Consider the following 72,089-nt stretch of genomic DNA (forward strand, 5'->3'; position numbering starts at 1 on the left):
ACAACTGAACAATGTGGGGATTCACAGACTTTGGTAATCATTAAAAGATGAAGAAAAATAGTTTTGTGTGATCAGTTTTAAGTACTGTAGAAAGTGAGCAGCAATTTAATCAAATCCTGGGATGAAATGGGACAAAAGGGTAATGTGACAGCCACATTAGTTCCCTTTCCTCGTTTAACAATGTGTAAGCTGCTTTAACCTGCAATTTACTGCATGTTATTAGGCTGCATGGTACAACCACAGTCTGCTAACCACCCGTGGTGAGCGAAGGTTTTGAGGCATTGTTTGAACTACTGATGAAGCTTCATCAATGCTTGTTAAGTTTCCCAACCACATTTCATCCCGATGGTCCAAGGCTTACATCTTTATGCTCACAAACGTGCTTCTGTAATTAATCAGTAACCAATTTATTACTTTAAGTTACAGTGTGAGGGGCATTGATGAACATAAATTAGATTTAACTGGATTATGTGTTTAGGTCAAGAGACACAGACCTTCATCTTTAAGAGGCTCTTCTTAAATGTGTAATCACGATGTTTGTGTTTGTCTGCAGCATCACTGCAGCAGAGAGGGTATAACACAAGGCCACAGTCATGTGGTATTCTGTCCTGCTATTAAGTGAATAAAATACTGAAAATTCAATCTAGACACTAAATACAGTCACCGGCCACTTCATTAGTTACACCTGCCTTAATTCTTTGTGGCACAGATTCAACAAAGACCTGGAAACATTCCTCACAGATTTAGTTTCATATTGACATGATAGCATCACACAGTTGCTTCAGATTTGTCGGCTGTGCATCCATGTTGCAAATCTCCTGATCCACCACATGCCAAAGATAATCTGCTGGATTGACATCCGTTATAAGATGAGTATACTGTGGTCATAAAACGATGGACATGGTCAGCAGCACAGCTCAGGGAGGTTGTACCTCTGGAGAGGCCTCTTCCTACACCTGAAGTTTTTACCAGTGAAAAGAACAGGTTTCCTCACACAGTGTTTCCTAGTGTTTCATCAACAAAGGAGAATTTATTCCTCAGACTGTGCAAAATTGCATTCATGGTTATCCTGCTGCGAGGGCGAGCTCTGAGATGGGCCCAAGCCATGCTTGCTCCTCAGCAGCCTTTATTTAACCTGATATGTGGAAGACTGCTCGACTCTGGAGAAGGAGTTATGCTTTCTGTTTTTTAAAATGAGCAGTAATGATACTTGTAATAAATGTAGTCTTTATGCAGCTCTGGAGGCCTGGATCACTGAACTGAACTCTCGGCATCCCACCATTGAAAAACTCGTAGCTGGTCAGGCCTCTGTAGATGGAGCAGTGGAAGGTGGCGTAGACCCTGCTAACTGTCTCCCAGCAGGTTATCCTGAGCAGACGTGAAAACATGATGGCTGGGTGACGGTGAGGAGGAATCATAGACTTAAACAGAAGCCCTGGTACACCACAACCCTGTTCCTGTGTCTAACTGTTTTTCCCCACTCGGTGACACACCCGCCGGGGAACAAACTCTGCTAATTAGTGATTCTGTTCTGAGACATGTGAAGACACCAGCAACCATAGTCAGTTGTCTTCCAGGGGCCAGAGCAGGCGGCACTGAGGGAAATTTAAAAACTGCTGGCTGAGGGTAGTAGTAATACACCTGCACTTTTTTTGCCCCCCCCCCCCCCCCACCCCCCCCCCCCCCCCCCACCCCCTCACCCCCCTCACCCCCTCACCCCACCCCACACCTCCCACCCCACACCTCCCAGACATTGAGGAAACAGGACCTCCAGACTAGGTGTCTTTTGTCTCTTCGAGAACTCTGGGAAGTAGCTTGGGGAGTGTGAACCTTAAGGTGTGAAGCAGTTGTGTACTGAGGCTAGACTAATTTTATAAATCTGACAATATCTCAGCTTGCTGCGATGCATGCAATTTATTTTGAAAACGGCACAAGTGGGAATTTCTTCCGAATGGGTAATGTCGGCATGTTCACAAGCGTTTTATTTAATTTAACTAGTTTTCTTTCCAGGGTTGATGCGATCATTTTATTTAAAAATCGGGATTTCGCAATGTTGAACTAAGGCAAACCTGTCTAGACAAATGGTAGGGGGTGGGGTGTAGTAAGGTTGATGGTGGGAAACAGGACCTCCAGACTAGGTGTCTTTTGTCTCTTCGAGAACTCTGGGAAGTAGCTTGGGGAGTGTGAACCTTAAGGTGTGAAGCAGTTGTGTACTGAGGCTAGACTAATTTTATAAACCTGACAATATCTCAGCTTGCTGCGATACATGCAATTTATTTTGAAAACGGCACAAGTGGGAATTTCTTCCGAATGGGTAATGTCGGCATGTTCACAAGCGTTTTATTTAATTTAACTAGTTTTCTTTCCAGGGTTGATGCGATCATTTTATTTAAAAATCGGGATTTCGCAATGTTGAACTAAGGCAAACCTGTCTAGACAAATGGTAGGGGGGAGGGTGGGGTGTAGTAAGGTTGATGGTGGGAAACAGGACCTCCAGACTAGGTGTCTTTTGTCTCTTCGAGAACTCTGGGAAGTAGCATGGGAGTGTGAACCTTAAGGTGTGAAGCAGTTGTGTACTGGCATTGTTCCTGGAGAAGGTATTTAACCGAGACCTATGCGAAGCTCAGGGTGAACTCAGCATTCGTCGCGACAACATCACTTTCTTTGAGACCATCAAAACTATCATCGTTCTTTATAACATGGACATCTTAAGCGGTAAGTAAAACAAAACCTATTATTGTATTTTTAAAAGTGTTATGTTAACATATTATAGGATATTCAAACTATCTTTTTTCCTAAAACAAAAGCTTAATTTTCAGGAGTTCGGGAGAACGGCACAGCACCCTTTTCTTTAGAAACGGGGGATTTTAAAGATGGAACAACATCTCTAACAGGCACAAGGTGTGTACAGAATTACGCGATTTTTAATCGTATGTATGTTTTAAGCTTGCGATTGTTTTAAATTATATAATAACAGAGTTTTTCTTTGATTTGTTCCAGGGTTAACAAACTGAGCAGGAAAACATTCAGACACCGCGACCACAGAGCCCATCCTTACAAAAGGTATGTATACAACGGGGTGTATAATTGTGTATTTAAAAAAACAGCAAATGGGTTTAAACAATTCCAAATGTTCTAAAACCGACCGTTTTACACATACAGAGCCACGCCAGAGAACCTTATGTGCGGAGAACCAGGGCCGTCAGGAATAACGCACACTACAAGGTATATATATAAATTAGATAAAAAGAGATAGAGAGGGAGACACGCTTATTCTGTTTGAAATGGGTACATGTATAAATGTTTTAACACATATCTATCTTCACAGACTGCAGCACAGTACCCCTCCACATAATGATCAGGACACCGTACTCCAGACGTTTTTGGAATGTTTAAACAGTATCGACCTCCCAGAACAACAAAAACCTGGAGCTTTGTGCAACAGTGGAGAATCAGAAGCGATCTTCATCAGCGGTCCTGCAACACCCCCGAGTGAGTGCTTGCCTCGTGATTTCTCTGATGTTTTTGAATACAGTATATCAGATTTCGATCTTGTTCATATACCCACCCCACCAGAATGTGTCAGAAATAGCATTGATTCACACGTAGATTTTGAAGACGACGGTATAACAGACTCTCAAATATCAGCGGCGTATGATGCTTACATGAAGGTTTCAGACGCTCAACCTGTTGAACAGAGTCATATAGCTTCATTAGTTGATAAATTATGTTTGATTGAAGCTAGACTCAATCAATACCACCAAGAAGCACAGATACAAAACCAACAGTTTATCAAATTCATAAAAAAAGTGTGTAGTACATTAGACATCATCTGCAGCAAAATTTCAAGTCCCTGACTTTTAAAATCCAGACCATGGACCCTCCAAATAAATTATTTAAACATAATAACGGAACCTCCAGTCCTGTTAGATGTTTTGACTTAGAGGCTTTTATGCAGTGGGCTGAAGAAACAGATAACAAATTAGACAATATTGTAGCTAGACTTAATAGTGTGCCTGCATCAGCCTCATCTGATACACATCCTCGTCAGACTGTTCCTACGCCTGCTATTGCTGATGGGTCTATTGTTGTTGTTAATAATAGTGGTAGTACATCAGGTGATGCTCGGACCACTGTTGTTACTGATGCTAACCGTATTGCTGCTGCTGCTGCTGCTGTTATTGAGTCTGTTACCGCTTCTACTAGTACTACAGACGCACATGCGTGTCCGGGCACCGCTGCAACACCACACACCCCCTCAGTCATTGTAAATTTCTCACAAAGTGATACTATCGTGATTGAGCCCGTTGTGCAATCTGGATCTGGCAGGCGCTCCCAGCCACACATTAGAGAGATACCTAATTTTAATGCTCGCGAATTGCGTGAGCGCCTTGATTTTAGGGGTATAAGTCTTGATCATCCAGAACAAGTACCTGCGCGAGTGCGCGAGTGCTTAGCCAATGTGGTAGACCGAGCTGTGGCTGGATCTCAACAGGGCAGCGTTCTAAACGTAGTCCTGCGTGGCCCCTCGCTGGCTTCAGATGTTCAGGTTGTTTTAAACGCTGATGATCGGTATGATCCGGAGCTGTTTCTCGATCGAATTGCACAAGTTATGCAGAGTAATGATGAATCTATCGGTGATGATGAATTAGAGTTTATTGTCACGGTAGCTCAGAACAGTAGTGGTGGGGCTCGCTTAAGACTGGCACAAATCCCTTATGATGAGATTCTCTCAAAGAAAGGCAGACATTTATACACACCAAACAACACACACAACAATTTGTGCTTCTCCCTATGTATAGCACATTCATTAAACTCATCAGCCTCTGAGCTAGAAAAACTCGCTACAGCTAAACGGATGCATGCTGAAGTAGGTCTATGCGACAAGCAGCAAGTATCATTCACAGATGTCAGTAAATTTGAGAAGCACTTCAACATTAAGATTGTAATCTATTACCACACAGAAGGGCGTAAACGCCTGGAATGTTTTTTCACACATGAAGAGCCAAACACAAACACGTTGATGATGTATCTCCATAATCAACATTACCACATGATTTTAAACCCAACCGCTTTTCTTGGTGCATCCTATGTGTGTAATTTCTGTTACAGTACATATAATTCACCATTACATCATTCCTGTAAACATAGATGTAACACATGTTATACACTCTGTCAACACCACAGGGGTCCCACAGTGAAATGCAGCGACTGTAACCGCATCTGCAAATCACAACACTGTTACCAGCAACACAAATTACCAGAATTAAAACACAACATGATCCCCTGTGATAATATGAAACATTGCATGCACTGTGGCACCACATATAAAGAATCCAAGAAATCGCCACACAGATGTGCCCAGCCTAGATGCGAGCACTGCCGCGAGCCTAAATTAACCGGAGACTCCGACCATCAGTGTTTCATACAGCCTGTTGAAAAACAGAAGCCTACCGATAAATACATTTTATATGATTTCGAGACTAGGTACCACAACGGTAAACACGAGGCTAACTTTGTGTGTGCGTCTGATCTGAAGGGCAATAAGTTCACATTTAACACATTAAAGTGTGTGGAGGCGTTTGTGCAACATTACAGACGCCCAAGGTTTCGTGGGTACACTTTCATAGCACATAATGCATCTGGCTTTGACAACTACATACTCCTCGAGTACTTTGTCAGACAGTGCATAACACCTAGTGTCATAATGAGCGGCAGCCGTGTGATTTTGATGTATGACAGGGACTATGACCAGCGATGGATTGATTCGTTCAGCTTTTTGCCCATGGGCCTTGCCAAAATACCCTCTGCTTTAGGTTTTCAAGATCTGCAGAAGGGCCATTTCCCACACAGGTTTAATACGAGGGATAATGAGCATTATGTGGGCCCGTACCCAGACCCCTCCTTCTACGGCTATGAGTACATGTCTGAAAGCGATAAGGTGCGATTCATGGAATGGTACCAGGTTGCCTCACAGAATCCCTTTGATTTTCAGGCTGAACTCAGGCGTTACTGTGTTAACGATGTTGATGTCCTGCGTAAAGCATGCAGCATTTATCGTGACACGTTACTGGGTTGTACACAAGTTGATCCATTCATGTATACCACCTTGGCTGCATTTAGTATGGGTGTGTATAAAACGCTGTTTCTGCCTAGAGACACGCTCGCTCTCACGTATGACGGGGCATACGTTGAGCAGAATAAGACGTTTTCTAACGTCTCTATCGAATGGCTTCAATACGTGTCCCACACCACCAACAAAGTGGTAAAACATGCTCTCAGAGGAGGCGAACAGAGGGTTGGACCGTATTTTGTGGACGGTTTTGACCCCACAAGTAATACAGCTTATGAATTTGCAGGATGTTTTCACCACGGCTGTGTTAAATGTTACCCCCGAGAGCGAAGTTAATCCTGTCAGCAAAGCATCCTATGGACTGCTGCATCGCATGTTTTGTGACAAAGTTGATGCACTGAGATCACAACACAGTGTGAACGTAATAGTGATGTGGGAATGTGAATGGGCTGCCTTGAAGCAGACAGACCCTACAGTTGTGGCTTTCATGCACACATACAGAAAGCCAGAACGCATGAATCCCCGAGACGCTCTTTTTGGAGGTCGCACAAATGCTATAAAGCTGTACCACAAGACTGGTTGTGATGAAAAAATATTTTACTACGACTTCACCAGTCTCTATCCCACAGTGCAGTCTAAAAAAGACTATCCTGTAGGACACCCTCAAGTCATTTACACCAACTTTGACAAGCTAGAAAATTATTTCGGCTTTGTTAAATGCACAGTGCTCCCCCCTAAGGGTCTTTTTCACCCCGTCCTTCCCTACAGGTGCCACGGAAAACTGATGTTTCCACTCTGCAGCATGTGTGCTGAAGACCAAAACCAGCATACTGCATGTGGACACAGGGACAGTGAGCGGGTATTGAAAGGCACTTGGGTCTCATTTGAGCTTGAAAAAGCTGTTGAGAAGGGATACAGGGTTCTTGCTATTGATGAGGTGTGGCATTTCCCCAATAAGACCGACACATTGTTTAAAGACTATGTGAAAGCCTTCCTAAAACTCAAACAGGAGGCCTCGGGGTATCCTGAACACGTCAAGACACCTGACGAACAGAAGAAGTACATAGACGAGTATTATGAGAAGGAGGGAATAATGCTAGACCCATCCAAGATTTGTGTAAATAAAGCTGTTCGTAACTGTAACAAGCTGTTGCTAAACTCGTTATGGGGTCGTTTCAGCATGAGGTCAAATATGGCATCATCTGAGCTCATTACAGACCCTTCCAGATTTAGCCAGCTAATGTTTAGCGACCAGTACGACGTGCGTCAGTTTTGTTTCATCTCTGACGACGTCGCAATGGTGCAGTGGCGGCATGCTGATGGTAGAGCTTCCCGTGTTAAGGACGTTAATGTTTTTGTCGGGGCCATGACCACTGCACACGCCAGACTCATGCTGTATGATTTGCTAGACAACTTGCAGCAGCGCGTGCTGTATTGTGACACGGACAGTGTCATTTTCACGGCACGCCCTGGCGAGTGGATGCCTCCTCTAGGTCCGTTTCTGGGGGATCTCACAAGCGAATTAGACTGTGGAGAGGGTGGTGTGGAGGATTACATAGCGGAATTTGTTTCCGGTGGGCCAAAATGCTACGCGTATCACACATCGTTGGGCAAGACCCAGGTCAAATGTAAAGGCGTGACACTGAACGCACTAAACTCAAAAGTGGTCACCCACGACTCCTTGAAAGGTTTAGTCCACAAGTTTGTAACCAATCAGACATCAGACGCACACCTAGTTGCCGTGTCTGATAGCATCAGACGCGATAAAAAGAAGCTTCATTTGAAGAATAAAACCATTGTGAAAAAAGTTAAAGTTGTTTACAATAAGCGCCGTGTGCTCCCAGACTATACAACTGTACCTTATGGATTTTAAATTAGAACAGGGGTTTGACGCCCGGTTGCAGCACCCGTTCAGTATGGTGGTCAGCGGTCCCAGTAACTGCGGCAAGACTTTTTTTGTTAAAAGCATAATTGAAAATTCTTCCCGGATTATATCATGCAGCATTGACAATATTGTATATATATACTCATGCTGGCAGCCATTATATGACCAGCTTCTTAAGATAAGAGACATAAACTTTGTTAACGGTATACCCGAATCTCTTGCTGATGACACCCTTCTTCCTGCAGAAAAGAACAATTTGTTAATTATAGACGATGTAATGAACGATGCAGCTAACAATTTAGAAGTTCAAAATGTGTTCACAAAGTATGTGCATCATAGGAATTTGAGTTGTATATATCTAGTTCAGAATTTGTTTATTCAAGGAAAATCCAGTAGAACCATTTCCTTGAACACTAACTATCTAATATTGTTTAAAAATCCGAGAGATAAATATCAGGTTATGCTTTTAGGTAGGCAAATGTTTCCGGGTAATACTAAATATTTTATAGAAGCGTTTAATGATGCCACATCCACAACATACGGGTATCTTTTAATAGACTATAAAGCTAAGACCCCGGACTATTTAAGACTCAGAACAAATTTACTATCAGAGCGTCCGGTTGTTTACATTCCAAAACAAAAATCAGCAAAGAGGTGAAAGGATGTCATCACGCATGCGGAGGAATCTGTCTCTGTTGGAGATGATATACAGGGCTCCTCCTACTCTACGCAGAGTTATTATTAGTAATTCAAACTTAGATTTTATCAATGCGCTGTGTGAGATAGCCTTTAATGTATTGCATGGTAACATACCACTGACCAATCAGCAGTACAAACAGCTGAAAAAGAAAAAATCAATAATCAGACTGATTGCAGACAAAAAAATAAAAACTTTGAAAAAGAGAAAGACAATCAACCAATCTGGAGGGTTTTTACTGCCGCTATTAGGGGCTGCAATCCCTTTCATAACCAGTCTGATAGCAAACAGGTGAAAATGGAACATGTGCAAAAGATGTTTTTGGTACCCCAACACCAGTTGGACTTAATAAAGCAACACCAGCAGCAGCAGCAGCAGCAAACAGACAGCATCAGACAACAGTCTCAGAACGAGTTGGACAAGGAGATGTTACAAGTGTTACAAGATTCTGACATAGATGTGTATGAGAAGGCTAAAAAATACAGCGATATTCTCCAAAGATACCTTACCCTTGTGAGACAAGGTGCCCGTGAAAAGAATGTATTGTCTTTATCATTACCTGAACAATTTAACAGGGATGTGCAACCCCAGTCGACGGACACATCGCCTGTTCATGGTGATGCAGGGGTGAGGGATCTTGTTGCGGAGAATGTTTTAACATACATACCTAAAAGGTGTAGGAGGAATGCAGAACTTATTCTATCAGCGGTGAGCCGTTCGCCACACTTGATCTCTTACAACGACAAAGGCGAAATTATTGTTGATAAACACACCATCCCTGGTTCACACATTTATGATCTAATTAGAGGCGTCACAACCACACACACACCCTCTGAGGGTTTGAGACCTATCGGCTGGACAGAGTTTTTAAAAGCTGTCTCAGATTTAAACGTACCGTTATCAGCCATATCTAACACAGGCATACGTAAGACCGTCGCCATGTATAAAACCGATCACACACTGTCTGAAGACCCTGGTTTTTTAAAACACACACCAAAAAAGATCACCCCTGGTGGACCGCTGCGACATAGTACACTAAAAAAAATAAAGAATAAAAAAAACAAATTAAAGGGGGGTCCTGTAGAGTGGTTGGATTTTTGAATTCAGGTTTTTTCTTATTGCACCTGAAATTGTTTTTCTGCTAAAAATATTTGCTGTTTGGTGTTTTTTCTACTGTAATGTTTTTTTCACTTATTGCTGCTAAATTGTTTTGTTTTGTTTTATTTTATTACTGTTAAATATATTATGTCTTTATTACTGTTAAATATATGTTTTTCTTTTTTATTACTGGTTAATGTTTGATTTCTTTTATTTATGTTTAAACAATGTATGTTGTAAATCTATATATTTATATACGAGATTTGATAATAAATACCATTGACTCGATTATCATGCTCTCATGTTGTTTTTATTATTCTCATTAGTACATGTCAGTATCCGCATTGCACACACACGTAATCACTGCATACAGCAACAGGTTGTATGTTGTTGACAAATCGACACACCATAGCATCATTACAAATTAAATCAGACCCATACATGTTAAGCACACGCTCATAAGATACACCATTTTGCACATGATATAAAAAAAATACACAGTGTTGACCGCATGTGATGGAGAAGTCGTTCTGCACTTGTTTTCCTGAATATAAAACAGTGGAACAGTTTTTTAGAAGAAACATCTTTATTGCTGGGGGAAAACTGTCTAACGAGTGACCAAAACTATCAAAAAAATAACCGCGTCTGTCTCTCGAAATATAAACAGCAAGCCAATGTTCCCCGGGCATCGTAGAAGGGTGGGTGTTTACAATACTCATAGCAGGGAGTCTTTGAAGCCGTTCAGTGGTTAGCTGATCATAGGCTAACACGCCTAGGAAATGTGTGTTTTTATTGATAATGCTGCCGATCACGGCTGATAGTTCTATAGTGTTCATGACCGTTTTTGTCTCAATAGTAGTCCAAGAGCACCTGTCTCATGTTAGATATTTCAATGACTGAATCAAATACCGAATAACACAAGAGGTTCACTGTACGGGGTAGTGGATTTCTGAAACGGGTTTCCAATCTCACGTTCCCTGTTTTAATTAACGACACATTCCCTGAATGTCCTTCGTCAGCTTCCAGATTGAAACAGAATAAAGTGTAGCCGTTACCAAAGTCCGCACGCGTAATAGCTAAAGATCTATCCTTTAAATGTCTTCCTGTGGTTTGTATCAGCTGGTAAAATTCTCTGGTATAGTGTTTTCTCTGGAAATTGGGCTGGAATGGTTTAGCAGGATAAGCCTGACTATCAGCATATAAAGACATAAATTCTATATCGCAGTTTTCAAAATGAAATGGATTACGCTGGTAGGAGCCAGTGTATGCTTCATTGTCTATAAATGCAATGATCACAAATTTAGGTATCCTACCCATAAATAAATTGTCATTTGTTGATATTCTAGCCCCTGCAGGTATGGAGAACGTCTTTAAAGACACTCTGTCTACCGTGTATTTTGCGTTTGCATGGTGCAATGCCTTGCTGTGTGCAAGTCTGACGGTCGGTGATACACTAACTTTCTTGACAAAGAGACTGGCTGAGACAATTTTAACTCTGTATGCATTGGCATCCGCTGTCATGAGAGCAAATTCGTCTTTAGAGCGCACAAATTTCAGTGACAGGTCGATTCCATTAAGTAACAGTTTTTCTTGAAAAAACAGGTCTGCATGTACTGGTGCAATCAATTCAACAATACTGCTATTTGCTGTGTAGCCACCTCTGGTCACCAGGCCCTGGTTCTCTCCTTCTATAGATGTGTCATTCATGTGTGATGATGTATCCTTACAGAATAACCCGGTGCTGAACTGTGTGTCTAAAGTGTCCTTATTATAATTGATAAGACATTCTATCACACCTCTGTATGGATATGTGTTGGATGATTGACTAATGAGGCGGTCTCCCAAATTAACATCAACTTGACTAAATATGCTGCATCCAGGATAATTAATAAATCCTACATTAGCGTCCCTAGCCAGGTTTGAGCCATCAGCGTTTGTGATTCTCACACGTGTGTAGATATATGAGTCATTTAGATCCAGGTAATCTTCACCGGACGATGAGATGTAAAACTCGATCGGCCCTCCATCAGTGATTGCAGATACAGGTGGGATTTCGATAAATGTACTTTTCTCAATGCTAGTCTGTGTGTAGGGAACAGTAAACAGGTCCAGCTCTGTTTTTACACATTCTCCAGAATGACTGTGTAACAGTGCCATTTAGAATATGTCAAACTCTGCAGTTTTAGAACGACTGGTTCTGGGTCTTTTCACTCTGCGTGACGGTGTCCGTTTGCTAGCTCTCCTGCTAGGTTTTGTGGTTTTACGCTTTTTAGACAACGGTTGCCCTGGGGGTGGGGTCTTAGATGGTCTGGGCGTATACACATACAATCCGCTACCGTCCTGCTTAGTGGTTGAGGGTCTGGTTATGTTGGTTATGACATCAGACACTATGCCCGATGCGGCTGTTTTTAGGTGTGGTTTGACTATGCTAACTCCTTTTTTAAACAGTGGTACAGCAAATCTAAACAAGCTGCGGAACAACCCACCCAGCCCTGACCCATATTGCGTACTGGTCCCAACATACCCTCCGAGCTCTCCACCAGCCTGTGATAAGTAGTATTTTACATATTTTGAGTCATCAGTGTTGTAGACGGCCATCCTTTTTTTCAAAAATGGTGGGTTATCGGTCGGAAGTGTAACTTGACAAACACCTTGCCGTATAAAAAGGGTATGTGTTGATTTCGATCGTCTTTCAAATCAATTTCTATGTCGTCGATCAATGTCTTTGACACAGGTGTGTAGTGTGGGCTGTCAAATTGTAGAATAGGCAAGCGGCGGTCATCGTCCGTGATATTTATAGCTCTTAATAGCCTCGCGTGGGCGTCACCCACAAGCTGGTAATCAACGATATCTGCATAAATAAAGATGTTATATTTTCCCCCGTATATGTCTGCGGGGTGCGGGGCATATGTGTTTTTATAATGAAGTACAAACGGTTCTCCTGTTTCGAATCCTAGGATTTCCGCCAGTCTCCCTCTAAATGTGAGAATAGTGCCCCTAGGTCCCATAACACAGGCATGGTTAGTAACTGTGTTGTATTGCATTTTAAGGTCTCCAGTGGTTTGGTACTGCTGACATTTAAAATTAAATTCTTTTATTATCTGTTCCACAGATGCATAATGACCCACAGACAGTTCGATCATGGTTACGGCGATGGTTCCATCTTTGACTGGGTCATGAATTTCCACTTGCGAATCTGATTGTGGAAAAGACATCCATATGCGTGGGTACTGTATCTCTATAACAGCAACCTCATACGGCTGATCCAAAACGATAGGTTTTGCTAGCTTTGTTCTAAAATTAGATATCTTATTACCCGGGTAAACATGCGCCGAAGCATTCGAGAAGAGGCTTACATAGAAGCCTGCATTGTTGTTGTTCTTTTTATTCATGCTTTCTCAGTCTATGCTCAGTGTTGAATGAATGTGTGTAGAGCTGCGTCATCTGAGTTAATTACGCCTCAACGATGTCTTTTTCTGGAATCCACGAATTAAAGCTGTCGGGCCATCCTAGCCATTTCACTAGCACATGCTTTTTCCGACCCACTTTTTTTCTAGCCAATATGTTTTCAATTTTAAATGTTTTGTTTTCATCAACAACCACACGTTGTATCTCAGGCTCATAAAATGACCCTTTCAATACCTCTCCTGCTAGATCCGCTAGTCTGTACACTGGGGGCTGTCTCCCTATACGTTCCTTGACTGTGAAAATCTCATCGGTGTAGGTCTGCTCGTATCCTTTTCGAAACTTTCCTCTCAGTTTTGATATTCGTACAGTGTCGCCAATATTAAATTTAAAGCACAGTTCCCTCTGAGGCCTCGTTTTGTACAGCGCGTTAAACACCGACTTCTCATTATCCTTATTCACCTCTGCCGGAGCCATTTGGATAGATCTGTGATAAGCATTGTTATATGCTTGTGTGAGATCTGGTATGACATCTACATATCTCCGGGAGTTGGCTGATGTTAAGTACTTCCACATTCTACCCTTGAAGCTACGATTGAATCTCTCGACAATACTGCATTTAACCTCGCTAGCTGTTGAGAAATGCTTGATATTATATCGCTCCATTAGGTGTTTAAAGGTTGTATTATAAAACTCTTTGCCTTCATCTGTTTGTAGTTTCACAGGGATCCTACCCTCACTAAGTATATCCTCAAAAGCAGCTGATACAACATTCGCTGTCTTGTTTGTTAGGCATCTAACCCATGCGTATTTTGAGAATACATCTATACATGTTAGCAGATATCTCACATTATCATTATCTGACACATATTCACACATGTCAACCAGATCGGCTTGAAACTGTTTGTCGATCCCTGTCACCAATACTCTATTTCTGGGGAAATGGATCCTCACAGGTTTATGGAGTGTGTAAGTGTCGTCTTGTTCTAAATAATGTTTGACCTGAGATATTGGAGGTGTTACACCTGATGCCTCCCCTGCCGCTATACGTAGCTTATTTAAACTGGCCAACCCCGCAGGATGGGCTGGATCATGATATATTTTATGCAATGTGCTTTCCATGACTGTACAAACCACAAATGACTAAGAAGTTGGTGTTAACACGTCTTTTTATTTAATTTTCACACAGACACAATCACAGACAATGGATACTTGAACAGCACACATTAAACCAGGTGTCTCCCACCCCAGTAGTTTCCAATCATGCGGAGCATGGCTGGTTTAACACGTCGGGCGCAAGTACTTGCTTCTAGCAGGTCCACAATGTTGTCATTAATGGCGCATACTATATTTCGCTCTGATCTCAGTTCACACATGAGGTGTTCTGCAACTCTGCGGATTTGTGTTCCAGTCCCATCTGTGGTGTTTGAGCGTACAAACAGCTGGATGGCTGGGATGAATCGGTCAGTCTTGAGCCTTATCATCACATCGTCATAGTAGGTGTCGAAGAAATACTCAGACAATTCCTGCAAGCAGCTGTGTTGCACCTGACTGGGGTGGCCTGTTTGGCATCCGTAACATGTCTCTTGTAGAAACTCATTCAGCGCCAACATCAACAGGTGGAGAGTTGCGAGTTTGATGTCGATTACAGTTTCCTCCCACAGGTCTGATATGAGGGGGTCCTGTGAGCATGCTGGTGAGGGTGGTGGAGTCTGGGGGGTCGGGATTAGCAGCCCTATTGATGGTGACTCTGACAGGTCCCACGACGGCGAGTCATGCTCTGTAAAATGAAAACCACAAGCTCTTAATTTGTCACATAGATACACACGCAACCCCACACACACACCCCTCACATTAAACCTACCAGTTTATTGTTTAGTTGTCGGAAGGTCTTATGATTTTAGGTTTGCACAGGGTAGCAGGCAAACCAGTCTTCGGACAACTCGCCAGATCGTCAAAAACAAGGCGTTTTCTAATACTCTCGTACGCAGTGTTGAGTCTGTCCCTCTTGATCGCGTCGTCAATCTGGCTAAACAGACGCGACAAACCTCTCCAGTCGCACCACTGTATAAAAAACAAGTCCTTAAACCATCTTGTGCGCTCTTCAAGGTTTAGAGGGTAAGGATTTAACCTCCAGTTTTCAAGCCCTCTGGAAGCAATAAGACTATCCCTGTCATCACATGCACTGAGAAAAATAAAGTCTTCAGGGTTGCGATTGAAACGATCAGCCTCAACCCTGTAAAGCTCAGGGCCTGATGCACTGTTCCACTGGGAAACATACAGCACCTCTGGGAAGCCCACATTGTCCAGGTCCGCACACACTACGGTCCGGAAGAGCTTCCAGTTTTTGGTAGAGATGCTTTGGGGTTCCCCCCAAAACAATCCCTCGCCACAATCTACACTAAGCACAACTGTCCCTTCGGTATATTTAATGGTATACACATACCCTTCAGCGCCGCGATATTCTAACTTAAATACAGTCCCATCTACGGCATTTTCACAGCGTTGCTTTTTACGTTGAGGACCCCGGCTGCATACTCCTGTAGACATACCTAGAGCGGCTGTGGCATGGGCGATGTCCTGGCTGGGTGTCATGGTTGATACAGATGGTATTCTGTGCTCCTTAGGTCGGTGAGTCGTTGGGGTCCTTAGCGCGATGTGTCTGTGCTCCTTAGGCCGTGGCGGTGATGGTCTTAGAATGTGAAAGGATCACTTTTATACCTATATAACCTAAGCCAACCCACTAGGAGGAGTCGATACCGCCCAGAGGGTGTGTTTTCACACCTGAACGCGCATGCGCCGAGCACATCTGAACGCGCATGCGCACACGCACGAATCCGACCAAACGGGGTGGGAGGTGTGGGGTGGGGGGTGGGGTGGGGGGTGGGGTGGGGGGGGGGGTGGGGGGGGGGCAAAAAAAGTGCAGGTGTATTACTACTGAGGGTAAACCTGAATTCAGTAAAAGTATAATTCACATCAGCAATAATGACACCTGGTTACGTCAATCAGAGGTCATTAAAATCAATATTGAATCAGTGTGTAACTTTGCAAACACAATGTCAGACTGTAGTCCCCTCCCCAATCACACCAGGAGTGTCATGTTCTCCTTAAATTGCTGGCTGTCTGAGTGGTGTCCAAGAAACGATGTGGGCGTAATAGATAATTGGGAAACTTTCTGGAGGAACTCTGGTCTGGTTAGGAGACATGGCATCCATCCCACTTTGGATGAAGCAGCTGTTATTTCTAGAAATCTGGCAAATTTATGAAATCCCCTGAAACATGACTATCCAGTGTTGGGACCAGGAAGCAGAGTTTTATTAAAACTCTATTTTATATTAAACAAATATGGAGCACTGCTTTCTTCCATTTGCACAATATCAATAAAATTAGAAATAGCCTGTCTCAGAGTGATGCTGAAGAACTAGTTCCTGCATATGTTACTTCTAGGCTTGACTACTGTAATTCATTATTATCAGGATGTCCTAAAAACACCTTGAAAAGACTTCAGTTAATCCAAAATGTTGCAGCAAGAGTACTGACAGGGACTAGAAAGAGAGAGGTGATGGCGATGGCGTTCATTTCACTCTCCTTGAAGCTCGGTGTGAAATTCTGCAGTAGACTGGAGCGAGGCAAAGAGTAAGTAAAGGGACAATAAGAGGAAATGAAGGGAGAGAAAAAACATGGCAGAGAAACACAAAGAAAGAAGAAAAATAAAAATAGTGGAAAAAGGATCAGAGCCTAAATTCTAAAGCTGCAGCTTTGCATACCTGCAGCTCCAAGATCTCACTGACATGTAATCATAGACTGTATATAAACATAGGCCAGTGTGATGTCATTGATTTGTAGACTTTAATTTTGAACAAAGGGCAACCTCTGGGTACACTTCATCATACTATTTATTCATCTCTGGCTCTCACAGCAGGTCTTTTGTTCTGTCGTCCTTCTCTCAACTGCTCCCAGCAGATGGCCCCGCCCCTCCCTGAGCCTGGTTCTGCTGGAGGTTTCTTTCTGTTCAAAGGGAGTTTTTCCTTCCCACTGTCGCCAAAGTGTTGCTCATAAGGGGTCATATGACTGTTGGGTTTTTCTCTGTACGTATTTGTTGAATGCACTCCACACACACACGGCTCGATACAGCGAGATGTCACGTTTATTTCTGACTTTTTTTGTGACAGTTCACAGTCTGGTCAGCGCCCGTCTCAGCGTTTTCCTCTCGTCTCCCGTCTCACTAAAACAGGGGAAAGAAGACTGTCATCAGACCAAACGCCACCAGCTGCTCTCACCTGCCTCCCCAGCACCGCCCCGTTGAGCTCACTGCACCACTCCTCCCCTGCAGCCGAGCCACGGACCACACCTCCGCCACAGTATTGTTGTAGGGTCTACTTTACAATATAAAGCACCTTGAGGTGATTGTTGTTGTGATTTGGTGCTGTATAAATAAAATTGTGTCAAGTCCATGTTTCTGTTCCCACGTTCAGTTATTTCCTGTTTTATTCTGGTAGCCTGTGTCTCCTGTGTCTAGTGTTTAATTACACCTCAGCATTTTTTGTTATCAGATTTAGTTCAGCTGTGTGTTTTTCCTCAGCTGTCTCCACTCTGCCTACATGTATTTAACCCCTCATTGCTGTTTTGTCCCTGTTCTCCTGGAGTCCTGCTTCAGTCTGTTTTGTTTCTGTCCTGCTCTGATGTTGTTTTGTTTACTGATGGCCAAATAAAGCTTTCTGAAGCTTGTACTGAAAAGGTTTCGTTACTTGAAACTTTTCACCACAGTTGTCTTTGGTGACATCTGGTGGCCTGAAATATGAAGAGCAGGTTGAATCAACTTCAAATAAACGGCTTCATTATGATCGCTCACTCTACAGAGCCCTGTTGCCAGTTTCTGTTTAATATCCTGTGACGGTGCTGTGTGATATCGTTCTACCACTGTGGTGCTTTGAACATGTCTATTTGATCAATAAGTAGCTTTGATGAATAAACATTCCTTGTTTAAACATGTGTCATGGTGTGGTCTCTCTTTGCTTGTGACTTCTTGACGTTTGTAAACATTTGGTGAACTTTATGAGTTTATTTCTGCCTTCTGTGTCCTGCATCTGGGTCCACACTCTACCTGCCACACAGCTGACCACGACGGCTGTAACTAGAGAACGGTCGAGGAATCTGGCTGTTTATTTGAAGCAGCTACTGCAGTTCATGGAAACTGGTACAGTTAGCAAAGTGTGATCCATGGTCTGATTTAGATGAAATCATTGAACAAAGTGAGGAAGCTGATCCACTTTGACATGTCTGTTGTGAAAAGACTTTATTGGATTCCTACATCCAGGTAGGTCTGGATAGCTGCTTGTACCTCAAAAAATTATTCTTCTGCATTTTGTATACACTCAGATCTTGGTCTATTATTAAAGGTGTGATATTTAACAGCAACAAATATACAAAACAAAGAGGAAAATAATTTACACACCAGTGTATCAGTGATAAAATCTATTTATGTTAAAGAACAACAACAAAGAAGGATTTGTAAGTCCAACATTAAGCGTAAAACCAAAATGTTGGTTATTTGTACAACACTGATGTGACTTTTTTCTGTTGTTGGCTCTGTCTTCAGATTGAACAGATTCCTTGGACATCCTCTTTTTTCTGGTTGGGAGAATTGATGATTAAAAAAATTATTATTATAAACCTAAAATATCAAAGTTTATCTCACAAATAATAATGTAACAGATGACTTCCACGATGTGCTTTTGGTCAGGCTTGGTGTCTGCTTCCCCCACAAAGAAATAAAAACAGAAAAAGAAGATATTACATGTTCAACCGTTATTAAGACAAACTCTTTAAAAAATGACCAGCTTTTCTACTTTGCTCTTATTTTCTTTAAGTACTTGGATTGTGCATAAAGCACGCTCACACAATAAGAGGTCTTAGCAGAACATGTACTACACAGTAAAGAAGGTACATTTAACCCCGTGTGCACACTAGCATTACATAATCCATCTGTGGTCCAGATGTTGACTGCTTTTTATTTTTGCATTCCCCGTCAACATGAACTGACACTCCTTCAATAATGGTGACGTCCAAACTCTGGAGGCCAATCCATGACTGATAGTCCTTTTCCACTAGTACCTGAGCTCAGCTCAGCTCGACTCAGCTTATTCTTTCATTAGGTAGTAGTACCTTGTACTAGGTACCTTTTTAGTACCTCCTTGGCTGGGCTTCTAAACAACCTTAGTCGACCCAAAAATGTGATGTCAACAAGCTACATGCAGATGACTGACCAGTCACAGGACTCTTGGTCGCCTCGTTATAACGACCCCATGCACATTAGGTTGTGCTCAGTTGTAATGGAAACAGACTCGAGTACGTACTAGTGGAAAAAGAAGCTGGAGTGCTCCATTGTGTCTTTTACTATCAAGGTATGCTTTACTGCTTTAGCAGCGTGTTTGGGATGTCATACTGAAAGATAAAGCTGCTGTCAGTCAGACACTGCCCAGATGTGTCAAGGCTACTGGACGGACTCACGCGCAGACAGTTCTTTCTTAGAGAACAAAAGGAGATTTATTTACAACAGGGATCACCTCAGTGCTATATATATGTACAGTGAGTTGGGAGGGGGGTCCAGGGCTCCAGGGAGAGAAGGGGGGGGGAATCCACAAACAGGCTTCCGCTTCCACACAGTCACCGCCACAGCTCCTCCGCACATACACACTCCTCTTCAGCCACACCCGGGCAGGTCCCGTGATTTGGTCCAGAAGAGGGATATCTACACACAAAAGTTAATGTTAGTTCCACAGCAAAATACATACAGAGGATTCTTTTGATAATGCCGAGAGCACGAACTCAGGAGGTTCAACGTTCCAGCGGCGAGCTGCTCTGTGCCACTGCCTTAAATAGTAGCTGGAGAAATCAGCCAGTTCAACAGCAGGTGGACACAATCACACAGGTGCGTGGGCCAAGAGTGAAATAACACAACTAAAAAAACTATATAAACAAATAAAAAACTATATACATAGAGCCGCGCCAGGAATCACTGTCCCGGGAGTCACTGTGACGAGAGGAGACAGGGTTCAGATTCAGCTTACTCGCTTGAGACTTAAGAACACATCACTGTACAAAAGGTTACAAGGGCTCAGACTGAAGGGTGGACATGGTATAATTTATTTTCCATTCTGTTTGTTTTCTGTATCCAAGCTTGAGCAGTAGGTGCATGTTTGTCATTGTTTTCCTCTATTCTGTTTCCTTCTCTTCCCCAGACATCTCCTCTCCCAGTGGGTCTGAGCAGGAGGTCTTGTCAACTGTGAAGCTTTGTCTGCCCTTTTCTAATCTTCTTTCTTCTACACAAGTCTCTGCACTTTTCACTATTTCCCCTTCAGCCGCTATTAGATGATATTAGTGAGACTAATATGATGTGCGAATATAATTAAACTGTTGAGAGGGAAAGTGTGATTTTTAGCTGACACAATGTTAGCTTATCACCAGCTGTTGTTTGGCAGTAGGCTACATGTCTAATCTGCTGACAGTATTTATGATTCTACTGAGAATAAATAAGAATGCTATTACAAATGTTCTTGTTAGAGTCCTGACTACAGTTTGGGAGAAGTGGCTTGAGCTGAAGAGGAAGAGAATAAAGTGAAAATGGAGCCGTGGTGGAGGAAGAGAAAGACATACTGAAAAAAAGATGATGAACATACACATGTACAAATGTTAAATGGTCATACAGTTTGAACCAGTGGCCTACATTACATACCATTTGATATTTTCTTAACGTGGTATACACCAGTGCCGATTTATATGACCAAGAATGTATCAGGTTTTAATTAATCACAGGTCCTGTAATGAATCCCCGTTGCTGTGTGCATCTGTTTTCTGAGTGTGTGTAAGCGACTTTGGACACATGCATACATACATAGATGCATACATACATGCTGTATATGCAGCTATGCAGAGGCGCAGAGCTCTGGCTTCAGCCAGGGATTGAATGAGTCATATCTGGTCACAGATAGCGGAGGTGGCTGACATTCAGAAATCCTACCAGTGGCTGGACAAAGCTGAACTGAAGACAGCACAGAGCCACTAATCATGGCAGCACAGGAACAAGATCCACAGAGGCCACCACACCAGGCAAGACCCCACGTTTTGTAAAGAGGAATGGTCCAAAATACCTTCAACCACAATCCAGACTCTCATTGGAACCTACAGGAAGCGTTTAGAGGCTGTAATTTCTGCAAAAGGCGGATCTACTAAATATTGATTTCATTTCTTTTTATGTGGAGCCCAAATTTATGCACCTGCCTGATTTTGTTTAAACAATTATTGCACACTTTCTGTAAATCCAATAAACTTCACACACTGACGTGGGACGATTCTATATTTTCTGCCTCCCACAGATTTACCTTTCCGTCTCTTCATCCTGATTGGATGCTGCTGCTCTCCTTCATACACGCCCATGTAACCATCACTGTGACACTCGCCCTGCTCTTTGTTCCCAAGGTATTCCACATTTTTATGTCATAGTGCCAAAGTAGACTAATTATACAGTAAGAATTAGTGCTGTCAGCGTCAACGCATTAGCGCGATAACTCGCTAGTGGAGATTTGCTGCGTTAATGCGGTTATGGCGTTAATGTCATTTTAACAAGATTAACGCTGACAGCTCTGGTAAGAATAGAAAAAAGTCACGAAAAATGGATTAGCGCTTTTCTACTCTGAGCAGCAAAATTCTTTTTACTACAAGCCTCATTCAATACCCAATCACACACATTAATATATTGTCTAACAGTCACATACACACTCACATGGATGCATCAGGAACAACCCTGTGTTCAGTATCTTGCCCATGGATATTTCAACATGCAGAGTTGAGTAGCTGGGAATCAAACCACTTACCTGGTAGCTGTGGCTCAGGGGGTAGAGCAGATCAGCTGCTGATTGGAAGGTTGGTGGTTCGATCCTTGGCTTCCCCAGTCTGCATGTCAAATATTCTTGGGCAAGATACTAACACCAAGATGCGTTCATCTGTGTGTGAATGTTTATTAGTTTGTGCTTGGGTGAATGAGGCATGTTGTATACAGCGCTTTGAGAACTCCAGGAGAGTAGAAAAGTGAATCAGTCCATTTAAATACATCAGAAAAAGCATAGAATCACCTCTTCTAAGTCTGCAATAATAAAGGTCACGTTTGTGTAGTTCTGCAAGTTTTTCAGGCCCCACAGTTTGGATGTGGTAACCAGCAACGCCTCCAGTGTGGACATCAACTCTTTCAACAACCCCTCAGATCCTTTTGTCACTAACATCAAAAAGATGCTGAAATTTGACCTTTTCAGCACCATCGTCCTCACTATCGGTAAAGTATTCATACATAAAGCTACTTTCGGCTGCTCCCGTTATTCCACAAGTGTTGACCTTAGCTTATAGCTCTGCATGTTTGATTAGGCAGATTCTTTCCTGGTGCAGGCTAAAAGATTTGCGTCTCCTCCTGGGATCAAACTGGGCACCACTACAACATGTCTTTCAGTGCAGCTGCTGTCCATCTTCTTCCATTAATAAATGTCTTCGTGTCTTTCCCTTCATGATTCCCATATTGGAAAAAATTGAGTTTTCCCTTTTCCCTACATCTGTGACAGACTTCTTTTATGCTGCACAATAGAAGATCAAGATTGATCGAGAGACCAGCAAGCAAAAGGTACAGCTTTGAGTTTGTGTTTGTACCAATAACCTGACTTCAGTCACTTTGTATCTTTTACATGTCAAGATACAGGTATGGAAAAAAAAAAGTACACCTCTAATGGTTCAACTAGACTCACCCAGCAGGAGAGGGGGGCTTTATTTTGTTGGAGATCTTTGAGGGAGACAGGAGCACAAATACAGTTTGTTAGCAAGACAATTAAGCAAAACCTTTGATGGTCAAATAAGCCTTTGAATTTTAAATGCTGAAGAGTGAGAGTCTGTCTGCAACAGTGTTGGGCAAGTTACTTTGAAAAAGTAATTAATTATAGTTACTAGTTACTGTTAGGAAATAAAATATATAATCTGAATGCTGATTAGTGTGTTTTATGAGAGGCCCAGACTTCAGTGTAAAACTAGGTTGCAGGCTGACAGGAAACTGCTTTTGCAGCTAGAAAGTGAAACCAACTAGGCTGTTTGATCGAAACTTAAAGTGTGACGTAGAGAGCAAGTATATAAACAACCAGGCTTCCTTTTGTGCTTCAGACCTGGGGTTGTGTGTTTTGTCTTAAGGTCTCCATATCCGGATATGTAAAATAAAGATCATTTTTAAAGTAAAAGACCACTTCTGAGCTGTGTCTTTTTGGCCGTAGGGAATACAAAAGAACTGGAATTTAACACTTGGTGCACTTTTCTTCAAAAAAGTAACTGAGTTAGTAACTGAGTTACAATATTCTAAAAGTAAATAATTATTTGAAAAGTAACTATTGCGTTACTTTTTAAAAAGCGTTTAACCCTCTGGGGTCCAGGGTATAATTGGCCATTTTTAACTACTTTTGATTTTCACTCCACATTTCACCTTTAAAACTATTTACTTTGCCTTGTTTGGTATCATCGTTTTCAGCACAGCCTCACGTGTCTGAATTTACAGTTATGTTTTCATTTTGACGACAGATTTTGACAAATTATTTGTGACACTCCAAAAAAATAATTTCTGTCCTCTATAAAGGAGAACATCACAGCCTGATACCTGCAGGTCTGACAGCAGCAGGTGTATCGCTCCTGTTTCTACCTGGAGACAGCAGTCGCCTCATTGTTCTGACACACAACACAAAACGATCCACAACACTACACACTAACTACACAAGACAACACATTAACTACACACTCCAAACACGCTAAACGTCACAAATCTCTCACATCTCAAAACTCGCTCTCTCGCTCTTTCTCCTAAAACTTCCCGTTTTTTGTTTTTGCTCATAAGCAGAGAGTGCTCGCTGTGCTGTCCTTAGACAGTAAACGTGACGAAACTATTGAGGAAAAAACGCCATGAGCAAGCGCTTTCACAACATAACAAGTCTTGTTAAATCTGTTCTAACAAATCTTGAGGAGTCAAAATATAGCAGTGGTGGACAAGCAGAGGAAGAAGTGACATATATAGCTATACCAAGTGATAGCAACATCACTCGAGAAGCTCAAGAAGGGTGAAGATTCAAGATTCTTAATCTGTCACATGCATAGCCATACGAGTCCCGTATTTTCCGCACTATAAGGCACACTTCAAATCCTTTAATTTCCTCAAAAATCGTCAGCGTCCCTTATAATCCGGTGCATCTTATGTATGAATTCTGGTTGTGCTTACTGACTTCGAACCAATTTTATGTTGTACATGGCACTCAAAGAAATCTGTCGGAAAATGTTAGTTCAACTTTGGTAAGCTACAGAGCTGCCCGTTTGATTGTCGGCGCATTACTGTTACCATTGTCAGGAGCTTCGTGAAGTGAAGTTAGCTCGCTAGTTTCCACCTAAACATGATGCACCACGCTCTGACTGAGAGATTTCTGAAAAAATTACTATCACTTCCAACATAAATGAAGACAGAAAACTAAACAGCAGTGACTTTTGTATAACTGCATTAGAACAGCAATGCAATGCAAAACACTATTAAACTGAAAATCTGGGTGCTACTACTGCATAGGTACTTACTTTGGAGCGGTTTTCTTGTCTTGGTTTTCCTAAACAAACAAACAAAACAGCAGGTTAAGAAATAAATACTCCAATTCGGACACTTTGGAAGGTTTTCTGTCTCACCATGAATTAAAAAAACAAATGAATCCATGAATCTTAAAAGCACTGGACAAGTTTTCTTTTGTAATGTTTGCATCTTTTAAATGTTGCATTACAATATGGTTAGGCAAGTAAAATAAATAGCATTGTTTAACCCGGTCACAATACTGTCAATAGTATAGACATTTAATTTAGGAAATTCATTTGCTAATACTACAGGTCAGCAACATCTGTTTCAAATGAAACAATCTCAAACACACACAAACAATACTTTCTGGGAGTAGCCCCTGGGCTAATTGCTCCTAATAAAATACATTAAAAAAACAAAAACATAGGTACTTCCAACAAACATTGCTGCCCAGGTCAATGAAACTTACGGTGTAATAACTTCATGACTCAAACCACACATATCCAGACCTCCTACCGAAGCCGACGCCGATTCAATTCAATTCAATTCAATTCAATTTTATTTATATAGCGCCAAATCACAACAAATGTCGCCTCAAGGCGCTTCATAGATACAGAGAAAAGCCCAACAATCATATGACCCCCTATGAGCAAGCACCTTGGCGACAGTGGGAAGGAAAAACTCCCTTTTAACAGGAAGAAACCTCCGGCAGAACCAGGCTCAGGGAGGGGCGGCCATCTGCTGCGACCGGTTGGGGTGAGAGAAGGAAGACAGGATAAAGACATGCTGTGGAAGAGAGACAGAGATTAATAACAGATACGATTCAATACAGAGAGGTCTGTTAATACATAGTGAGTGAGAAAGGTGACTGGAAAGGAAAAACTCAATGCATCATGGGAATCCCCCGGCAGCCTACATCTATTGCAGCATAACTAAGGGAGGATTCAGGGTCACCTGGTCCAGCCCTAACTATATGCTTTAGCAAAAAGGAAGGTTTTAAGCCTAATCTTAAAAGTAGAGATAGTGTCTGTCTCCTGAATCCAAACTGGAAGCTGGTTCCACAGAAGAGGGGCCTGAAAACTGAAGGCTCTCCCTCCCATTCTACTTTTAAATACTCTAGGAACAACAAGTAGGCCTGCAGAGCGGGAGCGAAGTGCTCTAATAGGGTGATATGGTACTACAAGGTCATTAAGATAAGATGGGGCCTGATTATTTAAGACCTTGTATGTGAGGAGCAGGATTTTGAATTCAATTCTGGATTTAACAGGAAGCCAATGAAGGGAAGCCAAAACAGGAGAAATATGCTCTCTCTTTCTAGTCCCTGTCAGTACTCTTGCTGCAGCATTTTGGATTAACTGAAGGCTTTTCAGTGAGTTTTTTGGACATCCTGATAATAATGAATTGCAGTAGTCTAGCCTGGAAGTAATAAATGCATGAACTAGTTTTTCAGCGTCACTCTGAGACAGGATATTTCTAATTTTAGAGATGTTGCGCAAATGGAAGAACGCAGTCTTACATATTTGTTTAATATGTGCGTTGAAGGACATATCCTGGTCAAAAATGACTCCAAGGTTCCTCACAGTGTTACTGGAGGCCAAGGTAATGCCATCCAGAGTAAGAATCTGGTTAGATACCATATTTCTAAGCTTTTCAGCGCCGAGTACAATGACCTCAGTTTTATCTGAGTTAAGAAGCAGAAAGTTAGTGGCCATCCAAGTCTTTATGTCTTTAAGACATTCCTGCAGTTTAACTAATTGGTGTGTGTTATCTGGCTTCATGGACAGATAGAGCTGGGTGTCATCTGCATAGCAGTGAAAATGTATGCTATGTCTTCTAATGATGCTGCCTAGGGGAAGCATGTATAATGTAAACAGAATTGGTCCTAGCACCGAACCCTGTGGAACTCCATAATTAACCTCAGTGTGTGAAGAGGACTCTCCATTTACATGCACAAATTGGAGTCTATTAGATAGATATGATACAAACCACTGCAGTGCAATACCTGTAATACCTACAGCATGTTCTAATCGCTCTAATAGAATATTATGGTCAACAGTATCGAATGCTGCACTAAGGTCAAGAAGGACAAGCACAGAGATGAGTCCACTGTCAGAGGCCATAAGAAGATCATTTGTAACCTTCAATAAAGCTGTTTCTGTGCTGTGATGAACTCTGAAACCTGACTGAAACTCTTCAAATAAACCATTCCTCTGCAGATGATCTGTTAGCTGTTTGACAACTACTCTTTCAAGGATTTTTGATATGAAAGGAAGGTTGGAGATTGGCCTATAATTAGCTAAGACTGCTGGGTCTAGAGATGGCTTTTTGAGTAAAGGTTTAACTGCAGCCACCTTGAAGGCCTGTGGTACATAGCCGATTATTAGAGATAGGTTGATCATATATAAGATCGAAGAATTAATCAATGGCAGGACTTCTTTGAGCAGTTTTGTAGGAATGGGGTCTAAAAGACACGTTGATGGTTTGGAGGAAGTAATTATTGAAGTTAACTCAGAAAGATCGATTGGAAAAAAAGAGTCTAACTTAACATCAATGGTACTAAGAGTAGCTGTAGATAATATTACATCTGTGGGATGATTATTGGTAATTTTTTCTCTAATGATAAAAATTTTATTTGTGAAGAAGTTCATGAAGTCATCACTAGTTAACGTTAAAGGGATGGTTGGCTCAACAGAGCTCTGACTTTTTGTCAGCCTGGCTACAGTGCTGAAGAGAAACCTGGGGTTGTTCTTATTTTCTTCAATCAGTGATGAGTAGTAAGCTGTTCTGGCTTTGCGGAGGGCTTTCTTATAAAGCAACAAACTATTTCTCCAGGCTAAATGATGATCCTCTAAATTTGTGACACGCCATTTCCTCTCCAGATTACGAGTCATCTGCTTTAGGGTACGTGTTTGAGAATTATACCACGGGGTCAGGTACTTCTGATTAGAGGCCTTAGTTTTCACTGGAGCTACAGTATCCAGAGTCGTACGTAGTGAGGAGGTGAAATTATTAACAAGATAATCGACCTTTGTTGGGGTAGCGTTCAGATAGCTGCTCTGCTCTGTGTTGGTACAGGGCATTGACGATGATAACAGTGGCTGGATTATATTCTTAAACTTAGTTACAGCGCTTTCAGAAAGACATCTACTTTGATAAAGTCCACTCTCCACTGCTGCGTAATCAATTATTGTAAATGTAAATGTTATCAAGAAATGATCAGACAGGAGAGGGTTTTCAGGAAACACTGTTAAATGTTCAGTTTCTATGCCATATGTTAAAACAAGATCTAGAGTGTGATTAAAGTGGTGGGTGGGTTCTTTTACATTTTGAGAGAAACCAATTGAGTCTAACAACAGATTAAATGCCATGTTGAGGCTGTCATTTTTAGCATCTACATGGATGTTAAAATCACCCACAATAATTATTTTATCTGAGCTCAGAACTAAATTAGATATAAAGTCTGAGAAATCAGACAGAAACTCTGTGTAAGGCCCAGGTGGACGATAGATGATAACAAGTAAGACTGGTTTCTGAGTTTCACAGCTGGGGTGGACGAGGCTAAGCATCAGGCTTTCAAATGAATTAAAAGTCTGTCTTGGTCTTTCATTAATTAATAGACTGGTGTGAAAAATTGCTGCCACACCACCCCCTCGACCTGTGCTTCGAGATTTCTGGTAGTTAGAATGACTCGGGGGTGTTGATTCATTTAAACTAACATAATCATCCTGCTGCAACCAGGTTTCTGTAAGGCAGAGTAAATCAATTTGTTGATCAATTATTAAGTCATGTACTAACAGAGACTTGGAGGAGAGAGACCTAATATTTAATAATCCACATTTCACTGTTTTACTCTTTGGTTCAGATGTGGATACTGTATTGTTCTTTCTTTGTGATTGTTTAAGTTGTTTGTTGCTGGTTTTTAGTTTGTTTTTTGTCTTTTTGGAAGCAGACACAGTCTCTATGGAGATGGGTTTTTGGGGGGGTAGCAGGAGGAGAGAAGCTGCAGAGAGGCGTGTAAGACTGCAACTCTGCTTCCTGGTCCCAACTCTGGATAGTCATGTTTTGAGGGGTTTAATAAATTTGTCGATATTTCTAGAAATGAGAGCTGCTCCATCCAAAGTGGGATGGATGCCATCTCTCCTAACAAGACCAGGTTTCCTCCAGAAGGTTTGCCAATTATCTATGAAGCCCACATCGTTTCTGGGACACCACTCAGACAGCCAGCAATTTAAGGAGAACATGCGGCTAAACATGTCACTCCTGGTCTGATTGGGGAGGGGACCAGAGAAAACTACAGAGTCCGACATTGTTTTGGCAAAGTTACACACCGATTCAATATTGATTTTAGTGACCTCCGATTGGCGTAACCGGGTGTCATTACTGCCGACGTGAATTATGATTTTATTGAATTTACGTTTACCCTTAGCCAGCAGTTTTAAATTTCCTTCAATGTCGCCTGCTCTGGCCCCTGGAAGACAATTGACTATGGTTGCCGGTGTCTCTAGCTTCACATGTCTGAGAACAGAGTCACCAATTACCAGAGTTTGACCCCCGGCGGGTGTGTCACCGAGTGGGGAAAAACGGTTAGACACATGAACGGGTTGGTGGTGTACCTGGGGCTTCTGTTTAGGACTACGCTTCCTTCTCACCGTTACCCAGCCTTTCCCCAGCTGCTTGGGGTCTGCCGGGGAACAGCTAGCGGGGCCTACGCTATCTTCGGCTGCACCAGCTACAGGGGCCTGGCTAGCTAAGGGTGAGAGCAGGGTGCAAAGCCAAGTCTCCAATTCAGTAATCCTGGCCTCCAGAGCTGCAAATATGCTACATTTGTTACAGATATCATTACTGCTAAAGGAGGCCGAGGTGTAACTAAACATCTGACACAATGAGCAAGAAAGTGCAGAAGGGACAGGTGAAGTAGCCATGGTGCTAACGGGTCGGCTACGAGCTAAGCTAGCGAAACAGTACAGAGACAGTGAGTGAATACTATAAATTAGGTAGTGAGTACACAGAAAGTGTGCTTCGGATGAAGCACGTGAAGATTATACTGTGAAAAAAGAATGTATTTAAAAGTTGTTAATTAAACTGCTAAGCAAATAAGCTACTCAGAAACACCACTGTGTTTGAGCAGGAACAGGAAGCGATACTATACCACAGAGCGAGCGAGCGAACACCAAGTGACAGCGCCACCGACAGGAGACCTGCCGATCCGCCTCCCCAGGTGGTGGCTGCTCCTCCCAGGCCTTTTTATACTCACTTACTTACTGGCACTACTCCCTGCACCAGCTGGTCCTGAAAAAATACATTAGAAGAAAAAACATAGGTACTTCCAACAAACATTGCTGCCCAGAACAATGAAACTGATGGTGGAATAACTTCATACCTCATCCCACACATACCCGGATCTTCCACTGGGACTCCCTCCTATCCGCTTCCCCTGGTGCAGGATGTTGTTCCCAAAATTATTTGTGAGCAAACATGTAACTATCACCTCGATGTGAATATGATGGGTGTGATTCTTCCAGACTGCTGCAGTATTAAGGAAATACAAACAGAAGCTTACAGAACTGTTATACAGCATGAGGATAATCAATAGATATTACTGTGCTGTATTTGGCATAATTACTGTCTAACTGACACTAGCACAAGTTACAGCCAAGTACAGTAAGTAAATGAAGCTGTATATATCTCACCTATGGTGGATGTGTGGCTGGGCTGAGGGATGGGGCCGGCTCTTTTCTGCTGAGCGGGGAGACGCTGTGCAGTGGCACTCTTTTTAATTTTTGATCCACTGTGTTTTGGAACTTACTTCACTACTTGGGGGGGGGGGGGGGGGGGGGGGCAAGACAGCACAACTGATCAGATGAGAAGTCCGCTCATCTGATCAGTTGTGCTGTCGAAGTGGACTGTGGGTGTGGGGGTGGCAGTCCTTTTAATTTTTGATCCACTGAGTTTTGGAACTTATTGGCCACTGTTAATGGAAAGAAAAATCTTTATATAGCTATTCTGGTTTATTGCCAGTTTACAGGACGGTCCTTTGGGCCTTTGATGACCTTGACTCTGCTTTCCCTACAAAAACAGAAAAACAGAAGAAAAAAATATATTAAATCTTCAACAGTTATTAACAGTAGAAAATGTGAAGGCTAATTTCAATAAACTACGGAATTAAAATAAGTTCATTAATATAATATAGCTATAATATAGCACCAAATAACAACAACAGCCCCTCAAGGCACTTTATATTGTAAAGTAAAGACCCTACAACAGGCTAAACCCATAGAGAAAAAAACACAACAATCAGATGACCCGTTTATGAACAAGCACTTGATGACAGTGGGAAGGAAAAAATGCCAGAAGAGGAAAACAGGACAGAAGACACACTATGAAAGAGAACTCTATTAAATTTGCCAATATTAGAGACTACATTACCCACCATGCCTTTCATGTGTCATTCAAAGACACCCTGTCACTCACACTTTGATGGTTCAGGTCTGACTCAGGTGACTCCTGCTCAGGTGATGTGGCTCAATGAAGTTGAGCCAGTCTTTCTTCCAGACAGCTCGCTGTACCTGCAAACACAAATCACTAACCATCAGCAAACCCAACACTTCACTCTCAGCTACTTTAAAAGAGACATAGTTTGCTTATTTCCAACTCCATGTTTTGATTCTTGGCTACTTTGAAGAGAGTAGCAAAGTCTGTGTTAATACATGTAGAAATATTAAACTTTCCCTGCTAAAATTAGCAAATTTCCAGCTCAATATTTTTGCCACAGTTCAAAATAATCCTTTTTTATTTGAGAGTAGGGCTGCCACATACGATTATTTTGATAGTCGACCAGTCACCGATTATTTTTGCGATTAGTCGACTAATCAGATTATGAATCCATTGGACGTAAAACGTACAGCTTATTGCGCCAGCATGCATCTGCTCTTATATAACTATCATTAGCTAACAGCTTTAAGTGTTTAAGGTATGTGCTAACTAACAATAAAGACAAGATGGTAGTTTATTAAATTTTAATGAAATTTGCAGATTGTTTCGGTGGAGTTGAGTAAACTTAGCCGTCTGCTCCTTGCTATCTAAAATATAACAGGACACCGGAGTATATTCTCGAGCATCTCACACTTCTGATCAGTTGTCTGCCTGACGTTTATTCAGCTGTGTAAAAACTATAATTTAATCTCAGCCAAACCGATTTACTCAGGAACAAATAAAATACTAAAAAAAGCCAAACAATAACATTTTAAAGTTATCTAAGTGACTCATAAATGTTTAACCTGAGTAGCGAAAGACGGCGGTGGGTTTGAAAATGATTTGCCGGGAGTCCGGTGTTCTCACGGCTCTAGTGAGCTTTGCCCCTGGCTAGCTATCGAGCTAGGGGGTAACAGACGTCTCTGAAAACGTCGGAGCGCTTTTGAAAATATGTGGTGTCTTGATAAACTGAGCAGATCTTTGAAGTTTACACAGCTACATTCTCACCTGAAAATATGTTAAACGTTTATTTTGTGACCCAGAAAGAATAATAAGAGTAATATTAAAACTAACTAGCTGCCGCCATTGTTGGAAACTGAGCAGGGCCGTGCTATGAATTCTGGGACACAGCTTCTTCTTCTTCGGGGTTTAACGGCAGCTGGCATCCTTGTACATGCAGTGCTGCCATCTTCTGTTTCAGTCCGTTATTACACTCGTAAATCCTAATACTCATTCCTGCGTCTTTTGTGATCTTACAAAGCTTCACTAGTCGACTAATCGTGGCAGCCCTATTTGAGAGTGAGCCTTGGTTCTGCTTCAAGGTTCATCTACTGTCTGACAGGATGACATTTTAGTTCCTCTTCCTATAAGCGGCTCCAAGACAACATTCTCCTGATTGGCTGCCCCTCAAAGGGCTGAAAAAACGGCCTTAAAATGAGCATTTAGATCAGTGAGAAGCTTAAGTCTCACATCGATTACTAACACACATGCACACCTCATTATTTAAAACACTGGACCATGTTTAATAGAAGTATTTATTTTGTAATAGTACATATGTATATTAGAAAATAAGGGAAAGCACAATCAGCCCGCCTTTTTGAACTTGAGAGCAGGATTTTTATATCAAAACAATTCAGAAGTTTTTCAGAAGAAAAGAACGATGCAGCTCATTTCTTACTCCTACTTTTAAAATCTCTTAACCATGAAATGATGATTAATATTTATAACCAATTAAATTATTGATTTTTAAATCATCCTTTAAGTTTTGTAGATCATGAGATGAAATACAACTAACTTATCACTCTGTATAAGTAACTGAGCTACTTATACAGTAGCTCGCAGTTTGATCGCATAGAATTTAATGCAAACTTTCCCACAGTAAACCACCAAAATATACATTTTACATCAAACAAATATTACGTTTGACCACAAATAGTGCATAAAGGATAAAAGTGCTTGGTTACATCATTGTCAAAGTTTGGTGAAACCACATTCTAACACAAACAGCATTTTCATTGCTTTTAAACATTAAAAAAAACACTCGTGAATTTTCGTTAGCAAAATGCTAATTTTAGCAAGAGACTAGCATACCTCTTTAGCAAGCACATGGTCTCAACTCACCAAGATGAGCTACCAGCCGAACAAAGCAAGGTGCTTTCGGACAGTGCAAACACTTGTTTATAACACTTTTTTTTTGCATTCAAACTCACCAAATCCATCGATAATTCCGCACCACCATCTGCAAACTGTCTCATTTGTTTTCAAAGTGAAAGACCTAGCTAATGTGATGGTGGTCCGATGCCTGGAAGGCGGGACTAATATTGCTTCTAAAATGAAATTATTAACACCAAATGTGATCCTCTCTCTAACTTTAGAGAGAGGATCACATTTTGCTTTTCAAAATAAATATTTTTTTCAAAATAAAACAGTGAAAATGCATTTATACAAATAAAAGGATTTGTACAAATCATTTATACAAATAAAAAGAATAAAAAGAGCCGTTTGACGATAATGTTCAAGTCCTCACTCAAAGAAAACTGAGCAAGGGCCTTGGAAATCTGGACCAGGGTGCCTAGGGTCCTGAGGCTGTAGGGTATATACTATTAATTAAAACTTTCCAATCACCAACTTCTCACTGTTTCTAGATGCTGACGGATTCCTACAGCAAACTGTACAACACCAAAATCAAGACGTTTTTGATGGATGATGTACTCAGTGTTGAAGGGGGCTATGTGAATGGGAGGGTTACTGCCAAACCACCTGTACAAAGCTCATCCAAGGTCAACCTAAGAAATGACATGGGGCTGCCTCACCTTGGAGTTGACTTTGGACTTCTGAAATCCAAGAAGTCCAACAAATCTTCATATTAATCTTCCAAATGCAAAATTGAATATGAAACAACCCCAGATGAAGGGACATATATTTTCTCGTCCCTGTCGTTGGTCCAGGGTTGTGAGGACGGGGGGGACAGCGCTCCAGGCTGACACTGGCACATATGATGCATCTTCAATCCAGTTTTCAAACCAGGAGGAATCGTGGATGAATCTCGGGAGTCAGAAGATCGCCCAGAGTCAGGGTTCAAAGTTCGGGTTTACACGAAGGATATCAGCGCACAGGATTGAGGGCTTGTGTGTTGTGTAGGGCGTAATAAAGCGCCATTACACAGACGTCACATTCACACCGCCCTTTTCTTCGATGTTGAATAGTGACCACTGTGAAAAGTTCTAATGTACATAAAGTTTGTCTTTTGCTCAATCTAATTGTTTCTTTTCATAAAAACATGATGTACATGATGTTCATGATGAGCAAATGTACGAGCTGTGATAACTGTGTCTGATAGAATGAAGAGTAGACTGATACATGAAATATTCCTTTATTGGGTGAGAAAATCAGACCATGTCATAACTGCTTTAAGTCATACAGAAAAGATATCAGAGCCTTAAACAGGCTGACTTCTGCTAAATGGGTCAAACTGAGCAGAAAGTCTACAAACACATAACATCCTTATAGAATATGATGTAACACTATAGATCAACTTACCTCAGAATATATAAAGCATATAAACAATTACAGCGATATGATGCAACAAATACAGCAGTGCTACTAATCCAAAATACTCAAAGCTTCATAGAACTGAAACAAACATTTATTTTTAGCTCCATTCTGCTGCTGATACATACTTTAGGTTTCTGAACATTAAACTTGTTGCTGCCTTTCATAGTGTGTAACTTGAAGGCCCTGAGTACTTTCTCCCACACTGAAAACACTGGGATGATAACATTATTTGAACATTACCTAATAAGAGTGATTCAGGACAGACAATTAATTATGTTAAACTTTCCTAGCAGTCCTTCACAAACAGGGAACAGTCTGTCTATTCTCTCCATCTGTCAGCTGCTGCTGGCTCTTCCTCCTCCTCTTCCTCACACACTGCTGAGTTTGTCCTGGTGGATCATCAGGGGTGCAAAGCCTCACAGATGATGTGCAGCAGTGGGTCCCTCAGTCTGTCCTCACTCTGGACACTTGCAGTCGTCACACATGGAAATCAAATGTGTGATAAGCTGCAGGATTCAAACACAAGTGTAACTTATAAACACATGTTCATACTTTTATTCCACAATCAGAGAGAAAGAAACAGAGAGAGAGTGCAGGACAGACATACAGGTGACAGTCTCAGGTGTACACACTGCTACAAACAGGAGGATTTAGTGTTATTACGAGTGCTAAACAAGAAGAGTTCCCAGCTGGTACAGTGGACACATGTGTGACTGCTGTGATTAAAGCATCTTTCTTTCAGCTTAATGAGTGTAGGAACCATAATTAAATGTATTGAATTTTTTGATGATCACTGGGTTTTCATTTGTTTGGTTGCTATGGTGATGTGTAATGGGAGTCACGTGGGTGCTAGCGGTGACATTAAGAGGGCGTTGTCAGTCTGTCATTCACTGGTTTTGATTTTGACAGAGAGGAGGGCTGGGTAGCCGTAGTTTTTGTTGACCGCTGCACAACATGTTTCGTCTTGTTACATTAGAGCCTGTGACGTTGTAAGAGTCCAAATCTCGAGATGACATTACTCTGTAAACACTTTAATAAACAAGCAAACAATTCCACCTCTCGCATTATTGCTAAAGTTGACAGCGCGTCAGGCAAATAGGCGGGCTCCATCCCCGGCCTCTAGCGACTGTGGAAGTCGCTACAATGAGTGAACCGTCAGCTGTTCAAACACACGTTAAAGTCCGTTTGGCTCAACACCACCGAACAGACGCAGCAATATAACTTAGCTAACATTAACAGTGCAGTGAATCCTGCTTGTGCCGTGATATTCAGGACTGCAAACCGAGCAGCATCACTGACTTTCAGCCTGTTGTGTTTGTGGATATATGACTGACTTTAATTATCCACAAAATCATCACATTCTCTGTAAGATTAAGGTCGACTATCTAACGGCGTATAAAGTAAAGACTTTAAAACAAAGTAAACGCTGAAAGTACAAACATCGCTAATGTCACATAACTTTGCCGGCATGTGGCCAACAGTAATGTTTTAATGTTCCTCGTTATTAAACATTTGCACATAAATAAGTGACATAATATTCAGAACTTACTTTTGAAAGTTTACTCTTTGGCCGCTCTGCTTCCACTTCGTTGAAGTGTCTCCCAGTCCCAGTGCACTTGTTAGCATGTTTTGGTCAACTGGTCCGTCCGGTTATTGTCTCCCCAGAAACATTTCCGTTGTCTTTTTTCTTATTTCCGTTGTGTTGTGTGTGCTTTTGCAGCGCTTTTCTTTTTGCAGCGCTTTTCTTTTTGCAGCATTTTTCTTTTTGCAAGTGTTTTTCTTTTTGCAGCGTTTTTCTTTTTGCAAGTGTTTTTCTTTTTGCAGCATTTTTCTTTTTGCAAGTGTTTTTCTTTTTGCAGCATTTTTCTTTTTGCAGCATTTTTCTTTTTGCAAGTGTTTTTCTTTTTTCAGCAATTTTCTTTTTGCAGCATTTTTCTTTTTGCAAGTGTTTTTCTTTTTGCAGCGTTTTTCTTTTTGCAAGTGTTTTTCTTTTTGCAGCATTTTTCTTTTTGCAGCATTTTTCTTTTTGCAGGTGTTTTTCTTTTTGCAGCATTTTTCTTTTTGCAGCATTTTTCTTTTTGCAAGTGTTTTCTGAAGTTGTAGTCCGTTTGGCCTCTCAGGGCCACCGTACTATATAAATAAAACTGTACTTTTACCTTTTACTTACTTTCTTTACTCACTTTGTATGTTATTGCAATAACACTTTTTTATTTTTTATTTTATTTTATTTTTTTTACAAAAGTAACAGGGATTGAAACTTCATTGGTAATTTTCCAGGCAAAAACATTATCCTCATTCAGAACCTCATTGGCTTACGGAATGTTGATGTTATTTAAAAAGATTCAAACAAAAATATGACCTCATTCAAAAATGTCATGTGACTTATGGAATTCTGATGTCACAATCCTCTAAAGCTTTGATCCTTTGAAGCTTTGATCCTCATGAATCCTTAAATAGGGGTGAGGATGTACAACTTTTAGTCCGTTATTTGCAGCACTTATGTTAGCAGCATTCAAACGTTCGCCAGTAAAACATTTTGAAACATTTGGATCCTTTTTGTAGTCACGGTATACAGACTCCAACATGTCTCAGAAAGATCAAGAAAGACAAGAAGTTGACCCCAGCTCTATTCCGTGGTATGAGTCCCTAGACCCTTATATCAGCTCTCTTCCTTGGGACGAACAGGTAGAATTAGAGGAACAGCGATTGGAAGAAATGCAAAATGAAAATCTCATGAACAGAGAGAAGATTAAGATCCTGACGGAAGAAAATGAGAGAAAGAGCGCTGAATTAGAAAAATTATCCTGCCAGGTTCAAGAAAAAGAGGGTATTATTGAGGAGAAACAATGGGCTCTCCAAGATAAGAAGAATCAGGAGCTCCAAGAAAAGCTTGATGAAGCTTTGGAAAAAATTAAAGATCTGCTCCAAAAGGAGAAAAAAGAGAGCATTAAAGGGGATACAATGCTCAAGAAGAATCAAGAGCTCCAAGAAAAGCTTGACGAAGCTCTAGGAAAACTTAAGGAAATCCACCAAGACAAGAAACAACAGCCCACAGAGCAGAGAGACCTGCAGAGGAAACTCCAAGGCATGGGGGAAAAATACAAAGCGCTGCAGGTGAAGTATGACAAAACTCTGCACAAAAATCAACAGTTGCTTCAAGACAAGAAGCAACTGAGAGAGCAACGGGAAATGCTCGAGAAAGGAACGGACTCCAAGGTTGAAGTCTTGGAGGAAAAATTGAAAATGCTCCAAATAACTCTTGAGGAAACACTGCTCAAAAATAAAGAGTTGCTTGACGAGAAAGACCAACAGAAAATACAACAGGAAGAAATGGATTGCAAGCTGAGGAACATCGAGAAACACAACGAAGGCTTGCAAGTAATTCTTGATGAAGCTCTGGAGAGAAATAAAGAGATCCTCCAAGACAAGAAACAACAGCCCACAGAGCAGAGAGACATGCAGAGCAAACTCCAAGGCATGGAGGAAAAATACAAAGCCCTACAGGTGAAGTATGATAAAACTCTGCACAAAAATCAACAGTTGCTTCAAGACAAGAAGCAACTGGAAACGAAACAGAAAGAAATGGACTCCAAGCTTGAAGAGATGGAGGAAAAACACAGAGGGCTCCAAATCAGGCTTGATAAAAAAGTGCACAGAAATAAAGAGTTGCTTCAAGAAAAAGACCAACAGAAAATGCAACAGGAAGAAGAAAAACTTATTCTCCAGAGGAAAATTCAAGAACTCCAAGAATTGTATAATGAAACGAGGTACAAAACAACTGTACTGGACGGAGAAAAGAAAGAAATGGAAAAACAATGCTCAGCGATGCAGAGTAGCATCAATGAAATGCTGAGAAAAAATACCGAACTTGAGGAACTTTCAAAGAACTTGAAGTGCAAAAACACTGAAATCCAGGTGCAAAAGCAAGAACAACAGAAAACACATAAAGACCTGCAGTGTAGACTTCAGGAAATCCAGAAGAGAAACCAGCAGTTGGAAGACATGCACAAGAAAGTAGAACAGAGAAATACAGATGTGCACAAGGCAAAGCGAATAGAGGAGGCAACAGTTAAAGAACTGAAAGACAAGCTTGAAGAAAAACAAGAACAATTAGAAGACATGGTGAAAAGATGCAACAAACTTGAGAAAGAAAACACAGAAACAATGGATGAGCTGAAAACCCTCATCATTGAGAAAAAGGTGCTCGTCGAAGAATATCTTAAAAAGAAGAAAAAACGCTTCTTCTGGTTCTGGAGGAGGGACACTGCTGCTTCTCACCTGATGTAACCTTGTCTTCCTCCACCTTTATTCCAACTTAATTTCCCCCTTCCCCTTCCCCTCCCTCCTTTTCTTTTTTCACCCTCACCCCCCGACCAGTCCCGGCAGTTGACTGCCCCCTCCTGAGCCTGGTTCTGCCATAGGTTTCTCCTTTAGATTTCTTTCACTTTAAAGGAGTTTTTCCTATCCACTGTCGCCTGGTGCTTGCTCAGAGGGGATTGTTGGGGTTTTCTATCCCCCCCCCTTTTTTTTTTTTTACCTCTTTTCCCCCTTCTACATTTTCCTTTACCCAATAAATACAATTGGCCACATTTTACATGTGTTTGAAAAGTGTCTTCATTCAACAATAATTCATCTTAGGTATAAAAACAAGAAATGTGTAATAGCTGCATGTGTGTTTGTGTGTGTGCATAATATACATACTTAACTTGTATCCCAGAAAGAATTAATACTAGATGGGTAGAGACAGGTTTTAAAGACTACAAATGAAAACATGTGAGTCCTATAATCTAAGCTCGTTTCACCAATAGGTGATGTTACATTTTAAATTAGGCACTTCATTACAGGACTGTCATTGTACCGAGGTACATTAAATAACATGAAAATGGATTTCTCGTGTCTCAGGTGACCTCGCTGTGAAGGTATTAACTTGTTGAATAATTTAGCTCTGCAATAGCAAAGTTATTTCTCACCACAGAGATGAGGGAATTTCACAAAGTCAAAATTAAAACTTGCAAACATTACACGGGGAAGGCAATAACTCAACATGCCAACAAGGCATCAAGGAAATAAAGACATCTCAGTATCAGCTCTCTTCATGTCGTCTACTGACAGCTAAATGAGCACAATTCTATGGTCTTCTTGGCTTTTGGCATCTATTCCTCAGCTGAAGGTTTATACATCATCGTAATCAGGACAGCCAGGCTGGGAGACAGATCCAAAATTCTCAGTCAGTGATGAAAATCAAGCTTTTTTACTTCCATCATATTAAAGCAAATTACATTTTCATTTCCATTTGTCCTGACAGGAAATAGCAGAAAATGCCACATTTTGTTTAAACATGGGCTGAATGCTATGCAGGTTAATATCTGAGCTGATCTCGTGGTACAAAACAAACAAAAATCGTTCCTATTTTCACACGTGAAGTCAAAACTTTCTGGGAAGTTGAGTATATTGGATGTTTAATGGTAGAAACAGACTTTTTAGACTTCTAGAGACTGACTGATGTGAGTTTAAATCAAATCTGAATCCGATGTGCTTATCTTTCTAGTTGTGGTCTGCAAAGATGTCAGGTTTTTAAAACTAATTAAAGGGCAATAGTGTGATATTTTGTATTTATTTATTTCCTTTTTTTTGTCCTTCTTTAAGAAATTTGTATTGAAATAAAAACAAGTGCAAGGGCTTTTATTTTGTCCTGATGAAACCCACTTTACTATACTTGACATAATTCTTTTTGATTTACACAGATATGCAGATATACTACATGTGTAACATTCATGTCATTGTTTAAATGTTTAATAATAAAGTACATGAATAACTTGAGCTTATTATATATCATAGTAAAGTATATTTCCTATTAACTAGGCAGGTCATTCTCTTTCTCTTGACAACGCTGTCTTTAAATAAAAATATATAATTCTCTATATTCCTATCTATTCCAAACAACGGTAGTAAGTAACAAAGTTTCAAATTTGTCTTTCACTTTGACTCTTAATTTAATAATATATTAAATTTGATTCCATAAAAAGTGACAAAAACATTAGTGTCCGCTGTACACTGCATGGGAAGAAAACTTCTTTTTACAGCGAAAAACCCCCTAAACTACCGAGCAAGCACCGAGTACGCTGCCACGGGAATGCGAAATTCACAGAGAAACTCCAAGATTCTTCCACTGACATGTGGCACACCTGCACCAGGGCAAACCTCTGCCTGCCTAACTCCTGCTAAGCAGGGGAAAATAGAGCAACAGGACCACTGAGTCTTTGATTTGATTTGATTTTTTTTCTGCTGTGTTTTACTTGCATCTATTTGAAAGAGTGAGTGTAAACACAAAAAACTATTTAATTTTATGTGCTGGAATGTGCAGAAAACAGGTTTAAATGTTAAACAAATTTCTTCCAGTCAGACAATGTTGCATATGATTTAATTTTTGCTTGATGCATAAAGTTAAAAGATTAAAACTAATAAAACTAGTTTTAAAAAGAGACTTTTTCATTTGATTACATTTTATATGGTGGATTATGCAGAAAAAGTAGAATTGGGCTGAAAGATCTATTGCTTTATTACCTATTCAGGTTGTAAATCATGTTTTTAAAAGTAACTAAAAAACGAATTACTTTTGAAAATAAGTAATCAGTAAAGTAACAGGATTACTTTTGGGGGGAAATAAGTAATCAGTAATTAGTTACTGATTCCTTTTTCCAAGTAACTGGACCAACACTGATTGTGATTACTTTGGTTGCAATCAGATTGCCATGGTCACCTGCAGTTTGCATGTAGGATGCCAACTACTCACCAAGTGGTGGACAAAGTTTGGTTTGGTTTAGTTTGGCTTTCATCTTTACTTTTGCGCCCTCCTGTGTCTCATGGTCTAATCAGCCCCTTGTGCATTTATAATCCCTCCTTTCCCTCTGCTTTGCCTCACAAACAGCATGCACACCTGACTTGACTGCCAGATAAAATAAATAAGGTCAGTATAAAAAGAAAAGGAGCAGAGAGAAGAAAACATTTAAAGTCCCCCCATCAAGCAAAGATTTATCAGTAAAACCTGGCTTTTGGCAGCGTTTGGGAAAACAATTCATCCAAAATTAAATCAAAGTATTAAGCATGCAAGCAAGCAATTTATTTATATAGCACTTTCAGAAAAACACAGCTGAACACAAAGTGCTGTACACTTGGCATGCCAAAAATGATACATGAATAAGTAAAAAAAAAAAAGATTTACCCAAAATAAATAAATAAGAATAAATAATAATAAAATGAGAACAAATAGCGCAAAATAAAAATGTATAAAATGATAATTAGAATTAAAAACAATAAAATCTGTGTCATACAGAGTCATATGCCAAGGATTAGAAATTTTCTCACAATCTCTTAAAGAATAGTGTCATTTATAGTACCTCTACTCTCTGCGTTTATGTGGTCATTTATATGGCGTGTCATACAAAACCTAAACTGTTTTAGGTTTTCTAGCATCACTTCTGATGCTTTCAATCATTGTTTCCACACAAATTTTGCTTAAATGAATGCATGTGTGCGTCACACTCCTGGTGTTAATGCACAAAACAAGCAGTTCCAGTACTTGCAGATGTTGACTTGTGATACACAACACCCCCAATGGGTTAAATAAAGAAGCATAAGCAGATATTTACTTGATAAACTGTCTCAGCCATGAACAGAGCTCAACAAATGTTGTGTTTGTGAACACTAGAAACATCGTGCACTCTATATATGAAGACGTAGATTCTCTTTTTCACATGTTAGCATGTTGTTTGGCCCACAGCTGTGGCTTACATTACCGCAGCTGTGATAAAATGATCAGGAGTAGTTCTATGTGCACATTAAGCATCTCCTGTAAGTTTCCTTGTACTTCCTTGCAGGTCTATGTGGGAGGAGGCAAATATGTTCACCTTTGTGTTTACGAGAAACTCCCAGCTTATGGAGGAACGCTCAAGCTGACCAGGCTGCAGCATCCCAACAGTCAACATGACAATATTGAGTCATATTGAGAATTTCAATCACAGAACCTGTAAAGTGGGGTTAGGCGAGATGTGCTTACGTGTTGGTGCCATACTCTACGCTGTTCTAGCAGCTCTAACATTGATTAATGCATTTGATAGCATTTAGGCCAAGTTAAACTGAAAAAGATTAAAAGAATGGCTGCACAGTGAAAGGACGGGCGGGCATGTCCCAGTAGCTGTCACATCACGTGAAAACTATGGATTGATCGATACTGAAAATGCAGGGTCTGTCAACAGAACACAAAGCAAACATGAAGTGCTCCCTATGTCACTACCTGATGACGTGCTTGCCTGTGTTAGTCACAGCTGCTTCCTGCACTGCACAACTTGAAATTTCCCAAATGTGCTTGACTGCAGTGATAAACTACTCGTTCTGTGAAGCACTTTGGCATACCTGTGGTTTTTTAAATGTGCTATATAAATAAAATTGTATTGTATTGTATTGTACAGATAACAGACCATCGAAGCAAAATTCAAATGTCTGGCACAGCAGACGGAAAACAATTTGTCTCTAGAAGCAGATCACGATCGAGTTTGTTCGGACACAGTAAACGTATTAAACCACCTGAAAACACACAACATCCTGCAATCTAATGAATGCATGAAGGGCAAGAGCAACAATGCAGTGACTGCTAATGTGAATCGTCTCTGAACTCAGATGTCCATAAAAGGTACTGTTACTTCAGTGCAAAGCAAAAGCCTCAAATATAATAACAACACTGTTATCTCAAATAGCATGGCACTCAAAATTAGAGATGTACATATAGGCCCTTGGGGGTGGGTACTTTGTTTCTCTCCCCCTTAAGTTCAGTAGGTATAACGAAATTGTATTAAATAAATAAAGTTTTTGGAAATTTGAATTTCAATCACAGCTCACACCCTGTATTTTCACTTCCCGGCAGACTCAAGAGTATTTTGTCATACGCTCTGTTTTGTGTTGTTTTTTTCAAGTTACTCATTACTTTCAAAGTAACTAGTTACCAGGGAAAGTAACTTTGGTTTTACTCAGAATTCTTCTACTAATGTGTTGCTTCCCTAACTGGATACCAGCAAGGATGCCAGTCTTCTAGCTTGCTTAAATGGTAGCACTATCCTGCCACAAGTGCACTGTGCCACCTAATGGCCTGAACCTAAAATGCCAGTGTAGTAGTGTGAGTGCAATTTAATGATGAAATGAATGAAACTAAATTTGAAATTAACAATGTTTTTTTAATGTGTCACTTTTTAATCTGTCTGTTTTAATCTATTTCTATTGTTTCAAACCTCTATAAATGCAAACACATCATTTTGGAGTTGATGCAGCAGTGTTATAAATCTAATCATTGTATGTAATATCACTAGGAAGAAGCAGTGGATGACAAAACACCACATACAGTGTGTTGAAACTTTTGAAAAGTATATTTATTTTTGCCATTGAAATTGGTAGAAAGTTTACTTTTAGCAGTGCCAACATTAAACTGTGCCTCAGACCATTTAGGAGCTGTAGGTATCAAAATAGTGCAAAAATGGTTCAACATGAACACAGTGAGGTTTGTCCATTCTGTGTAAACTCTAAGCTGAACTGCACCAACTGCAGACCTCATGTTCAGTAATGATGGGCAAACTTTAAAGTATTTTCAGCCTCACAAAGAGAAATAAAATAAATAATAAGTATTTTCAGCCTCATAAATAGTCTAGATTTAACCAAAATAATAATTCATCCAGTCAGGCCAAGTAGATAAATAAAATATGATGGTAGATTAAGTGCTTCAGTGGATTCTAGCCTACGTCACAGCGTCACGTGCGCTTTTTACGCCCAACATGGAAACTGCAGTCGTGGTGCTTTCGGTTGTACTCAGAACTCGGACATTCTGCCTTCCGAGTAGGAAGATGTAGGTAACTCCAGACTGCAGATGAGCTGCATATGTGTTTAGTAGTAATTTGTTTTTGTAGAGGGCTAGCAAAACAACCGTTTTTGAGGGCGTTGCCATATTGGAATCCCGACTTCTCTGACGAGGCTAACCAGAACGCTGTTTACTCGAGTGTGACATCATTCCCAGGTCCGTGTTCCGATTTCGAACGCAACACACAAAGTAACGAATAAGGACCCTATCTAAATCCCAGTAATGATAAACACAGGGCTGGACTGGGACAAAAAATCGGCCCGGGCATTTTGACTGGTGACCGGCCCACCATGGTATTATAGGAAAAACCATAAATCCTTTGAATGAAAACAAATGCTGTTGTCACAGTGATGGACACTGTCTTGCTGGTACATATGTATCAGTCTAATAAACTTAAACCTACACCATCCTCCCTATTCTGGTATTATGAACAGTACCCGAGAGTAGACTGCTTGGTCGAGTTAACCTCCTGAACTATCTACAACACATGGTGAAAACCTGAAATTAAGACAGAGAAGACTAGAGGTGAGACATGATCATTACTGATTACTGATGACAGATTTAGATATATTTTCATAAACCATTCATTTGCCACATCAATAAACAGCATGGCAGGGCAAAATATTTTTTCTAACATGGCAACCTTTAATAAGTGAAAGGAGACAGAAAGACAGGTGAGAAAGAATAAAACTTAATGGACTTTTTGATGGCATTTTACACACAGTACTGGTACAGAATCTGGAAAATGTGGGAAAAATACTGGCATCATATACAGTACTTAGCTAGTACTGAAGAAATTATGATGGGACCCTAAAAAAATTACTATGTACAATAATGGATTTTTTTACATTTTACATCAGATGAAAACGTTTGTTGTAAGATTCAGATAATTATTTGTTAAAAGTGAGAAATTTTAAATGAGAATATGCCCCCCTTTCCCTGTTAATGCCCTACCTGCCCCCCAGGCAAAACTTTGCTAGACCCGCCCCTGCACAGTTACCAGCTGTCAGCTACCTAAAAAAGGATCCTGGTGTTATTTCTCAGAAATAGTTCATAACTTCCCTTCAACTCATTCATGTCACCTAAAAGGTAAACCTGTTTCTCCATCACCTGTTCAGCTCTGATGATTCAGTAAGGACATCTCCTGGTTTCATCCTCATGTTTCCCTCTCACCAGATAACCAAACCGATATCATGACCAGCAGCTTTTACAGATTTTTTCCATTATCCTTGTAGTCTTTATTGTCCTGCAAGGTAGTAGTTTCTTAAGCATGGTAGAGCCATCCCTCCTCTTTCTTATCCTTGCTGCAGAGCACTGAAATGATTCTAGGTTTCATAACCTGCCAGATGAATTAGGAAATCTATTTGTCCCACTCTCTAAACTCATTATCACTTACTTCTACCGACAGTGTTCAAAAATATATAAAAGACGAGGGAGGATATTCATCTTCATTTTAAAATGGTATAAGGTTCCGTCTTTGAGAGTTTAAGTTTAAATAATCAGCAATTATATCAGATATAATGTCAGGCACATACCACACTGTGCCCGTGCACATTGTGCAAAATGATATTTTTGCACAATTATAAGTGAGGGTGGAAGATGATCGTAACAGATGGCAGAGAGAGGGGAATCTTTCCCTGACATTTGCATGCTTTTTCCAAACAAACATGATCGACATAAACTTGTGCAGCTAGTCGCTGTGAATGGCAGGTGTGGCCATTCATTCCTTTGAGGCACTGCCTCGCTTTTTCTGTCATTTCCATATAAATTCTATGTTTACTATTAAAAGTCCCTGTTATTGATGTGAGTTAACGTGAGTCTTAAAGTGTCTGACCTGAACCACAATGTCAGAAAGTTGTGTCCAAAAGAGGAAAGTAAAAATTGTTTTAAAAATACTCAGTCAGTGAAAATAGCTGACTGTGATATGACCCGTACCACATACAGGAGAAGACCCACAACATTGTCAAACTCATTTCTTTTTAACAAAACAAGCCAGAGATGTTTCAGTGTGACAATAAAACCTGAAGTCTTTCCAATTCTGTATTTATGTTTACAACCTTACATGCAAATTCTTACATACAAAACAACATTTTTACATTTAATTTTAAATCCTCACCAAGGACATAATAAAAATGCAAAGGCGTAATTTACAGCGGTTCCCAGCATTAAGCACCACTTAATGATCAAAATAACAAAGAAGGTAGAAAAACAAATGTCTTTTTGGTTCATCAGGCTGAGAGTGAGAATGACTTTAAGGGATTTCACAGTAGTTATGTACAAGAATTACAGATCCTTCCATCATCATTTTTTTTCTAAAATGTATCTTGAATAAAAACACTTTTGATAACAAAACAAATACATGTTAACTTGTTTTGACTAAATATGATGATGTGGGAACTTTCAGGCTAAATATCTTTAGCCTGAGTCTCAGGTGTGTCAAACATGTCGCTCACTCTACCCACTGTCTGCCACACTGCACCTGTCATGGTTGGCTGTGTGGCAGGCAAGCAGAAGTGGTGGACCCAAAATTGCAGGACTCTGGGAGACGGGAATAAACTGAAAACAGCTTTATTGCTGGAGGAATGATTCACAAAATAAGACTTACAAAAGCAAAACAAAACTCTAAACCGAGGTGCTGGAGGACTGGTCATTACAAACACACAGCAAGTTGAGGGTGAACAGACGTTAACGACGCGACACAGAGTAGGGGAAGACACAGACACTAAATACGAGAGGTGAACGGAGCGAAGAGGAAACAGCTGGGAGACACGGCTGACGCTGATGACACTGACGAGACAGGGAGAGCACAAAGCTGAACGCACTGACATAGGACACAGACCTACAAAATAAAACAGGAAGCACACGACAGACAGAGACACAGACTCGTAAACAGGCATAATGACGTCACGGACAGACAGAGGGACACACGGGCAGAGAAGAATAAGCACAGGCAACCTAAACCAAACATGAGGGCAAGATAACAAAACCTAAACCAGAAATAATCGTCATCATCATCAACATCATCGGATAACTAAAGAATCAGAATATAATTATAATCAAAACAGTATCACCAGAGAATAAAAACTAATCCATAATGCAAAAATAAACCAAAACATAAGAAACTCAAAATGCTGGTCGAACCGACCCAGGACCGTGACAGCACCGAAGTAAGAAACAGATAAAGCATTAAATGATGAACTGCTGAAATAAATAACAGAAGATTGACATTATTTTTTGTATAAATGATACCATTAAACAAAAGCATCTCTGTGTCTTTCATAGTGGGCACAAAAACATTTCTGTAAATTAATAGAAATTGTTGATCATTTTGATTATGGAGCAAAGCACAGAAAAAGAACTCCCAGTACTGTCTCTGTATTTTATTTTTTATATTTATTTAGAGTATAAGCTCAGTAGATTTCTTTGTAATGACATTAGATTGGCTGAATGTGGAAAAACACCACAGGCTGCTCAGCGCAGGTTTCATACATGAAGAAGAAATTTACAATTGTGGCAGTCTTTGATTTATTGAATGAATTTTTTTATTTTTTTTATTTTTTTGAATTGAAATTTTTATTTCAGTCAACAACAGCAGATTATAATTTTACATAAAAGTACTCAAACAGTAACCAAAAAAGGAATAGGCTGAAGCCTTATACTTATCCTATCCCTTACCCCCATAAAAATAATCAAATCCTTAACCAAGAAAATAAATAACATTGATGAATAAGTTGTATAACAGTTTGAAGCAAACATTTTAGTTTTAATGATCTAACACACAAAAGGGCTGTTTGTGACTCTTGAACTGAACACCTGCTGTAACCTGACTGCACTTTACACCAGCTGTTCCTGCTCCTCCTTGTCATCTGTCTGTGCTGCAGTCAGAGCCTTTGAGGATTCATCAGGATTCAGTCAGGATGAGAGTATACCTAATGAAGAGAGATGAAACGCTCAGACTGAAACAGCTTCACTCATAAAACATGTGCATGTATTTCATAATAAGTCATTTGCTGAGTGTCACTTGCTCCAACTCCAATAATGCAAATAAACAAACCTCAGTCATCTCTACAGGTTCATTTGGTTCAGTTTTTAAGATGATGCGCTTCTTCCTCCTGGATATAATAAAAAAAGAACTTTAGTATAAATGTTATGAACTTTCAAACTAAGGGTCTAATGGGAAAATAAAAGAGGGGTAAAGTGTTTGTATTGTTTTACCTCGTCAACAGACTCAAGACAAGCAGAGGAATCAGGATCAGGACCACCAGAGTCAGCCTGATGATATTCCTGATTATTATTTCGGATTTCCCTAAAACAGAGACAAATACATGGCAGAGATTTCTCAGCAGTAAGATTAGATTGTTTTCAGAAGACCCTTATGAAGAGAACATCGAGGGAACAGTTTACCCTGCCCGGGATAGGGTTACCGGGGCCCCGCCCTGGAGCCAGGCCCGGGGAGGGTGCCCGAGGGCGAGCGTCTGGTGCCCGGGCCTTAGTCCATGGGGCCCGGCCGGGCACAGCCCGAAGAGGAGACATGGGCCCATCCTCCCGCAGGCCCACCACCTGCAGGAGGCGCCATAGGGGTCGGGTGCATTGTGTGCCGGGTGGCGGCCAGGAAAGAAGGAAGGTGCTCTGACTTCCAGCACCCCCCCACCCCACCCAGTCTCCAAGCAGGACTCTGTTGTCCTGCTCGGAGACTTCAATGCTCACGTATGTAACGACAGCGAGACCTGGAGGGGCGTGAATGGGAGGAACGGCCTCCCTGATCTGAACCCGAGCGGTGTTTGGTTATTGGACTTCTGTGCTAATCACAGTTTGGCCATAACGAACACCTTGTTCGAACATAAGAGTGTCCATAAGTGCACGTGGCACCAGGACGCTCTAGGCCGTAGGTCGATGATAGATTTTGTAATCGTATCACCAGACCTGCGACCATATGTTCTGGACACTCGGGTAAAGAGAGGGGCTGAACTGTCAACTGATCACCACCTGGTGGTGAGTTGGATCAGGTGGCGGGGGAGGACGCTGGACAGACCCGGTGCACCTAGACGCGTAGTGAGGGTGTGCTGGGAACGTCTAGCAGAGGCCCCAGCAGCGAGATCTTCAACACACACCTCCGGCAGAGCTTCGACAGCATTCCGAGGGAGACTGGGGACATTGAGTCCGAATGGACCATGTTCAGCATCTCCATTGCCAAAGCTGCTGCATTGAGCTGCGGCCGCAAGGTGGTTGGTGCCTGCCGTGGTGGTAATTCCCGAACCAAATGGTGGACACCAGAGGTGAAGGGAGCCACCAGGCTGAAGAAGGAGTCCTATCGGGCTTGGTTAGCCTGTGGGACTCCGGAGGCAGCCGACAGGTATCGACAGGCCAAACGGAATGCGGCTCGGGCAGTAGCTGAAGCAAAAACGGTGTGGGAGGAGTTCGGAGTGACTTTCGGACTGCCTCGAAGAGATTCTGGCAAACCGTCAGGCGTCTCAGGAGGGGAAAGCGGTGCTCTGCCTGCACTGTGTATAGTGCTGGCGGAGCGCTGCTGACGTCGACTGAGAAAATTGTCAGGCGGTGGAAGGAATACTTCGAGGACCTCCTTAATCCCACTGACACGTCTTACGAGGAGGAAGCAGAGTCTGGGGATGAGGGGAATGACCCGCCAATTACCGGGGGCGAGGTCACTGAGGCAGTTAAACAACTCCATGGTGGCAGAGCCCCTGGTGTTGATGAGGTCCGCCCCGAGTTCCTGAAGGCTCTGGACGTTGTAGGGCTGTCCTGGTTGACACGGCAGTACCCCTGGACTGGCAGACCGGGGTGGTGGTCCCCATCTTTAAGAAGGGGGACCGGAGGGTGTGTTCCAACTACAGGGGGATCACACACCTCAGCCTCCCTGGGAAAGTCTATGCCAGGGTGCTGGAAAGGAGAGTTCGTCCGCTAGTCGAACCTCGGATACAGGAGGAACAATGCGGTTTTCGTCCTGGTCGCGGAACACTGGACCGGCTCTTTATCCTCTCAAGGATACTTGAGGGTGCATGGGAGTTTGCCCAACCAGTCTACATGTGTTTTGTGGACTTGGAGAAGGCATTCGACCGTGTCCCTCGGGGTTTCCTGTGGGAGGTGTTGCGGGAGTATGGGGTGTCTGGCCCATTGCTAAGGGCCATTCGATCCCTATACAACCGTTGCAAGAGCTTGGTTCGCATAGCCGGCAATAAGTCGGACTCTGGGTTCCGCCAGGGCTGCCCTTTGTCACCAGTTCTGTTCATAATTTTTATGGACAGGATTTCTAGGTGCAGCCAAGTGGCGGAGGACTTTTACTTTGGTGGCCTCAGAATCTCATCTCTGCTTTTTGCGGATGATGTGGTTCTGTTGGCTTCATCGGGTGAGGGCCTCCAGCTCGCACTGGAACGGTTTGCAGCCAAGGGTGAAGCAGCGGGAATGAGGATCAGCAGCTCCAAATCTGAGGACATGGTTCTCAGCTGGAAAAGGGTGGAGTGCCCACTCTGGGTCGGGGATGAGTTCCTGCCCCAAGTGGAGGAGTTCAAGTATCTCGGGGTCTTGTTCGCGAGTGATGGGAGAAGGGAGCCGGAGATCGACAGACGGATTGGGGCTGCAGCTGCACTAATGCAGACGCTGCACCAGTCCGTCGTGGTGAAGAGGGAGCCGAGTGTAAAAGCGAAGCTCTCAATTTACCGGTCGATCTACGTCCCTACCCTCACCTATGGCCACGAGCTGTGGGTAGTGACCGAAAGAACGAGATCGCGGATACAAGCGGCAGAAATGAGCTTCCTCCAAAGGGTGGCTGGCCTCTCCCTTAGAGGTAGGGTGAGAAGTTCGGCCATCCGGGAGGGGCTCAGAGTAGAGCCGCTGCTGCTCCACATCGAAAGGAGCCAGCTGAGGTGGTTCGGGCATCTGACAAGGATGCCTCCTGGGCGCCTCCTAGGTGAGGTGTTCCGGGCATGTCCCACCAGGAGGAGGCCCCGGGGCAGACCCAGGACACGCTGGAGAGATTATATCTCTCGGCTGGCCTGGGAACGCCTTGGTGTTCACCTGGATAAGCTGGAGGAGGTGGCTGGGGAGAGGGAGGTCTGGGCATCTCTGCTTAGGCTGCTGCCCCCGCGACCCGGCCTCGGATGAAGATGGATGGATGTTTGCTAGGTGATGCTATTAGTTATTTATTGTTATAATTCACTCATACAAACGTTTTTCCTTTAAAATTAATGAATAAATGACTATTTTAAATATTGTATACAGTATAACAATTATATTAATATACTAGAAGATGCATTTTCTGAAGAAACAGCAGTGTGAATGCTGATAACTGATATTTTGAGCTGAAATGAAATAATTGCTGAATGTTAAGAGAAAAAAAGAATTTTTCACTTGAAAACAAAAGTGCAGAACGGTTGAAAACTGAAGTTCACACAGAAGTTGAAAAATAGCCGAACATGTTTAAAATGTGTATTAGAAAAACCTGAGTAATGACAAATGAAAATTTAGAGTCAGAAAACATCTGAATAAATATTAAAAGTTCATATTCTGCATCTGAGCTTTGGAAGACACGCTGTCTGAAAGAAAACAACGATGGCTTTGTTTTGAGGTAAAAACAATGGCTGTAGATCAAACACTGTTGTTTTCTTTCTTCGATGCTTAATCAGCATCCACACTAATTACTGCATAAATGTGTGTACTGTATTTACTTTACATTTGTTATTTTAAAGAGTGTAAAATTTACTTGTGACAACAGTCAGCTGTAAGGTGGAGTTATGAGTCCCTCTGTTGTTGTGGGCCACACAGTAATAACTCCCACTGTGCTCAGGCCTGATGTTGCTGATGGTGAAGTTGTGTCCTGATGTTTTAGGTGAGTCTTCATCCTCCTTGTACCAGGTGTAACTAGCTGCTGGGTTAGCATCACTGCTACAGGTCAGAGTGACTGAACTACCCTCCACTATCTCAGCAGAGGGACTCACTGACACAGAGGGAAGCTTTGGAGCATCTGTTAATATATAAGAGTTTAATGTAAATTATCAGTGTCTTACACACACCGTTAATGAAAAAAAAACTAAGTTTCATACGTAGAAGAGTACATTGATGATTCTTATTAAAAGAAATTCACAGAACAAAAAAAAAAATCCTAAATAACCTTTAGTCCACAAAAGTGTGACAAAATCGTGTAAAATATGAATAAAATACAAATACAAATCAATATTGTTTTGCAAATAATCAGAACACAGAAAACATACCACATATTAAACTAAGACAATGTACTTTAAAAAAATATTTTACTCACATTTCACTTTAATAGTTCTGCTTTCAGATCTCTTTTGTCCCAGCTTATTATCAGCTGTACAGTAATACTTTCCAGAGTCAGAGGGCAGGATGGAGCTGAGAACATGTTGGTTTTGGTAACTGAGAGGGTTGATGACATCCTCCTTGTACCAGGTGTAACTAGCTGCTGGGTTAGCATCACTGCTACAGGTCAGAGTGACTGAACTGCCCTCCACTATCTCAGCAGAGGGACTCACTGACACAGAGGGAAGCTTTGGAGCATCTGGAGGAGGAAACATACAACATATAATTACAATATATAGTTAGAACAAAATTTCAAATATTAATAGCTTATATTCTAAAAGGAAAACATTGTAAACTTCCCAAAACGAAACAAATCAGCTTTATTGAGGAGTAAAGGAGTAAGAGAAGTGAACTCACACACTGTTAGAATGGAAAAGCTCTGATCCTTTCACAGCACAGTTAAAACAGGTTTTTCTTCAGCTAAAAACTTGTTTGATTTCAATATTAGAGGAAACCCAATGAAACTGCTTTGCTTTGAAGAATTGCTTTGTGTATAATGAGAAGCTGCAGTTGATGTTCTCAGTTGGATAAAGTCGTCTGTTATTTAAAGAAATGTCACAAATATTTGTATGAACACACTTTTGAAAGTGGAAATGATCGGATCAAACTTTATATCACTATTTACTGAGATTTTGATGTAGACATTTGTAATGTTTCTTACATGTGTTCACATATCTTAGATTATAAAACACATCCTGCCATTTGTCCTCCAATTTTCAAAAGCATAAAGCTGACTAATTTCTGCATTAGGCTGGATGGAAAATCCAGCAATCATACCCTACACACTTTTTTTTTTAGTGATATGACCAACTAGAAATAATTCTGCCCTTGCTAGTCACCTTAAACTAGTCTGTGGTCTTCTTATTGTATTAATATATAATGGCAGTTACTTGTTCAAAGATGAAGAGCCCACTGGCCAGTAACCTGGGCTGCACCCTTGACAGATGACTGAGCATCAAAAAAAGAGGGAAGGATGTAAAGGAGTGAGGGAAGGAACCAGGAAAGGAAGCAAATGACAGCCCACTGGCAAAGGCAGTGTTATTCTGCAGCAAGGAGTGGATGTTAACCTGGAAGAAACCAAGGATGCTTCTGTCTGGACTGCTAAGATTAGCCAAACTCTGCAAACTAATATGCCACCCAATTTTGAATTCGGTGGGAGCAACATGTCTCAAATTAGTTGGAGCAGAGACATTTTTACCTTTTTGAGGGTCTGAATATCACAGGCATCCAATAATAATCTCAGTCAATGCACCTTATGGACACAGATTTCTCTAGATTCTCTTAATATTTGATGACATCATGTACTATAGCTGGTCAAATATCCACAGTCTTAAAACATAAAATCTTTAATTTTACATCGTGGACGATAATTTTGTAAAATTTCCATAATTTGTAGTCACAGGTTTTTACAGATTGAAGAACCTTTGCCCGTCTTTACTTCTGAGAAACTCTCAGATTTTATTTTTATACCCAAACATGTTGCGAGACTGTTGCCAGTTAACTTGATGCAACATGTTCCTCCAGATGTTTTTAGTAACTCTTAGTTTTCCAGCCTTTTGTTGGCCCCAACCAAATTTTTGGACTTGTGTTACTGTCATCAAATTCAGAATGAACAAATATTTTTTTCTTTAAATCATACATTTCCTCAGCTGATATGTTTTCTATGTTCTATTATGAATAGAAAACATAAAATTTGTTTATGAGATTTTCTAATCATGTAATTCAGTTTTTTTTCTATTTGAATGCATAAAATAGTTCAGCTCACACACTCAGCCATTGAAAATAAAAAGAATAACAGCATTTCTAAAAACTGCAAACATGGTGTTCATGATATGTAACTCAAGTTTTTCCATATTCCCGCAGCAGTCTCACAACTCTTCAAAAAGTCTTTACAGCTTATAAATGTATTTTACTCACATTTCACATCAATAGTTCTGCTTTCAGATCTCTTTTGTCCCAGCTTATTATCAGCTGTACAGTAATACTTTCCAGAGTCAGAGGGCAGGATGGAGCTGAAAACATGTTGTTTTCGGTAACTGAGAGGGTTGATGACATCCTCCTTGTACCAGGTGTAACTAGCTGCTGGGTTAGCATCACTGCTACAGGTCAGAGTGACTGAACTGCCCTCCACTATCTCAGCAGAGGGACTCACTGACACAGAGGGAAGCTTTGGAGCATCTAGAGGAGAAATAAGGAGAATGACAACATGGTCATAACAACTAAATTTTACATGATTAACAGTTTATATTCTAAAACAAAAACATCATAACCTTCTGTTTGAGGAGTAAAGGAGTAAGAGAAGTGAACTCACACACTGTTGGAGAAGGAAATGTCTCATATCCTTTCACAGCACAGTTAAAACTGTCTGCAGTATCAAATGTGTTCAGTTGTAAATATTGTTCGTCTGATGAAAGTTTGTGTCCATTCCTGTACCAGATGTAGGAAGATTGATCAGGTAGCTGACAGTTGTTGTGACATGTCAGCTCTGTCCAGTTAGAATAAGAGTTTACTGTTGATCTCCTCACATGTACCTGGAGCTGTGGATCTGGGAGCAAACAACAGATATTATATTAAAACAACTCAACATACAGACAGCTGCAAAGCTTATAAATGTGTAAAGTGACTTTCTGTAAAATTTATTTTACCTGTGACAGTCAAAGTGACTCCAGGTGATCCAGTATATTTCCCTCCTGGATCGTTTGTTATGAACATGAACTTGTACTCAGCTGAGTCGCTCTCTCTCAGGTCTGAGATTCTCAGAGTGCAGTTGTTGTTTTCACACTGATACTGAACACGGTTTCTGTGCTCTGACTCTGTTTTCAGATCTGCAGGTTCATTATCTTTGACTTTAGTAAACCAGAAGGTGTTTGTAACTCTTGTATATCTTCCATTTATAGTCGATGGGTATCTGAAGGTGCAGCGTATTTCTGCTGTTGCTCCTTTGAAGGCACAGACCTGAGTAGAAGTGTAAGTCACATCCCAGACATCCTTCACCACTGTGAGACAGAGAGAGTTGGATATTAGTCAGAGTCACAACATCCGAGGACAGAAATGAAAACGATGTGATCAGGCCTCAGTATAAGCCCATGAGAAAGGTCTCCTCCCTCCAGTGACCTCAGTGTAGGATAACTATTTATGAGCTCCGACTACACAGGTTGTGTGATCAACAAAAAATACAAGCCAGTAGTGTTACGCTCATGAAAACCTATAAAATCTACAGCTCATTTGCCACACGGCTCCACAACATGGCATTATGTTAAAGCATAAACTCACCCACTGAAGGAGAGCGGGAGTTCTCATTTCCTCTGACAGCACAGGAAATCCTGTTTGTAGGATCCAGGTAGTTTAGATGAAGATTAGATGTTTGTCCTCTGATGATCCTTTCATTCTTGTACCAGATGTAGGAGAGATTATCAGGCAGAGGACAACTGCTCTCACACTTCAGATCTGCTGACTTAGAAACACCTCTGACAGCTGATCTGCTCACCTGCACCTGCAGATCTGCCCATTAGTAAATAAAGAACATTAAGCTCAGCTGACAACATACAGATAAAACACACAAACACACTCACAGCAAACACTTGGATTTAAAATAGTAAACGAGTGGACGAACATGTTACCTGTGACAGTCAAAGTGACTCCAGGTGATCCAGTATATTTCCCTCCTGGATCGTTTGTTGTGAATATGAACTTGTACTCAGCTGAGTCGCTCTCTCTCAGGTCTGAGATTCTCAGAGTGCAGTCGTTGTTTTTACACTGATACTGAACTCGACCTGAATACTCTGGATCTGTTGTCAGATCCACGACTTCATTATTACTCTCTTTTGTGAGCCAGAATGTCCTCACAACTCTGTAAGGATTATGTGCTCTGGATGGGTATGTGTAGGTGCAGCGTATCTCCACTGAGGATCCTTTTACAGCACAGATCTGAGTAGATGTGTAACTCACTCCCCAGCCATCCTGACCCAGAACGACTGTAACACAGAGAACATCATAACAAAAAATAAAGTTAGATTAATGAAAATTAAACTCATTTGGCTACATTTTCAGCTCCACGTGTTGGACAGAGAAATAGACTCTCACTTAATGTTAGAATAAAACAAACTATGATGATAAAGATAAATGTGTAGAAGTTACAGATTTGATTCCATTGATCCACTATTACAGTCACCATATGAAACACTAAAAGCATGAACTCCTCTTTCCATTATGATGCGTGAGATGTCGTTCTGGGAGTTAACTCAACCACAAAGAGCAGTAAAGTTTTATTAAACAGTTGTTTTCTTTGTGTCAGAGTATTTTAGCAGGTGATAGATGTCATCGTGAGCACAGATGAAGATCTAAAATAATGTTTCAGTGGCAAGGTTACCCTTGACGCCCAGGTTAACACAGACAGAGAGGGAAGCAGGAAATTCCCGGGCAGCCTGAGTGCATCTTGTGACACGGAGAGTGGCGAAGGAAGGGCCAATGAAACGGTGTTTCATGGGTCCAGGGTGAAGCCCACGGTAGCAAACAGATAAAAGTTGAAACCTTTTGTTGGAATTATTGCTCACGTAGTTTCATTTATTTCACTTTAAATCTTCAAACTTAGGGAGAAAAACTGGTTTCACACCAATAAAGTGCCACAAACAATACACCACTAGCATTTCTGTTAGAGATGCAATGTGTGTGTTATCTGTTCACACACCACATGCGCTCATTTTACAGGCTAAACAAACACAATCTCTTAGTGTGCGTGAATCTTATAGACGGAGTGTCAATCACAGCATGGTCGAGGTGGAAAAGAAGAAAATAGGGGGAATGACAGTGAGTGTAGGAAAGGTGCAGGAAATGAAGCAGTGAGAGGAATATAGAGTCTTACACAGTCAGTATCAGAGTTTTTGTTATTAAAGGGTACATTTTAGACAATCAATTATTAACTCAGAAACCCCCCAAAACAGGAAGGCACTAATCACTACTGTAGTAGTCTAAGCACTACTGAAGAGCAGGTTAGACCCAAAATAGGCCTAATGGAGTATTTTGGTAGTTTAGTCAAATTGAGTTCCAGCACACACTTAAAACATCCACTGCTGACCAAAATGAAGCACAATAAAGAGAAATAAAATGGAAAACATAGGAGAATAAAACAGGATTTTAAAAAGTAAAATAATAAATACATAAAACAGATAAAAGTAGTTGAACCTCATTCTGATTTAAAAACTAAAGAATAAAAAATAAAAATGTAGTCTATGGAATTAACAATTTTTTACACAAGTAACTTCTGGGATAAATTGCACCCAAACACACTTATATAACAAGAGACACACTGACACATAGAGACACTTCAGCAGAACCACAAAGAAGTTCATCCTGAGAAAATCCACTTAAACACAACAAATACATTCTGTGAATCTAAGACGACAGATGATTTATAATAATTAGACTAAGTTATTGGGTCTTTCACCCAAACATCATCAGTGTCCAGATTTATGGCACTGGAATAAAACGCAGATAAAATGATTAGACTGCAAAACTCTGAACTGCTGAGTGTTAACAGTGCAAAGAAAAACATTCAAGAATGGAGACAGAAGGCTGGAGCTGCAGAGCTGTAAGGACAGACGATGTTTCACACAGCATCATTTTACAGATGGAAGAAAAATACATTCACCTGAAAACAAATCAGTGTCTGAATTATATTTTCTGTCACATTTGGTTACTCAAAGTAGAATTACTCACAGCAGACCAACCTGTCACAGTGAGGAGAACAAATCCACTGACTGCTGTTATTACACTCATAGCTGCTCCTCTCATTGCTCTGTGTGAGCCGTTAAAATGCAAGTAGATAACTGACAGTCCTTTCAAAAAAAAAAAAAAAAAAAAAAAAAAAAAACCACACCAAGACACAAGTGCAACACAAAATCACACACTCACACTAATAAGCTAAACAAGGCAGGTGTGTACACTCAAAGGATCCCACCACCAAGGCACCCTAGTCTCCTCCACGTCGGCACTCCCCATCTGAATAAAAGAAACAAAGAAAATTTTAATATATTACAACAAAACTAATATGTATGCGTAACAAAAATACAAACTACAAATCAAAACAGAAAAACAACATACAGATTGTATGTTGTTTTTCTGTTTTGATAAAACTTTAAAATCTGGAGCAAACGGAATCGCCGTATTGCTCCAACTTGCCGTCTGCCCGACTATAAATTAATCATCCGGTCAGTCAATATGTACGCCGGCTGACTCCCATAACCGGCGTGCATATGGCCGCTGTCCACGCCGACGTCCACTTTAAAAAGCTGGCAGCAGCAGGAAAAGAAATCTCGCAACGGGAACAGACGGTAAAAGCAAAGCAAAGCAGCAGCACTTCAGTTAGCGTAGCGTAAAACTAAGGCCCACACTTCCTGCAAAGCATAATAAGTAATTACTATAAAACAAACAATAAAAGGCAGAGATCGTAACGAAATTGAATTACGTACCGAGTAAACCTGCGTCATGAAACATGAGCAGGGTGGCTCATAGGAGGCTTCCACAGCTATGACCTAAAAACAATATCTGTTTACCACCAAGTAAGGTAATGTACACACTAGTGATGTGACGTTCTGTATCGAGGCTTCGAAGCGTGTGTCGAGTAATTGAGGGGACGTTTCCGCGAAGCGCGTATCGAGGCTTGCTTCATTTATGGGAGGAGCTGAAAATGATGACGTCCGAAGCCTCGCTGCCCGGCTGTACCACGTGACTGGTTCATGAAGCGGTTCGAACTTTGCCGCGAGATATGACAGCGATATGAACCCCTCAGACTTCATTCAGAAATGTAGGTGTTTGATGGAGAGTTGCGGTTAGTGAGAGTTAGAGACAGTTTGGAGACAGTTTGGAGGTTTATGAGAGTGAGGAGAGAAAGTCAGGAGAGAATGGAGCCAGCTAAGAAGAGGAGGATGTCCTCCCCTGTGTGGGAACATTTTGATTTTATTCCTCCCAACAAGGTATGTAAATTTCTACAGAAGATGTATTTTCATAATACTGATGGTGCAATAAAACATATGTTAAGCGGCTTTACTTTTGTACAAGGTGAAGTGTTTGCTATGTGCCAGGGAGCTGGGATATAACAACAACACCTCATCCATGCTTAGGCACTACAGAGCTTTGCATGAGAATAAGGGGAACACCGATTGTGGAGCAAGACCAGGTGAGCCATCAAATGTCATGATAATATAGCATGCAGTAATGTTGCTAAATGATATAACAATATTATACAATGCAATAAGTGACGTGTGTGATATTTATATTTGTGCTTTGTTTTTGTTGTCTTTCCTCAGGAGAGCAATCTCAAATAGATGAAGACCTGGTTAGCATGGTGATCGAGGACTCCCAGCCATTTAGCATTGTGGAGGACGAAGGATTTAAAAGATTTGTTAAATCATTAAATCCTAGCTATGTTCTCCCCACTAAAAAGGTCATAAAAGCAGTGAAAATTTAGTTTTTACAGAATAAAATGTGGGCAGGACTGAGGCTCAAAGCCTCAGTGTGTAGCTGTAAATACCTGAACGTTACAAAAGCACAACCACTGTCCACACCCCAACCACACCTCACCTCACAGTAAATGATCATTTCCATTTTAAGCATTTCCAAATAATCATTTTCCATACTGCCAGCATAAATATACACAGTATACTGCATCACTACAATATACATGTTTTACACACTCCTTTTGTTGTTGACATTTACAGGCTGTGTGCAAAAGGCCACACTCTTCAAATTCATGCCAACTAATATTTTTACGTCCAGTAGGTGTCCTACTAGAGCAAATGAAGCTTCAAGAAGCTTTGCGCTGGGGTGAACCAATTGGATGAAAAGCTTCAGTGCTTCATGAAGCTTCATCTGCCCATCACTAGTACACACTACAATGAGTAAACACCTACCAGCCGCGATGGAGGCTTCAGAGTGATCTCTGCAACACCAAAGGGAAGTCAGGTGACCAAACAGGAGATCACAGGTAAGCGATCCAGGAATGCTCAAATGGCCACTAGTTATACTAGCGCCCCCTAATGCGGCAGGCTGAAAGTGGGTTGAACCAAGGAATAACATTCATCCTGCCACACATGGTTAACCAGATGCAAGTGGATAAAACTTCAAGACAGCAAACCTGCAGTTTTACCAGCAGTGACAGCGTGTCTGATATTCTTTACAACGTCTTAGTCATCCAGAAGGGTGCAAACAAACCATGAGTTTATTAACAGCCAGGAGAAAATGTTGTTTTAATGTTATTTTAAACTTGTTTCCTCACAGGTCGTCTCGACTACGTGGTTGAGCGTCCCGCAGAAGAAGGCCTTCCTGAGGTCATCGGGATCCTGGATGACTCTGACACCCAGCATGTCAGTGAAGGTGAGTATGGTGAGCAGTAGCGGTTTTAGATACGGGCGACACGGGCGGTTGCCCGGGGCGGCATCGTGGTGGGGGCGGCATCACGAGCATCGGCAAAAAAAAATAAAATAAAAAATGCTCGTACTCATGCTGCCCCGACATCATGCCAGCGCATATTGGGAATGTCATAGGCACCGATCGGTTTTCTATCGCCCATTTGCTGGGAGTAAGGGCGCCCTCCGTTTGCGAGGTGCGCCTGCTGCTTGCTGCACAGAGAGGAGAGGGCGGGGCGGCGGGGGAGTCTCTGACCGGCTGGAGCAGCATCTAATAACCAACTCACAAAATAAAACAAAATAAAAACAAATCAACAAACACGAAAACACCAGACATCATGATACAGACTTATCATTTGCAACGATGTCTTTTTTCGAAATTCTGTACACGAAAAGTGAGCGCGAGAGCCCTCGGTGCGCCTGCTCGCTGCTGAAGTCAAAGTAAACTTTATTGTCACCTCCGCTACAGTCCAGTATATAGAGAGACGAGACGACGAGGCTCCAGTTACAGCAGTGCAAGTAAACAAACAATAAATATAAGAAGAGTAAGAAAATAAATATACACTTTAGGACTCGGGGTAAAGGGATCAATAACAATTTAAAAATTTATAATTTAAAGTTTCACACACAACCCGTCGAAAGGGGAGGGGCCTGCTGCTTCCAAATAGAGTAAAAATCCAAATAATAAAATTTCATTTATAATGATGTAAATCCAAGCCCATTATCTATTCATGATTTGAATCCTGGGTTGTGTGAAATCCCAGAAATGCACCTTAGACAAAGTGAATCTGTGAACTAAGGTGTAGGTGTGTTAGGTCATGTTGTGGTGATCCTCGGGTTGGGGGATTTGTGTTCATACTGGAGTGCAACATTAAAACCAAGATGGAAAAGAAAAGCTCAAAGCCATCAGGTGCTCAGTTTAGAAAAAAGAGAAAAGAAGAGGAGGAGAAACGAGCAAAAGACACAGGTAAGCATATGTGTGATTGGATAATGGCAGGTCACCCTGAACCAATCAGAATCAGCATACTTTATTAATCCCTAAGGAAATGATGTGGGTTACAGTTGCTCCAAGAAGAAATGGTAAAAATAGCAACAGTAACAGACTAAACTCCAAACAATACATTATGTTACAGATTTTAATATTAATTAGTCATTGTCAGTTGTTGATTTGTCCTGTTCTCATTGTATGAGGAATTATGATGGCTGTTTGGTAGCCGTTTGCATACAATGATTCGATGCATACTCTCTCTCTCTTCATATGTGTGTGTGTGTACAACAGTTTTATGTTAATGTACAATCCTTAATATGTTTTGTCTGTGTGTGGGGGGGGGGGGAGGTGGGGGGCGCCAGAGGGAGTGTTCGCCCAGGGCGCCAAACAGGCTAGGACCGCCACTGATGGTGAGTATATCCTTCTCTCATCCTCCCCCTCTTCTCATGAATCTTCTCCTTCAACCTCAGCTCTCACCTCCTCAGCAAAGAGAAGCAGAGAAGACATCTGCACTGAAGAGGTAAGTGCAAAGAGGTGCAAGGTAAGTGATGACACGTTCTGTTGCCCTTCAACATCCTCAGGTTCTTTTGGAGTCAGACGCTTCTGGGAAAGGCCTTTTAACCTTTCACTTGATGACAGTGACTCTGACTAGGTAATGTTAGAACTTGTTTTTAAACTTTAAATGTTTAAGTTGGCCTTTGCGTCTTGCAGTGTTTGTAAGACACTAACTATTTAAATGACTAACATATTTTTTCTCAAGCTCTAGCTCACTTCTTCTTCTGTTAATAACGGTTGAAGAAGTTATCTTTTTTTTTTCTTCTTTCTTTATGGGGGAAGCAGACAAGCCCGACTAAAGGGTCGTTGTGTAAGTCAGCAATAAACCACAACACCAGTATGAAGACTTTTCTTGCTACAAACTCTAGATAATCTCTCACATGAATTTTCTACAGTGATGTATTCTTAAGTCTCAAGCGAGTAAGCTGAATCTGAACCCTGTCTCCTCTCGTTACACTGAGTGACTCAGAAACCTGCTTCCCCGGCCTGACTCCCCTTTTTCCAAACACCACATCTGTATATAGTTTTTTATAGTTGTGTATATAGTTTTTTAGTTGGCGGTGGACCGGCGCCCATTGCGGTGGAAGATCTGGATATGTGTGGGATGAGGTATGAAGTTATTACACTGTCAGTTTCATTACCCTGGGCAGCAATGTTTGTTGGAAGTACTTATGTTTTTTTTTTTTTTTTCTTTTAATGTATTTTTTTCAGGAGCAGCTGACGCAGGGCATTGTGCCTGTAAGATATTCCCCCCTCCTCAGGGGGCAGCACAACAAAGTAAACCCCATCCCTCACCCCACCCCAGTCCAAACAAACTCTAGATAATCTCTCACATGGATTTTCATTTCTGCCCCCCCACTATCCCTCCTGGGGGGGGGGCATCCCTCACCCCGGCCCAACCCCACATCGACAGCCCAAGAGGACGAAGGAAAGGAAGGCAGCAGGTCCAGAGAGAATCTGCTGCAGGACTGTGCAGAACAGCTTTGTCAGGTGATCCTGTACATCTTACATATTTCTCTCATATTTCCTCTTGTGTCAGTACCAAAGAATATTTCCTAATAGTTATAGTGTGTGTGTGTGTGTGTGTGTGTGTGTGTGTGTGTGTGTGTGTGTGTGTGTGTTCTTATATCTTATATATCAGAGAGTGAGTGTGTTTGGACTCGCCTTCTAATTTAACGTTTTTCTTCTTCATGATGATTTACGTTGTAGATTGTAACTGAAAGAATCAAAACTTTGAATGAACACATATAGTATTATGTAGTAAACAAAGAAAGTGTGAAATAACTCAAATAATGTTTATTGTATAGTCTTCAAAATAGCCGCCCTTTGCTTTGATCACTGCTTTGCACACTCTTGACGTTCTCTCGATGAGCTTCATGAGGTCGTCACCTGAAATGGTTTTCCAACAGTCTTGAAGGAGTTCCCAGAGATGCTGAGCACTTGTTGACCCTTTTGCCTTCACTCTGCGTCCATTTCTTCCAAAATCGTCTGGATTGGGTTTAGGTCAGGTGACTGTAGAGGCCAGGCCATCTGACGCAGCGCACCATCACTCTCCTTCTTGGCCACACAGCCTGTAGGTGTGTTTGGGGTCATTGTGCTGTTGAAAAAGTTATGATGATCCAACTGCAGACAGATCAAAGTTACTGTTTTTGTAGAATTGGAAAGTAAGCAATGTGCTTCCTTTGAGGTAGTACAGCCCGAGTTGTGTGTACAGAAAGTGAGAACATTAAGCTTCTTCCTCATTACCACACTTGACCTTAAACTGTGTCAGTATTGACTCTTTCAATCCTCTCGCTTTGGTAGGTAAGAAGCCCAGAACTAAGGCTGCCAACATCCAGAGACTGGTGACTCCTCGTGTGCTGCAGCGCAAGCGCCGCCGCATGAATCTCAAGAGACAGCGCACCCAGAAGAACAAGGAGGAGGCCTCGGAGTACACCAAGCTGCTGGCCAAGAGGATGAAGGTATGTGTTAATCTAGGCCTTTATTCTTAACCAGCTGCTGAGAATCAAAGATCACACTAGTCTGTTTTTGTCGTGTAGCTGAAAACTACATTTATTTCTAGTGGTTCAGATCAATGAAGATAATGTGACAAATACATTTCTGGCAGGTGTGATATTTCCACTAGTGTTGGAGCGGCTGTGTTACATCAAATGCATTGTGTCTAACAACATATTGTAATTAATTTCCTGACCTTAAATATACTTTTAAGTTATGATTTAATCGTGAGTCACTTGAAATTTAAAGTACCGGACTGTGTTTTTCAGCAGTGTAGTTTTGAGTTGCCTTGCATGATATAGCTGTAATGGCATTCGGCCGATTATGGGTTGAAACCCTTCAAGGAGCACGTGATGGTGAAATGTTAAGGAGACAAAGTTGGACATGTGGGAGCTGTTTGACTGACACACATTTGTTCTTGTAGACAGGAGGCCAAGGAGAAGCGCCAGGAACAGATCGCCAAGAGGCGCCGCCTTCATTCTCTGAGGGCGTCCGCATCCAAGTCAGAGTCCAGCCAGAAGTGAAACGGAATCAAATAAAGTCATGTTTTGCTGAAACAGTGTTGTGCAGTTGTCAGTTATTTTCTCTTCCACATATCCCCCCATGAAGAGACGCATTCGATGATTTTTGTCAGCTGCCAAATCACATAAAAGGAGGAGGTAACCAATGAGAGGAAATTGTACAAAAAAAATGGTAAATGGCCTGCATTTGTATTGCGCTTTACTAGTCCCTAAGGACCCCAAAGCGCTTTACACATCCAGACATCCACCCATTCACACACTGGTGATGCCAAGCTACATTGTAGCCACAGCCACCCTGGGGCGCACTGACAGAGGCGAGGCTGCCGGACACTGGCGCCACCGGGCCCTCTGACCACCACCAGTAGGCAGCGGGTGAAGTGTCTTGCTCAAGGACACAACGACCGAGACTGTCCAAGCCGGGGCTCGAACCGGCAACCTTCCGATTACAAGACGAACTGCCAACTCTTGAGCCACGATTGCCCAAGACTAAGAGGGGCAGAGCTTGAGTTTTAGTCGTAGGATCTGGTGTAGAAACCCACTCCCTAACAGTAATTTTGACCATGGCCTTGGATTGCAGGACAGAACTGCAATCCAAGGCAGTTATTGAATTATGATTCAATAAAATCATAATTCACGTCGGCAGTAATGACACCCGGTTACGCCAATCGGAGGTCACTAAAATCAATATTGAATCGGTGTGTAACTTTGCCAAAACAATGTCGGACTCTGTAGTTTTCTCTGGTCCCCTCCCCAATCAGACCAGGAGTGACATGTTTAGCCGCATGTTCTCCTTAAATTGCTGCATTAATTTTTCCAATCAATCTTTCTGAGTTAACTTCAATAATTACTTCCTCCAAACCATCAACGTGTCTTTTAGACCCCATTCCTACAAAACTGCTCAAAGAAGTCCTGCCATTGATTAATTCTTCGATCTTATATATGATCAACCTATCTCTAATAATCGGCTATGTACCACAGGCCTTCAAGGTGGCTGCAGTTAAACCTTTACTCAAAAAGCCATCTCTAGACCCAGCAGTCTTAGCTAATTATAGGCCAATCTCCAACCTTCCTTTCATATCAAAAATCCTTGAAAGAGTAGTTGTCAAACAGCTAACAGATCATCTGCAGAGGAATGGTTTATTTGAAGAGTTTCAGTCAGGTTTCAGAGTTCATCACAGCACAGAAACAGCTTTATTGAAGGTTACAAATGATCTTCTTATGGCCTCTGACAGTGGACTCATCTCTGTGCTTGTCCTTCTTGACCTTAGTGCAGCATTCGATACTGTTGACCATAATATTCTATTAGAGCGATTAGAACATGCTGTAGGTATTACAGGTATTGCACTGCAGTGGTTTGTATCATATCTATCTAATAGACTCCAATTTGTGCATGTAAATGGAGAGTCCTCTTCACACACTGAGGTTAATTATGGAGTTCCACAGGGTTCGGTGCTAGGACCAATTCTGTTTACATTATACATGCTTCCCCTAGGCAGCATCATTAGAAGACATAGCATACATTTTCACTGCTATGCAGATGACACCCAGCTCTATCTGTCCATGAAGCCAGATAACACACACCAATTAGTTAAACTGCAGGAATGTCTTAAAGACATAAAGACTTGGATGGCCACTAACTTTCTGCTTCTTAACTCAGATAAAACTGAGGTCATTGTACTCGGCGCTGAAAATCTTAGAAATATGGTATCTAACCAGATTCTTACTCTGGATGGCATTACCTTGGCCTCCAGTAACACTGTGAGGAACCTTGGAGTCATTTTTGACCAGGATATGTCCTTCAACGCACATATTAAACAAATATGTAAGACTGCGTTCTTCCATTTGCGCAACATCTCTAAAATTAGAAATATCCTGTCTCAGAGTGACGCTGAAAAACTAGTTCATGCATTTATTACTTCCAGGCTAGACTACTGCAATTCATTATTATCAGGATGTCCAAAAAACTCACTGAAAAGCCTTCAGTTAATCCAAAATGCTGCAGCAAGAGTACTGACAGGGACTAGAAGGAGAGAGCATATTTCTCCTGTTTTGGCTTCCCTTCATTGGCTTCCTGTTAAATCCAGAATTGAATTCAAAATCCTGCTCCTCACATACAAGGTCTTAAATAATCAGGCCCCATCTTATCTTAATGACCTTGTAGTACCATATCACCCTATTAGAGCACTTCGCTCCCGCTCTGCAGGCCTACTTGTTGTTCCTAGAGTATTTAAAAGTAGAATGGGAGGGAGAGCCTTCAGTTTTCAGGCCCCTCTTCTGTGGAACCAGCTTCCAGTTTGGATTCAGGAGACAGACACTATCTCTACTTTAAGATTAGGCTTAAAACCTTCCTTTTTGCTAAAGCATATAGTTAGGGCTGGACCAGGTGACCCTGAATCCTCCCTTAGTTATGCTGCAATAGATGTAGGCTGCCGGGGGATTCCCATGATGCATTGAGTTTTTCCTTTCCAGTCACCTTTCTCACTCACTATGTATTAACAGACCTCTCTGTATTGAATCGTATCTGTTATTAATCTCTGTCTCTCTTCCACAGCATGTCTTTATCCTGTCTTCCTTCTCTCACCCCAACCGGTCGCAGCAGATGGCCCCGCCCCTCCCTGAGCCTGGTTCTGCCGGAGGTTTCTTCCTGTTAAAAGGGAGTTTTTCCTTCCCACTGTCGCCAAAGTGCTTGCTCATAGGGGGTCATATGATTGTTGGGCTTTTCTCTGTATCTATGAAGCGCCTTGAGGCGACATTTGTTGTGATTTGGCGCTATATAAATAAAATTGAATTGAATTGAATTGAACTGTCTTCTGCTGCTAGTCTGCTGCTGCTGCCTTGGAGGAAAAATAAATCTGTGTACCCTATTTTAAGTGTGGCTGTGTTGGTTTTCCTGATGGTCACCATTAAAACTTGTTGCTTTCTTGCATGCAGGCAAGTGACCCACTTAACGTGTTAATGAGCAGTTAAGCAGGTGCACCTAAGTTACCTGATTTTGGTCATTAGGCGTTTTAAAAAGTATTACTGCCATTTGTGTCTTTTTCTGGTGGTAAATTGAATTTATTTGCCACAGACAGTGACTAAATCCAATTTACTCCTAACCCCACTGGCCCTGACGTGAACCTTTTAATACTTTTAAACTACAGTTAATGGTTATTTTGTCCAAATACAGTAATTACACTGTGTAAGAATTTTTTAAACCACAGCTCCATGGTCCCAAAGTCCAACAACCCTACTGGCAACTTTTAATTGGAAAAGGGAGGAGAAGTCAAATGTATTATTATTCACATATTACACAGACTGTGCTGACTGAACAGGCTCAGTGCAGTTCCTGGATTATTTTCAAGCATCATTAAAGTTACAGCATGTAAACTCTCACCATTCTTATCTGTCCTTATTAAAGTCCATAAGCTGAACTACGGTAGCTCTGCTAACTCTGGTAATTCTGACTGTAAATCTTTCCTTAATCTCTTTATTTGCTTTTTCATTTTCATTTCATTTCATTTTTTATTTCATTTTTATTTATATAGCGCCAAATCACAACAAATGTCGCCTCAAGGCGCTTCATAGATACAGAGAAAAGCCCAACAATCATATGACCCCCTATGAGCAAGCACCTTGGCGACAGTGGGAAGGAAAAACTCCCTTTTAACAGGAAGAAACCTCCGGCAGAACCAGGCTCAGGGAGGGGCGGCCATCTGCTGCGACCGGTTGGGGTGAGAGAAGGAAGACAGGATAAAGACATGCTGTGGAAGAGAGACAGAGATTAATAACAGATACGATTCAATACAGAGAGGTCTGTTAATACATAGTGAGTGAGAAAGGTGACTGGAAAGGAAAAACTCAATGCATCATGGGAATCCCCCGGCAGCCTACATCTATTGCAGCATAACTAAGGGAGGATTCAGGGTCACCTGGTCCAGCCCTAACTATATGCTTTAGCAAAAAGGAAGGTTTTAAGCCTAATCTTAAAAGTAGAGATAGTGTCTGTCTCCTGAATCCAAACTGGAAGCTGGTTCCACAGAAGAGGGGCCTGAAAACTGAAGGCTCTCCCTCCCATTCTACTTTTAAATACTCTAGGAACAACAAGTAGGCCTGCAGAGCGGGAGCGAAGTGCTCTAATAGGGTGATATGGTACTACAAGGTCATTAAGATAAGATGGGGCCTGATTATTTAAGACCTTGTATGTGAGGAGCAGGATTTTGAATTCAATTCTGGATTTAACAGGAAGCCAATGAAGGGAAGCCAAAACAGGAGAAATATGCTCTCTCTTTCTAGTCCCTGTCAGTACTCTTGCTTCAGCATTTTGGATTAACTGAAGGCTTTTCAGTGAGTTTTTTGGACATCCTGATAATAATCCTGATAATAATGAATTGCAGTAGTCTAGCCTGGAAGTAATAAATGCATGAACTAGTTTTTCAGCGTCACTCTGAGACAGGATATTTCTAATTTTAGAGATGTTGCGCAAATGGAAGAACGCAGTCTTACATATTTGTTTTTCTTTTCGACACGTGAAGTTACAAAAATGTACTTTGGTAGACAAAAAGAAAACCTTTGTAGACTTTTTGGAGCAACTTTTCATAATGTGGAACTTTAGTCTTGAATTTTCAAAAGTGAACTTTTTGCTTCTAGTTATGTTGCCACCGAAAATATTTTGTCATCACTGAGAAGTCAAATCATTAACGGTGTGTGGTCGGCCACAGGTGATGGTGTGGCTGTCTTAGTTCTCTTTCTGTACCAGAACTTTAAAAAACTGACCAGGAAGAACGTAACTATAATACTGAACCTGAAGTATGATCCTCCCACCCACCAGGCGGCGCCACTGGTAGCTGTGGGTTCACCACCTCCTGCTGAACTCAAACAACCAGTCCAGAGACAGACTCTGATGTAGCATCACTTTCATCGCTCACTCCTGAACTCCTGAACCATAACGAGTGTGGCCTCTCTAAACATCAGTGACTAAGAAAACTTTTCAATTTGTTATCATTTGAGTTATTTATTAATGACTCACTTAACTCTGTTAATATGTTACAGGTCACTGTTTAAGGAAAGTCAGAGTAGGGTAGTTTAAACGGGTGGAGAGGCGTGTAACGCTCATCGTGCCAGAGCAGCTTATCCTCCAGAAACTTAAGCGTTTCCAAAGTGAGGACGATGGCTTCATGTTTCAGCATGCTGTGGACTTTCAGACCTGAGAGAGAAAATATGACAAATAAACTGAGTTTTAAGAAGAGATTTGTTACATATAACACTTAAAACCCTGAGCTTTTATGAACTGTTTAATTAAACTGGCATGTTAGAGGTCCATAGACACAGTGCTGCAAAGACATCAATGCATGAAATATTGTTTGAAAGGAGGAACAAAAATAATACATTTTACCATCAATTAATCTGTTAAAACTGAGTTAAGAGAGACAAAAATCACTGAGTGTGAACTCACCGATTGCTGGAATGACGTTCACTGTCTTCAAGTTTGCCGTGGCCTGAAGGATGTTTTCAGAAAAGTCTTCACCTCTGAAAGCAACAACAAAAACGTGAGCACTGAGCAACAGTGGGCGTCCAGTGGTGGAGATTCAAACAGATTTGAAGGTTGATCATTCATCGTCAACATGTAGTAGTAACTGGTGGGTCCATGAGACACCCCACCTGAATCAAACACAGAACCAGTCAGACCATAATGGCCTCCAGCATGTGAATCCTTCCTCTCCATATGGGTGAGCTCGTCCACCTCCTTTCTGTTTCCAGGGTTTCCTGCCTCCACCGCTGACCTCTGACCTGACTGTGTGTGGGCGTGACTCTGAGATGTGAAGACAGCCATTAGTCTACTTATCATTTTCTTTATCAGCCACAATAAAGCTCAAACCTTTCTGCATTTGATCGTCTTCCTCTGTCATATATGCACTGTTACGTATTCCTAATGTGGTCATTTCAGACACAGAGCTCAGTGAAGGCTCACAGCTCGTCTTCAGCTCCATTCAGTCCTCTGACTCTGGACAGTGTTACTGTAGAGCTGAAAACAAGCTAGAGGTGAAGAGGTCTGAATCCAAACATATTGATGTAAAATGTGAGTAAAAAAGAATAAAAACTGAAACATTTCATCAGCTCTGCCCGTTTAAAATTCACATTCTGCTGCTGTAGTACACTCATCAGCTGTAATAGATGATAAAGAGGTGCTTTGTTCACATCAGACATGCAGTGAGGTGATTTAAACTATGAAGGATTTTTAAATCCACCTCTAAATTTATAGATGCATGAAAAATATTAGCACACATCTAACATCCATTTCAACATTTTTAAATATGTTCATGTTTCCTCCTCCAGATGCTCCAAAGCTTCCCTCTGTGTCAGTGAGTCCCTCTGCTGAGATAGTGGAGGGCAGTTCAGTGGCTCTGACCTGTAGCAGTGATGCTAACCCAGCAGCTAGTTACACCTGGTACAAGGAGGATGAAGCCTCACCTAAAACATCAGGACACAACTTCACCATCAGCAACATCAGACCTGAGCACAGTGGGAGTTATTACTGTGTGGCCCACAACAACAGAGGGACTCATAACTCCACCTTACGGCTGACTGTTGTAGCAGGTAATCATTG

General features: G+C 41.3%; 2 protein-coding genes, 1 long non-coding RNA gene and 1 pseudogene across 6 annotated transcripts; 2 read left to right on the forward strand and 2 right to left on the reverse strand.

Annotated features, from left to right (window-relative positions):
• Window positions 1-11: 11 nt before the first annotated feature.
• On the forward strand, window positions 12-16,524 carry LOC146517498 (uncharacterized; annotated as a pseudogene).
• A 13,457-nt stretch (window positions 16,525-29,981) lies between these two features.
• LOC146517499 (uncharacterized) lies at window positions 29,982-30,594 on the reverse strand. Its single transcript, XR_014874782.1, has 3 exons — window positions 30,472-30,594; window positions 30,162-30,307; window positions 29,982-30,070 (listed from the first exon to the last, which is right to left on the reverse strand). It is a non-coding gene; the product is annotated as an uncharacterized LOC146517499 (long non-coding RNA).
• Window positions 30,595-48,462: 17,868 nt separating this feature from the next.
• Window positions 48,463-58,874, reverse strand: LOC146517500 (sialoadhesin-like). Its single transcript, XM_085164345.1, has 11 exons — window positions 58,769-58,874; window positions 56,663-57,016; window positions 56,316-56,543; window positions 55,688-56,038; window positions 55,354-55,587; window positions 54,960-55,220; window positions 52,981-53,241; window positions 52,426-52,686; window positions 48,924-49,014; window positions 48,763-48,820; window positions 48,463-48,637 (listed from the first exon to the last, which is right to left on the reverse strand). The coding sequence occupies exons 1-11, from the start codon at window positions 58,830-58,832 to the stop codon at window positions 48,617-48,619; spliced, it is 2,184 nt and encodes a 727-aa protein (XP_085020471.1). The 5' UTR covers window positions 58,833-58,874; the 3' UTR covers window positions 48,463-48,616.
• A 3,989-nt stretch (window positions 58,875-62,863) lies between these two features.
• Window positions 62,864-65,598, forward strand: LOC146517501 (small ribosomal subunit protein eS6-like). Of its 4 annotated transcripts, none has more exons than XM_085164391.1 (4): window positions 62,864-63,596; window positions 63,699-63,977; window positions 64,791-64,948; window positions 65,407-65,598. In XM_085164391.1, exons 2-4 carry the CDS (start codon window positions 63,821-63,823, stop codon window positions 65,587-65,589), a joined length of 498 nt encoding a protein of 165 aa, XP_085020517.1. In that variant the 5' UTR covers window positions 62,864-63,596; window positions 63,699-63,820; the 3' UTR covers window positions 65,590-65,598. The 4 variants fall into 4 exon arrangements, 2 of the variants coding, with proteins under 2 accessions (XP_085020517.1, XP_085020518.1); XM_085164392.1 differs by having other exon boundaries at window positions 65,411-65,539; XR_014874767.1 differs by lacking the exons at window positions 62,864-63,596; window positions 63,699-63,977 and adding an exon at window positions 64,214-64,564 and having other exon boundaries at window positions 65,407-65,539.
• Window positions 65,599-72,089: the final 6,491 nt, after the last annotated feature.

Source organism: Neolamprologus multifasciatus, chromosome 6 (genome assembly GCF_963576455.1).
Source record: "Neolamprologus multifasciatus chromosome 6, fNeoMul1.2, whole genome shotgun sequence".
In the NCBI taxonomy this organism is placed as follows: Eukaryota; Metazoa; Chordata; class Actinopteri; order Cichliformes; family Cichlidae; genus Neolamprologus; species Neolamprologus multifasciatus.

What these genes read in the sequence shown, in the direction of transcription:
- LOC146517500 (XM_085164345.1), bottom strand. Translation starts at nt 58,832, where the DNA reads ATGAGAGGAGCAGCTATGAGTGTAATAACAGCAGTCAGTGGATTTGTT. An exon ending in ACAGCTGACTGTTGTCACAA is followed by an intron (nt 49,015 to 52,425) that starts GTAAATTTTACA and finishes TCTCTGTTTTAG; the next exon opens with GGAAATCCGAAATAATAATC. An exon ending in AACCTGTAGAGATGACTGAG is followed by an intron (nt 48,638 to 48,762) that starts GTTTGTTTATTT and finishes TCTCTTCATTAG; the next exon opens with GTATACTCTCATCCTGACTG.
- LOC146517501 (XM_085164391.1), top strand. Translation starts at nt 63,821, where the DNA reads ATGGATTTTCATTTCTGCCCCCCCACTATCCCTCCTGGGGGGGGGGCA. An exon ending in GTGCAGAACAGCTTTGTCAG is followed by an intron (nt 63,978 to 64,790) that starts GTGATCCTGTAC and finishes TCGCTTTGGTAG; the next exon opens with GTAAGAAGCCCAGAACTAAG. An exon ending in TGCTGGCCAAGAGGATGAAG is followed by an intron (nt 64,949 to 65,406) that starts GTATGTGTTAAT and finishes TTGTTCTTGTAG; the next exon opens with ACAGGAGGCCAAGGAGAAGC.